The sequence below is a fragment of the Haemorhous mexicanus genome, chromosome 16 (assembly GCF_027477595.1).
Source record: "Haemorhous mexicanus isolate bHaeMex1 chromosome 16, bHaeMex1.pri, whole genome shotgun sequence".
NCBI lineage: Eukaryota > Metazoa > Chordata > Aves > Passeriformes > Fringillidae > Haemorhous > Haemorhous mexicanus.
In genome coordinates this window covers 2,561,145-2,623,764 of record NC_082356.1, presented here as the reverse complement: position 1 = coordinate 2,623,764, position 62,620 = coordinate 2,561,145, and the positions used below count along the sequence as shown (strand labels likewise).

At 52.9% G+C, this 62,620-nt stretch overlaps 2 protein-coding genes and 1 long non-coding RNA gene across 3 annotated transcripts; 2 read left to right on the top strand and 1 right to left on the bottom strand.

The window, feature by feature from the left end:
- Positions 1–19,711: 19,711 nt before the first annotated feature.
- LOC132334931 (uncharacterized) lies at positions 19,712–28,405 on the top strand. The gene is made up of 4 exons (XR_009488569.1): positions 19,712–19,842; positions 26,468–26,534; positions 27,191–27,250; positions 28,160–28,405. It is a non-coding gene; the product is annotated as an uncharacterized LOC132334931 (long non-coding RNA).
- Positions 28,406–47,726: 19,321 nt separating this feature from the next.
- LOC132335053 (olfactory receptor 14J1-like) lies at positions 47,727–48,728 on the bottom strand. The gene has a single exon (XM_059861172.1). The coding sequence runs from the start codon at positions 48,726–48,728 to the stop codon at positions 47,796–47,798; it is 933 nt and encodes a 310-aa protein (XP_059717155.1). The 3' UTR covers positions 47,727–47,795.
- Positions 48,729–55,328: 6,600 nt separating this feature from the next.
- LOC132334561 (serine/threonine-protein kinase pim-1-like) lies at positions 55,329–57,061 on the top strand (the record flags this gene model as incomplete). Its single annotated transcript, XM_059860665.1, has 3 exons — positions 55,329–55,385; positions 56,522–56,572; positions 56,801–57,061. Coding segments are annotated over exons 1-3 (369 nt in total), but the record flags the coding sequence as incomplete, so codon positions are not given.
- Positions 57,062–62,620: the final 5,559 nt, after the last annotated feature.

Here is a 62,620-nt window from a genome sequence, read left to right as displayed (position 1 = left end):
CATGGCCCATGGGATGGGATGGGATGGGATGGGATGGGATGGGATGGGATGGGATGGGATGGGATGGGATGGGATGGGATGGGATGGGATGGGATGGGATGGGATGGGATGGGATGGCGCAGTGCCCAGCTGGCTGCAGGCACCAACTCTGTGGCCCAGCTCTACCACTCACCACCACTCAACGGCTCCAGCTCTTCAGTCTCCTGTGCAGGGGCAGGTCCAGGACCTTCTTCCTCTTCTTCCCCCCAGGCCAGCTTGGGCCCTCTCTGCTCCATGTCTTGCAGGAGAGATGCCGTGGAAAAGCTCTGAGTCAGCAAGTCCTACAGTCGTGCCTGGAAGGCACCTTCGAGAGAGAAGCCTCGGGAAGGCTACAGGACAGCAAGTCCTGCACTCTGGTCTCGAGGGCTCCTGCCACAAGGACAGGAGACTCCTGTCAAGGATTGTGGTGTGGCCTCAAGGGCACTGGCAGCAGGGATTGGAGATGCCTCCGGGGCACCTAATCCCACGCTCTGCCCTCAAGGGCACCTGCAGAAGAGGAGCCTCGGGAAGGCCACAGGTCAGCAAGTCCTGTGGTCTGGCCTCGAGGTCAGCTGCAGGAACAATGCCTCGGAAAGGCTCTGGGTCAGACACGATCGAAGGCGCTGTGCAGGGGCTCCTCACGGCACCGCTCTGTGCTGTCCTGTCCCGTTGCCTGCTCCGAGCACTGTGGCCTGCTCTTGTCACCACCAGCTCCTATGTCACCACGGGTCACAAAGAGCCCTTGGACACCCCTTCTGTGCCATGGTTACCATGCTGCACCGTGTCACAAAGGGCCCCTGCACACACTGCCCCCTGCCATGGGGCTGCCCCCAGCTGAACCAAAGTGGCCCAGGTTGGAAGGAATCTCTCACCCCAAGTGTTTAAGGCAGCCCGACGGGGTCTTTAGGAACAGCTCAGACCATCAGCAAACGCTGCCCTGCTCTCTGGGCTCAGGGCAGCAGAAGGAGACCCCAGGGCTGCCGAGGCAGCCGCTCTGGGAAGGGCACGGGGCCTTCCACAGAAGCTGGCACGGCCTCCTTGGGACACGTCCCAGCGGGTGGCCATCCTAAACCTGTGGGTGTGACATGGACAGGGAACGTGTGGGCCAGGGCACGAATGCTGCTCTGATCCCTGGGCCTGGGGAGCACTGACATCAGCAGGTGTGGCAGAGTCCCTGCCTAAGCAGACCTGCCACCCCCCGAGCCCTGGCAGCGCTGGTGCCCATCTCCTGCCCCAGAGACCTGTGCCCCCGGGGGGCTTCTGTGCCAGAGGGAGCCAAAGCCCACCTGCATTGGGGGCTGTGCTCCTTCCTGCAGGGGCTGTTGGCAGGAGCACCTGGAGCAAATGCTGGCAACACTTGGTCTCGGTCAGAAGCTCTCACTCCATGCTGAAATTATTTTCTATTGAAGTAATTTCCTTTAGCACAGAAACACCTTAGTGGTGAAGGCACAGAAGAATCTGGCGTTTAAGACTCCTCACTTCAGGAAAGCTTTACTTCCCATTGCTCAACTCAAGGAGTTCCAAAAAGTTGCAAACTTCCCAAATTCATTGGGATGGCCTGAGAAGGTGAAGAGTTGGAATTTTGCTTCCCATCTCAAAGCAGCAACTCATTTGCCCTAATGTGACCCACTGAGAGTCACTTTACAGAACATAACACTACACAGAGGCAAAAAAAAAGGCCATTCTTTGGTTTGCAAATGGTTTTCTATGAAGAGATGATAATATCCTAATGCTCTTAAGGAATAAAAGCTGTCCAGAAATGAAAGTCCACTCAGTGTTGCAAAAGTAGCCCAAACAAATGAGTAGATGGCAAAAGGGCTAATCCTCCCCCTGGTACAGATATCTAAGTGGCCAGTAAAGTACAGCTCTCCCTTCTTGTTCCCTGCAGGAGAATCAGGACCATGACCAGGAAGAGTCACAGATATTCTTTCTGCCCTCTGTAAGCAAAGCTATGCCAAACCACAGATGCTGCCTTCAAACTGACTCAAATTCCAGCCTAGACCTCTCACCTTCCAGACAACTCCTTCCCCAACACTCCACCAACACCAACCCTCCCAAACTCCCACCCAGAAGCCCTCAACATCCCACCAGGACCCCCAGCTGTCCCCGTCCCTCCGCAGAGCTTTCCCACCCTCCAGCACACACCCTGGTTCCCTGCAGGTGCCGTGGGATGGCACTCAGGGGGATCTGCCCCAAGGCCTTCCCCGGTGGCAAGCTCAGGCTGCCAGGCCTGGGGTTCCTGGATCACCCTTCCCAGCGAGCCTTCCTGTGCACGGCTGTTCCATTTGCACCTTTGTGCCCAGCTCGGACTTCTCCACTCAACCAGGGCTGCTGGGAAAGGATCCAGAGCAGCCTGACAAGCTCTTTTCTCCAGCTCCCTCCTAACTCTCTGGGGAGGTAGAACATCCCACAGGAAAGCAACTGGTGCCACAAGGAGCAGGCGGCCTCAGGCACCTTTGGCAATGAAACAAGGATTTGTTTGACATAAGTAAGCACAAGCAATTCACATTAGTCAACAAGTACTTAGCACAGACAGACATAAGTACTTAGCACCAGTTAGCATAAGAAAAACCTAACTTGACATGAGAGTGACTTGACCAAAAGCTTTAGACATAGTCTGCCAGAAGAACTAAGGGCAAGTATGGAATCAGCCCTGTGCAGGGAAGCCATGAGGAAGACTTTGTGCTGCTTTGGGGCATCGAGATTGCTCCTGGCCAGTGCCTGGACATCAGCTTCAAGTCTAGGAATCTGACACAATGTATTTCTAACCCCCTGCCTATCGAATCACCTCAGCAGTGTAAAGATGGATGGTACGTTTGATACAATTCCTACATACTGAAATTTCCACAGAAATTTCTAAGTGGCAGAGAAATATTTTAGTGGGGTGCAGACTCCTGCCCTCCTGCCAGGTCAGTAAAAGGGCTTTTGGCAGACAATGCATTTGTCTGCTGATTTCTCTGAATTAGGGAAAGCCCTCAGGACTGCTATATCCTGAGGGAACACCCTTGGCCTTGACCTGTAGGCACCTGCACAAGATTAAAATCAGCTGTCTCAGCTCCCAGGAGCTCTCTTGGCCAGCATCCTGACATGGATGCGGGGCTGCTGCGAGGCACTGCTGGGACCCAGCAGGACAGGACCGGCTGTCTCATGTCCACGTAGCACCCCTGACACAGACAGCGTCATCCCAAAACCCAACAAACGCTCACGTGTCAGCAGAGGGGAGCAAGGAGCACTGGGCTCCTCTCCAGGTATCTCAGCTGGGCTGGCTCCACAACACACCCCCATTTGAAGGCCTGCTGATGCCCAGCTGCCAGAAATGCCTACCTTGTTCTCTCCAAGATGCACAGGGAGAGCCAATGAGCAGGACGCCTGGAGAGGCAAACCTTCCAAGCCTTTTCTGAGGCCAGGGACACACCAAGATCAGCCAAGGCTCTCCACACTGCCTGGCCCACCCAGCCCAGCTCTGTGCTGGCCCTGGGCCACAGCAGCTTCCACCAAGTAGGAGACAAATGCATATTGCTAAGAGTTGAAACACAGCAGACAGGGAAGATGTGAAAAGTGTGTCTGTAAAGGCCTTTTAATTCCCAGCTCTCAAAGAGAGCTCTGGGGCTCGTGGCTGGACAGAGATGCCCCTGCTCACACCTCTGTCCAAAGAGGGGGAACACACCCTGCTGCAGGTGTTTGGGTTGGTCTCTGCAGGTCCAGGTGGATGCCAAACCTGCTCCTAAACAGCCTTCTCCCTTGCCCTGCCCCTCTGCCAAGTGCAATGGGCCTCAAGGACTGCAAGGAGCACAGAGAGCCAAAGTAGGACACTTGCACCTACCTCACTGGGAGCTCCCTGGGAAGCAATTTCCTTGAGAAGCAAGCCCCTTTCCTCCAAAGGCATTTCCCCAAATGTGTAGCTTTTCTGGGGAACACCAAAACACTCTTAAGAAAAGCTGGAAAGGCTGAATGACTTCAGGTCCTTTCAGGACAGGCACTCCAGCTCTAGCTCCTATTCCCCCAAGTGTGTTTCCAGGTGGAGGTTCAGGGGTGCAGCCCCAGGCCCTCTACAAACACAAGGTGCCCGCTGCCTCTTCACCTGCCTCAACTCCTGCCTGCACTCACGGCAGGAAAACCAGGCTGTTCCCAGCCAGAGCCCAGAGCCCTGTCCCCACAGGACGCTCTTGCCAGAACCTTCCAGAACTCTCTGCTGTGCATGCAGAGCTTTTCATGCCCGCTCCCAACAGGCTTTGGAATGCAGAGCACACCCTGGCTGGCTCTGCCACCAGCACGCCCCAAACACAGGTGGAGGAAGAAGCAGCAGGGGTTGTTTTGCCGCCATGCCCAAAAGAAACTGGAAGGGTGCCCTCGCTCTGGTCTCACTTGGTTGGCTTTCTGACTGGGTCTGAGCCTGGGGCTGCCATTCCTTGGTTGTGGGGACCAGAACCACACCTGGGATCCCAGCACTGCCAGGCAGCGCTCCAGGCACTGGCACAGGTGTGTGTCTGAGTCTAGGGCACCATGCTGCTGCTTCATTTGCTCTTAGGCACACCCAAAGCTCTCTGTTGAGCCCAGATGGTCTCTGGTTCTGCCCTCTTCCTGATCCTGTGCAGGGATGGAGCAGTGCAGTGCTTTCAGGAAGCTGTTCTTGAAACCTTCCAGCATTCCAAGCTCCTTTGCCCTCTGTGGATGCTTGCCATGGAATGCCTCACAGCTGGGTTCAGAGCATCCTCAGGATGGCTCTTCCAAAGTCCAGGGGCTCCAGGGTGCTCAGCAAGATCAGTGGTGTGGAAATGGACCTTCAGCACAGGGACCCTTCCAGCCTGATCTGCCCTCGTTCCTCTGTGTCTGTGCACAAAACACGGCGTGGAAGAGAACACCAGGAGGGGCCTGTGTGTCCCAGGGCTCTGGATTTGCATTGCTCCAGCTACACAGAGTTGTGGGTAAAGTGAAGAAGCCAAACAGTTTATTAATGGAAGGTGAAGCAAAGGGATGAGCAGGGAGGGAAGAAAGGGGATGGGCAGGGTTTGAGGGCTGGAGGGAAGGAGCTGTCACCAGGGAGGGAGAAGGTGGGAGCTATGGGAGCTTCCCACAGGCTCAGCTGTGCCAGTCATCAGCTGTGCCTGGAGCTCCAGCTGATCTCCTCTGGTCTCCAGGTGGTCTCACCTTCCAAGGGATCTGGAGGTCTTAAAGAGACACTGGTTCTTCTGAGCCAGAAGATGAAAGTAGCTCTGCAGCTCTTCCCTCAAACATCATCTGTATAAATGTGCTTATATGGGAAGGGATGTTGTCTTCACTCAGGCCTTGAAGGGCTGGAAGAGAGAGGAACAGAGCCACAGTCAGAACCTGGATGTGCAGGAATCCAAGGAGACCTTCCTGCCAGGGCCATCCCACCCAGCTCTTGCCATGGCCACAAGAGAGGAGGGGCCAAGGGGATCAGCTGCAAGGTGCTGGCCATGAATCCCCTCACTCATGTCCCTGAAATCTCTGTGTGCTCTGCCCACGCCACCCTCGTCCACACAAGGAGCGAAGCCCACTGCAGCCAGGGCAGGGATTGCAGCTCCCTGCCCAGGCATTGCAGCTCACCCAGCCAGCCCCTGCTGACAGCCCGCTGCCCTCACTCACCCTCGTGCAGGGCCTGGAACTCTTCCTTCTGCCCCATCAGGAGCAGCCTGGCCCTCCCTGGGAACACAGGCTAACCATAACTAAGGCTGCTGTGGCTATTATCCAGTTTGTTTTATGGCCTAATGAGGTGAGAAATTCATGGATTTTTAACTTCCTCTGGAAGGCAGGCACATGGATTCAGAGCTATCACACACTAACTGTGTGTTTTTGGGGTATTTTAATAATGGTACTTACTGTGAGGAAATGACATTGGGGGAGACTTTCTCTCAACCCTTCACCCAGCTCTTTGGGTCTGTCCCACCACTTTTCAAAGGGTTCATATCCACTCTAAATGCTAATGATATCATACAGCGGTTATTTTTGCTGATAGGCCTGTTCTATTTAGCATTCAGAGATAGGGGAAGATTAACCTGGATAACCACGCTGACACTTACCCCAGAGACAAGGGATGCTGCTGCCCCAGAGCCTGACCCTGCCCCACAGCCCACCTCAGAAATGAACCACCCAGACTGGGTTCTGGTGAAGGAGATGGGCCAGATGCTGAAGGAGTACATTTCCCCAGCTGGTGAAAACCCTCCCCCTGCCTCAAAGAGGGAGAGTCTGATGGTGCAGCAGTGGAACCCACAGATGTTACAACCATCCAGGTTCCAGCTGAACTGCAGAGGCAGTCACAGCCAGCAGCAGTCGCTCCTGCAGAAACAAGGAGGTCTAAGATGAAATCAGAGCATCCAGGTAAGGATAAGAATGGAGAGCCCTCATAACCCACAGGGGAGCCAGTGGTTGAGTTCATCACTGAGTCCCTGATGTACGAAAGTCCCTGTGGATGAACTGCACAAGGACATTGTACGCCGAGGATGTGAGGCTTAAACAACCTGGTTACTCCGGGTCTGGGACCTTTTGGGTACAGGTGTGCAACTGGATGGTGGTGAGGCAAGGAATTTGGGACCCTTGACCCAGGACTCAGGTATGAATCAGGTATTTGTATCGGATCCAGGGTCCCTTTCCCTCTGGGAGCTGCTTATAATGAGTGTCAGAGAGAGGTTTCTCCACAGGGAGAGAATGCAGGAGCACCACCATAGAATGTGCTGGAAGACCCTCGAGGAAGGGATCCAACAGCTGAGAGAAGTGGCAGCATTGGAGGTACTCTTTGGGAGGGATGGACAGCATGACAATGACCCTGACAAAATCAGGTGCACAGGGCAAATGCTGTGGAGTCTGGCAGATCTGGGGCCATCTCAATACACCACCTTCACTGCAACGATTAATGCTGATACCAACCAAGAGACAGCGGGCTCTGTCACCAACAAGCTTAGAAATTGTGAGAGTATGATCAATGGCCCAATGCAGGCTCATGTCTCTGCTATTATTAAGAGCCTACAAGAAGAGATGAGGGTGGAGAGAGGAAGAACAGTTCCCACATGGCACCAGTGCGAGTCACAGGCCCCAAAGTCACAGCCCAGCGTTCCCCAGCTAGAGAGAGAGGCTACACCCCAAGGGCTGACCTGTGGTTCTTTCTGTGTGACCATGGGGAAGACGTGGGAAGGTGGGATGGGAAACCCACTTCTGTCCTGGCAGCACGGGTGCGTCAGCTCAAGGAGGGAAACACTAACGGAGGGAGTTCCACTAAAGTGAAGGTAGCCTCAACCTCCCATGTCCAAGCTACCGGGTATGATCTGTCAGATCCCCTTGAAGGAACCTCTACCGTGTATGCTCAGGAAAGAAATAATAACCAGGGTTAGAGGGGCCCTGTCTCTAGCTTGGAAGAAGCACAGCCAAACCGGATCTTCTGGACGGTGTGCATCGGATGGCCTGGCACATCATAGTGACAAAAATACGATGCCTTGGTTGATACTGGTGTGCAGTGTACCCTGATACCATCGGGACATGTTGGGGCAGAACCTGTTTCCATTGCTGGGGTGATGGGGGGGATGGCAGCAATTGACCCTGTTGGGAGCCCAGGTGAGCCTGACTGGGAAGGAGTGGCAGAAACATCCCATTGTGACTGGCCCAGAGGCTCTGTGTATTCTGGGCATAAACTTCCTCCAGAATGGCTATTACAAAGACCCAAAGGGACTCAGGTGGGCTTTTGGCATAGCTGCTGTAGAGGCAGAAAACATTAAGCAGTTGAACACCTTACCTGGACTATCAGAAAACCCATCTACAGTAGGACTCCTGATTGTGGAAGAGCAACAGGTGCCAATTGTGCACCGCCAGCAGTATCAGATGAATCGAGATGCTGTGATCCCCATCCACAAAATGATCGGTGAGCTGGAGAGCCAAGGGGTGGTCAGCAAAACCCACTCACCCTTCAACAGCCTCACTTGGCCTATGTGCAAGTCTGACAGAGAATGGGGGTTGACTGTGGACTATCATGGCTTGAATGAAGTGACTCCACCACTGAGTGCAGCTGTGCCGGACATGCGGGAACTCCAGTACAAGCTGGAGTTCGAGGCAGCAAAGTGCTTTGCCACTATTGACATTGCCAACACGTTTTTCTCCATTCCTCTGGCAGCAGAATGCAGGCCTCAGTTTGCTTTCACCTGGAGGGGCGTGCAGTACACCTGGAACCAATTGCCCCAGGGGTGGAAGCACAGCCCCACCATCTGCCATGGACTGATCCAGGCTGCACTGGAAAAGGGTGAGGCTCGAGAACATCTGCAGTACATCGGTGACATCGCTGTGTGGGGGAGCACAGCAATAGAAGTATTTGAGAAAGGAAGGAGGATCATCCAGATTCTGCTGGAAGCTGGCTTTGCTGTCAAGAAGAGCAAAGTCAAGGGACCTGCCCGAGAGATCCAGTTCCTGGGAGTAAAGTGGCAAGATGGACGGTGTCAGATTCCCACTGAGGTCATCAACAAGATCAACGTGATATCTCCACCAACCAGCAAGAAGGAAACACAAGCTTTCCTGGGTGCCATAGGGTTTTGGAGAATGCACATTCCCGAGTACAGCCAGATTGTGAGCCCTCTCTACCTGGTCACCCACAAGAAGAACAATTTCCACTGGGGCCCTGAGCAGCAGGAAGCCTTTGCCCAGATCACGCAGGAGATCACTCATGCAGTAGCCCTTGGCCCAGTCAGGACAGGACCAGAGGTGAAGAATGTGCTCTACTCTGCAGCCAGGAACAATGGCTTGTCCTGGAGCCTTTGGCAGAAGGTGCCTGGGGAGACTTGAGGCCGAGCACTGGGATTCTGGAGCCAAAGTTACAGAGGGTCCAAAGCCAACTCCACTCCCACAGAGAAGGAAATCTTGGCCGCCTGTGAAGGAGTTCAAGCTGCCTTGGAGGTGATTGGCAGAGAAGCACAACTCCTCCTGGCACCTCGACCACCAGTGCTGGGGTGGATGTTTAAAGGAAAGGTTCCCTCTACTCACCACGCCACCAACACTGCATGGAGCAAGTGGATTGCTCTTATCACACAGCGAGCTCGTATTGGAAACCTGAATCACCCTGGTATTTTGGAGATAATTACAAACTGGCTGGAAGGTGAGAACTTTGGTCTCACTGACGAAGAGGAGCAGGAACAAGTGACACGGGCTGAGGAAGCTCCACCATCCAACCAACTACCACCAGAGGAAACACGCTACGCTCTTTTCACTGAAGGTTCCTGTTGCATTGAAGGGATGAACCAGAAATGGAAAGCAGCTGTATGGAGCCCCACATGACAGGTTGTTTAAGCTACCAAAGGAGAAGGTGGATCAAGTCAACTTGCTGAACTCAAGGCCATTCAGCTGGCCCTGGACATTGCTGAAATGGAAAAGTGGCCAAAGCTCTACCTTTATACTGATTCGTGAATGGTAGCCAATGCTCTGTGGGGCTGGCTGGAAAGGTGGAAAATGGCCAGCTGGCAACATAGAGCAAAGCCTGTCTGGGCTGCTGATGAGTGGAAAGACATTGCCTCTGGGGTAGAAAATCTGTCTGTGAAAGTCTGTCATTTAGATGCCCATGTCCCCAAGAGTAGAGCCAATGAGGAGCACTGAAACAATGAGCAGGTAGGTCAGGCTGCAGAGATAGAGGTGTCAAAGATAGACTTAGATTGGCAACATAAGAGGGAGTTATTCTCACCTTGATTTACCCATGATGTCTCAGGTCATCAGGGTAGAGATGTCATTTCTAAGTGGGCACGAGACCGAGGGGTGGATCTAACCATGGACAGTGTTTCTCAGGTTATCCATGACTGTGAGATGTGTGCTGCCATCAAGCAGGCCCCGCGAGTGAAGCCCCTGTGGTATGGTGGGCGGTGGTCCAAGTACAGGTATGGGGAGGCCTGGCAGATTGACTACATCACACTGCCCCAGACACCCCAGGGCAAGCTCTACGTGCTGACCATGGTAGAAGCCACCACAGGATGGTTGGAGACCCACCCTGTGCCTCATGCCACTGCCCAGAACACCGTCCTGGGCCTGGAAAAGCAAGTCCTGTGGAGACATGGCACCCCTGAGAGAATTGAGTCAGGCAACAGGACCCATTTCAAGAATGGCCTTATCAACACCTGGGCCAGAGAACACAGTATTGAATGGATATATCATATCCCCTATCATGCACCAGCTGCAGGGAAAGTTGAACGGTGTAACAGACTACTTCTGACTACCCTGAAGGCACTTGGCAGGGGAACCTTCAGAAATTGGGAAATGAACTTAGGAAAAGCAGCCTGGATGGTAAACACCTGAGGGTTCATCAATCGAGCTGGTCCTGCCCAGTCTGAACCCCTGCACACAGTGGATGGAGATAAAGTCCCTGTGGTACACATGAAAGGTATTTTAGGAAAGACTGTTTGGATTAATCCCACCTCAGGCAAAGACAAACCCATCCATGGGATTGGTTTTGCCCAAGGACCTGGTTACACTTGGTGGGTAATGCAGAAAGATGGAGAAAGCCGTTGTGTACCACAGGGAAACCCAGTCTTCAGTGAGAACTCTGTGTAAGGTTTCATTGTGATGCAGATGGAAATAGAGTAAGGGGTGGATAATGTCCTGGATTGCAAGGTAATTAATGTGTATATTCTATTTTCCATCTGTTAGAGTTGTGGCAGTTATCTTCTGTTAATTGGGCAGTTTTCTTTATCTTTTCCACAAACCAATCCTCCCTCTGGGAAATATCTTCTGTCCATGGGCCATTGAGTGTCACTGCATAAAATTGCTGATAAAATTACATCATTCCATTGGGAGATGCTCCATGCAGGGGGAGGAGCCAAGCATTCCTACCTGGACATAATCTGAGATTTTGGGATACCAGAGCAGCCTTTTCCCACTGGATTCCCACAGGAGCAGCTCTTTCCCACTGGATTCCCAGAGGAAGACCAGGCCCATCTACAGCACCCCTGGACCTTCAGAGGAAAACTCCACCCTTCTACAGGATCACTGCTCCAACAGAACCCCATCTGCCACTGCAGCCACCATTTAATGGGACTGCTGCCAACACCCTGACACACAGGGTGTCAGGTTGTGTTCTGAGTCTGTCAGTGGTTTTTTTGCTGTCTGTATGATTGCATTTGTATTTTTAGTTTTCCTAGTAAGAAACTGTAATTCCTATTCCCGTATCTTTATCTGAGAGCCTTTTAATTTCAAAATTGTAATCATTTGGTGGGAGGGGGTTTACGTTTTTCATTTCAGGGGAGGTTTCTGCCTTCCTTAGCAGGTACCTGTCTGTCCTGGTTTAGGGCAAATTTGGGAGAGAATCCCCAAAAAGGGCTTCTCCAAAAAACAAACCCACATGGCCCCTCCCCACAACCGGTTCGGGAAGAATTCCTCGGAGAGAAGTGGAAAGAACCTGTTTATTTGACAAGCACAGCACCCCCAACACCCACAATGAACAATACCGGATGACACCGCTCTTTCACCGCTCTGAAAAAGATGACAAATTCAGAAAGTCTCTCCTGGGGGTGGTCGCTGTTATCAGTCCCTCCGGCACTGGGGCAGCTGCTGCAGCCACAAGATGCAAACTCTCTCTCGGTGTTTCCCAGGTCCCAGTCCGGAGCATGTCGGTAGATCCAAACAGGAAGGGGAGACAGTTCAGGAAGAAATTTGGACTGTTTAGCTAAATTAACTAATGAGAAGAGGGAAAAAAGCAAGAGCAAGCAAAAGCAAAGAAAAAGCAGAGCAGAAGCAAGAGCAAAAGCAAAAAGCAGGGCAAAAAGCAAAAAACCAGCAGTATGTACTGGTGCTATCTGGATGTCCCGCCGAGTGGCTGATAAGAGGCCCAAAACAAAACTTTCACTCTGCCAGTCTTAAAGGCACAGAACATAATATCCAGCATAACACAGATGAGTGGGGATACCAGTCACCCCAGGACACTGTCTTTTAAAACCAAGACAGTTGGATACACAGAATTTTAGAGGCAGAATATCAATTTCAGCCATGGACACCTGGAGGTGAAGGACGGTTCTTTTCCATAGGAAGGAAAACACAGAACACTGGTGTTTCAGGGCCAGATGAAAGGCAGCAATCAGAGGCCAAGGCCAGGCAGATCTCTCTGTCCTGGCAGCTTTTGTCTGAAAGCAGCCCTTGGATATCGGGAGTTTTGGAGGTGGAATCCCAATTTTGGCCATTTCAGCATAGATATAAAGGATGGTTCTTTTCCACAGGAAGGAGAGCACAGAGCCCAAGTGTTTCAAAGGCAGAAGAGGAGACAGGTGGCTCCTGGGAGGCCAAGCCAGCCAGACCTGTTTGTCCAGGCAGCTTTCGTTCACTGAGAAATCCTTGGATATACAGAATTTGGAGGGCTGAGTTTCAGTTTCAGCCCTGGACATCCTGATGAAAAGGATGGTTCTTTTCCATTGGAAGGAAAGCACCGAGCCCCAGTGTTTCAAAAGCAGGTGAGAGGAAGCCCCCAAGAGGCCAAGGGCAGCCAGACCTGTCTGTCCTGGCAGTTTTCACTTGGGAGCAATCCTTGGATGGACAGAGTTCTGGAGGTGGAATCCCACTTTGTCCATGAGCACCTGGTCGAGGTGGATGGTTTTTCCATAGGAATGAAAAGCACAAACTCCAAGGGTTTATGAAGAAGATGAGAGCTTGCCTCCCATGGGCCAAGGCAGCCAGAGCTGTCTCTCCTGGCACCTTTCATCTGTGGGAAGTCTTTGGACATAGGGAATTTTGGAGGTGGAATCTCAGTTTTGGTTGTGGGTGCCTGGAATGGAAGAAGAGTTCTTTTCATGAGGAAAGCTCAGAGCCCCAGTGTTTCAAAGGCAGATGAGAAACAGCCGTCAGGAAACCAAGGCCAGCCAGACTTGTATCTTCTAGCAGGTTTTGTCTGGGAGAAATCCTTGGATATGGAATTCAGGAGGTGGATTCCCAACATTGGCCAAGGGGACCTAGACATGAAAAGTGCTTTTTTTCCCATAGCAAAGAAAAGCACATGGTCCCAGTGTTTCAAAGGCAGAATAGAGGTGGGCTCAGGGTGGTCAAGCCAGCCAGGTCTGTCTGTCCTGGCAGATTTCATCTGGGAACAATCTGTGCATACAAGGAAATATGGAGAAGGAATCCCAATTTTGGCAATGGACACCTGGGAAGAGGGACAGTTCTTTCCATAGGAAGGAGAGCACAGAGCCCCAGTGCTTCAGGGGCTGATGAGAAGCAGGCCTCGACATGCCAAGGTCAGCCAGACCTGTCAGGTGGCCCCGAGAAGGCCAAGCCAGTCAAACAGTCAAGACCTGTTCCATGTTCCCTGGGTTCCATGGGGTCCCACAGTATCACAATGGTCTCCTTGGTTCCATGAATCCCTGTAGTGTGACAATATTCTCCTTGTCACAATGTTCCCCTTGCTTCTGTAGAGTCACAATGGATCTTTGCTTCCATGAGGTCTTGCAATGTCACAATGGCTCCTTGGTTCTTTGGCCCCACATCTTCATCCTTGACCCTTGGTTCCATAAGGTCCCTGGGTTTCACAACTGTCTCCTTGATTCCATGAGGCACCAGAGTGTCACAATGGTCTCTGATTCCATGAGGTTCCATAGTGTCACTATGGTGTCCTTGGATCTGCATTGCCTCCATGGCCCCTTGGTTCCATGAGTTCTGTACTGTCAGCAATGGATTCTTTGTTCCAAAGGGGCCTTGATGTGTCCCAAGGGCTCCTTGGTTCCGTGACATTCCAAAGTGTCATGTACGGAAAATCACACAATGGAAAGCCAGTGTCCATAAAGGAGATAGAGGAGTCCTGCAACTTTATTCCAATAATGGGAAAGAGTCCACCAGGGCACACACCCACGGGGTTTTCTCTCTCGAGGTTCCAGAGGGTGCAGCCTCCTTTTATCCAAACTCCTGGCCACATGTTGCCTTCTTCCTGTCCCCATTGGCAGGGAGGTACTGGGAAGGTTCAGCCTTCCCAAACCACCTGTCACATTTTCCCCTCTTGAACCTGTCATTTTACCCCAAAGTTCATAAACTCAAGCTCGTGCAGACCCACGTGTCTGTTTCAGGAGCCAAGCTGTCTGGGCTCTGTAATAAAGTTCATGGAGACATTAAGACCATTTCAAAGATGTTAACACCAAAACCTTCACCCATCGAACTGTCTGTAAAGAATCTTCCCTATCAGTCACAATGGACTCCTCATTTCCATGGGGCCCCACTCTGTCACAAGGGCCCCTTGGCTCCATGAGGTTCCCCAGTGTCACCCTGGTGTCCTTGGATCCGCATTGTCACAACTGACCCACAGTTCCATGAGGGTCCCCAGTGTCACCATGGTCGCTGTCAGAGGCTGGATGAGATCAATGTCCTCAGACACCTTGGGATGAGCTGTCAGTCAGTCACACAGTGGGGACAGCGCTGAGCCAGCCCTGACTGCCTGAGCAATCACAAATCCCTCCTGGGGGGAGCCCCACAAAGGCCCAGGGGCTTAAAAACACAGAGCACAAGGTCAGCCCCTGGTATGGACCCTGCCTTCTCCTGGGGTTTGGGTCTCACCCACACTGGAACCCAAGGAACTTGGAGCCATATGCGTGTCCTTCTAGAGCTTCTGTCTTTCTGTCTCTCTCTTTCCTCCCCTTCTAATGCTCTTTCTATGGAACATTTTTGGGTACCTCAACAACCTAATTGTTTAAAGGTTTCCAGGTTCAATGGGCCAAGTTAATGAAGTTCCTGCTATGATAAGTGTTTTATGTTGAATTGGATGTTACATTGAATCATTTTCCAAAGTTTCTTGGATTTTTGTACTTTGCCTGTAAAATTTTGTGTCATTTTGACCTCTTGAGAATATCTGGTTGGTGTTTCTTCTTGTGAAATACAAAGCTGTGTTTCGTGTCAGGTACATAGAGGCAATGTGTGTATTTGTGATTGTGATATGTGTGGAGGCCGACAATGGGACAGTTGCAAATTTTAATAATAACTGAGGAAAGTAAAGCAGGGAAGAAGGCCTTTGAACCTCTCTTTTCTTTGCAATTAACCTTGGTTGATTTAGGAGCATTTGAATTAAAGCGTTAACGATGTTGCTTTTTGCTTGTAGTCAGGCCTTAAAGAGTGCTGCAAAAATAACCCTTTTGAAGTATAATTTTAGAATATTGCTTGTATCCTTGAAACTAGAGTTTTGGAATCTATATAGACGATATATGCTTATCTCACGCCTTAACAAAACAGAGAAAAACAGCTTGAGAAAGGAAGATGAACATCATCTCAAGGACTTCTAATTTCGACCAAGGGAAGCTGGACATCACTGTTATGAGATTTATAGTCATTGTAATTAAAAAGGTGGAGCCACATCTGGGGAGCTGGACTTCACGAGATGGGATTCGTCTTTATTCTTGTGGAAACCAGGACCAGTATTTCAGAAACTACTACTGCTGTCTGGGGGCTACTCTTTTTTGGGATGCATCCTGAGAGAAACTAAGTCACAATAGTGTATAGAATTGTGATGTAAAAATTGGAAAATAGAAACTGCTGATGAGTAAAAATTGGAATAGAAAATGCTGAGAAAGCTTATGAGTACCCCTATAAATACCTGTAAGCCCCAACTATCGGTGTGCAGCTGGAGGGAAAACTTCCATTACTGTACCCAGCGCTGTGTTGCTCATTCTTTTCCATATTAATTAATAAATTGATTGCTGCTTGAATATTGGCATAGTCAAGCTTCTTATTTATAACAAAAGGCTGCCCAGGGAGTGCTGAGAGCAGATCCTTGAGGCCAGGAGTGCAGGGAGCGCAAGGCTCTGGGCAGGGAACTGCAATGCTGAGCAAGGCCTGGCTTGGCTGCAGGAAGCAGAAAGGCCAAGCCCTGAGCCCAGCCTGGGCCAGAAGGGCCTGTCCCTCACGGCTGGCTCGGGGCTCTTTGTGGGGCAGGGGGATGTGAGGGGCAGCAAGGACAAACGCCATCCACCTGCAGCCCCTGCCAGCCTCCCCAGGAGGCCGAGGGAGAACCAAAGTGCAGCCCCTGCCAGGAAAGTTCCTCCTGTGGGGCCTCCGGAGGCGCTGCCCGAGCCCAGGGCACAAAGGCCTGGGTGCCTGTGGCCCTGCCAGCCCTGCCCAGCCCTTGGCCATCTGTCCTGCAGGCTGTGCCCCCTGGGCGTGCTGCTCCTCTGCCCTGGCCGGCTGCACTCGCCCATCTCGCTGTGCCCCAGCATTTCTCACCCAGCGTTTCTGGGCCCTCCCTGGGCTCCCTGCACCCAGCGCTGCCGGCTCCTGGCACACAGAGCCCGGCCATGGCCCAGCCTCACGCTGGGACACCTCCAGCACCAACATTCTGCCCTGGGAGGGACTTTTCTTTCTCCTCAGCTCCAGGCTGAGCCTTCCAAGCTGCACTTTGGGGAGGTTTCCTGCAATTCCCACTGCCAAGGAAAGCTCTGTCTCCTGCTGGTCACAAACAGAGAAGGGCTGGAGGGAGATGTGGTGGTCAGAGGCTGTTTGGGGCACAGTGACCATGAAAATATTGAGTTTTAAAATATTCTGTGAAAGAAGGAGGGGCATCCACAGCACATCTACACCTGGCTGGATGGCCAGCCCAGATATTGGTGGTGAACACTGCTGCATCCAGCTGGCAGCCAGTCAGCAGTGCTGTCCCTCAGGGCTCTGTGCTGGGGCCAGTTCTGTTCAGTATTTTACTGACAACACAGATGAGGGTGTTGAGGCTTTCGTTAGTAAATCTGCAGATCACACTGAGCTGGGAGTGTGTGTCCTTCTGCTGGAAGGTAGGAGGGCTCTGCAGAGAGACCTGGAGCAGTTGGATGGATGGGCAGAGTCCAGTAAGATGAAGTTTAACAAGACCAAGTGCTGAGTTCTGCACTTTGGCCACAACAACCCCTGCAGGGCTACAGGCTGGGGACAGAGTGGCTGGACAGTGGCCAAGCAGAAATGGACCTGGGGTCACTGATGGACAGCAGGCTGGACATGAGCCAGCAGTGTGCCCAGGTGGGCAAGAAGGCCAATGGCACCTGGCCTGGATCAGGAATGGTGTGGCCAGCAGGAGCAGGGCAGTGATTCTTCCCCTGCACTCGGCACTGGTGAGGCCATACCTCAAGTGCTGTGTCCAGTTCTGGGCCCCCAATTTAGGAAGGCCGTGGAGGGGCTGGAGCATGTCCAGAGAAGGGAAACAAGGCTGGGGAGGGGTCTGGAACACAAGTCCTGTGAGGAGTGGTTGAGGGAGCTGGGGTTGTTGAGCCTGGAGAAGAGGAGAGCCAGAGGTGCCCTTATCACTCTCTACAACTTCCTGAAAGGTGGTTGTGGTCGGATGTGGGTTGGTCTCTTTCTCCAGGTAGCAACTGACAGAACGAGAGGTCACAGTATCAAGTTGTGGCAAGGAAAATATAGGTTGGATATTAGGAAAAAAATTTTCACAGAAAGAGTGATGAAGTACTGGAATGGTCTGCCCAGGGAGGTGGTGGAGTCACCATCCCTGGATGTGTTTAAGAAAAGACTGGATGTGGCACTCAGTGCCATGGTTTAGTTGAGGTGTTAGGGTCAGGAGTGAGTGTCAGGATTGGATTCAATGATCTTGAAGGTCTCTTCCAGCCTTTTGTGATTCTGTGATTCTGTGATTCTGTGTAGGTCTTCTGTCAGACCCTGAGAACTCTACAAATCCATTTCCCACAGGGAAGTCTGTACCTCTCAAGTATCTCAGCCAATGGGGAAAGACAGAGGGTTATGTGGATGGGAAAACAGCACTGAAAAGGAGGCTATGTCCTCAAAAAATTGGAGAGACCCCAGGGTAAATGTGTCATGGCCTCTCCCTTTGTTAGAATAAAGTTACAGGACCCTTTTGTCACCTTTTTGGACATAAACCTTTGGCATTGTGTAATTTGCATTGCTCAGTTGGCTTGGAAAAGGGGCGTGTTTCACCAGTCCCAGTGGCACTGACAGTTGTGATGGAATCATCACTTAACTTCCCTTGCAGGGTGTTTAATACAAAATAACCAGCTCCTGCTGCCAAAACTTCCAGTCTTTCCTTTCCCAGTGTAGCTGTTACCACAGGCTCTGCTGGGGATGAAACCTCTGGTCCCCTTCACAAGTACCCAGCTACTGCCACGAGGGAGTTTGGAGAAGTCCTGGGTTTTAGGCGAGGACACTTCTGCTTCCAGTGTCCCTCCATTTTAGAGTATGAGCATTGCTTTGTTCCCAATCTTCCTAATGAAGGTCGAGGAACTGAACTCCTTTCCTGCCACGAGACACAACCCCTTACTCCCTTGGGGCAGCAGTCCTTTGCTGATTCCTTTTTCTTCAGCTGGCATTATTTTCGAGTTAGTCACTTCCAGGTGGATTTCCTTTGATTTGTATGTATTGCCCATGCAATGTCAAGTAGTTCACCCACATCAGATGCATCTGTTTCCTGGATTTCCTGTAATTGTATTCAAATATTTTTAAGGACTATGCTATGTAAATAGGATGCCTTTTACCTTCCTCCTGAACTTTATTTTACCTTTATTGCTTTTTTATCTGTGCCTGCAGCCAGCCTTCTTAGTCCTCTGTTCACTGGGCTTTGCAACTGCATTTAAACCTTCTTTCTCTTGATAATTTAAATGCTTAGAGCAGATGTGTCCCATGCTACAAATACAACAACAACAACATTTAATAATTTTTTTTATTTTCCTTCTCTAAAGCCTAAACAAAAGTGAGAAACATTTCTGTATACATCACTTAATGTCATTTTGTTCTTGATGCAAGAATAGCATTGGTTGTAGCAGAAGGTTCTTGTCCCACCACCAGTTGCTCACTGCCATCTTCACCAGCCCATTCCATCATTCCATCATTCCAGAGGCTGGGCCATCACAGGGGATATCACAAATCCACTCAGTGCCTGCTTCTTGGCCAGGTGTCTGTTAGGTTGTTTTGGCAATGAGTACCATTGTCTGATTAAATTAGTGTGCCCATAGCACTCATTTCGAAGCCCAGGACAGTGTCCCAGGCAGTGACAAGGGACACAGGGTCTGTCTGCAGTCACCCAGCCATTGTTCTCATCACCACAGCACTCGCCGTGGTGGGTTTGGGGTATAGTCAGTCTGTCAGGCCTCCCCATACTTGCATTCCAGCCCTCATGAGCAAACCCCTCCCTGAACTGGTTCTTGAATTGGGAAGCCAAAAACTCTTTAATTTGATCTTTCTGAGCCCAAATCCTCCCTAAATGAGTGTTTCTTAGCTCCCTAAATTGGTGTTTCAGACACCAAAATATCCTTAAAAGGGTGTTTCTGAGCCTGGAATCTCTCTAAATTGCTGTTTCTGAGCTCAAAATATCCCAAAATTGCTTTCTTTGAGACTCGGAGCTACATAATTTTTTTTTCCCCCAGACAAAATCCACACAAAATCAGTGTTCTGGAGCCCCAGAGCCCTCAGATTGCTCTTTCTCAGCTCCAAAGCTCCTGAAATCACCATTATGGCCTCGAAGCTGCTGAAATAGGGATTCTAAGCCATGAAGTGCCCAAAATCAGTGTTCTAGAGCCCTGACGGCCACAACTCAAGCCCTGTGCCCAGTCTGCCATCAGCCTGTGGGGTTCACTCCCAGCGCTCCCAGTGCCCTCCCGGGGCATTCCTGGTGCCCCTGGGCGGCTCCCAGGAGCAGGGAGGGGCCGCTGGCTGCGCCCATTTCCCACCCCAGCCAAGGAACCACGCCCTGATGGGAGCACTTTAACTGTTAGTTTTAAGGCATGTAGAAGATATCGGTTTATGACGATAAAAGAAAATGTTAGGGAGGAGGGAGGAGCCTGTGGGGGTGGGAACGGGGGCGGGCAGGGTGGGATATAACCGGGATGAGGAGCCCCCGGTGCTCACAGCCCAGCGTGGAGCTGCTTCTTCCCAGCCCTGACCCAGGTAAGTGCCAGCCCCTTGCTCCCGCGTTTCCTCAGGGCTTGCTCCTTCTGCTCCCGAAATGGATGTTTCTCAGCCCAAAAGCTCTTGAAATCGCTGCTTTGGCGCTCCAAAGCGCCCTAAATGATTGCTACAGAGCCCAAAATGGGCTTAAATTGTTTTTTTGGAGCCCAAAAGCTCTCTAAATTGTTCTTGCTGATCTGAAAATATCCCCAGATCACTCTTCCTGATTCCCAAAGCTCCCGACATGAGTTTTTCTCAGCCTTGAACTCCCCAAATTAGGGTTTCATAGGCCTGCATGTCCCTAAACTGGTGTTTAAGAGAGCCCCAGTGCTCCCAAAATCAGTATTTCTGAACCCAAATGCTGTTTCAGGTCCCAAAAACTCCCCATGCAGGTGTTTTTGAGCCCCAGTGCTCCTGAAACTTCTGTATTCTCAGTTGTGAAATTCCCTAAATGCCAATTTTTTGAGGTCCAAAGTCTTGAAATGGTATTGCTGAGTCCCAAAGTACCCTAAATTGCTGCTTTTGAGCCCCAAGTCTCTGGACATTGAATTTTCTGAGCCCCGGAGCTCATTAAATGGGTGTTTCTGAGCTCCCCCAGTTGCTTTTCCTGAGCCGCAAAGCTTCTTGTGATCCAGTTTTGGGTACTGTAGTTCCTTCAACATGTGTTTCTGAGCCCAAGAGCTCCCTAAATTGGAATTTTGAGCTGAAAAGCTGACTAGAGGGGCCTTTCTGAGGCCAAAAGTTCCCCCAATCAGTACTTTTGAGCCAAATGCTCCCTAAATTAGTGCTTCTCAACCCCAATGCTGCCTAAAGTTTGGGTTTGTTCCGAGCCCAAAATCTCTCTAAATCAGTGTTTGGGACCCCAAAGCTCCTAAAATCATTGAGTCCCAAAGCTCCAAGGCTTGCAGTTTCTTAGCCCAAATGCTCCTGAATGGGAGTTTCTGAACCCCTGAGAAGCCAAAATTGCTTGTTTTGATCTCAGAAGCTGCCTACATCTTTTTGTTTTTGGAGCCAAACCCATCCCTAGATGTTTTGGAAGACTGTGCCTGAGTGCTGGTGGAATGCAGTGGGAGAGACTCTGCCAGAGGAGTGTCAGGGAGGATGAGGATGGGAGGTGGGAAGAGCAGCTGGGATACCTGGAGATCCTCAACAGGAGGGGCAAAGGCTGACTTGTGTGAGTGCGCAGTGGGGTCAGAAAGGGGGGACACTGAACTGGCAGTTCAGAAACTCCCTGATCATCAGGGAGAGTTGGCAGAATAGCTCTGGTGCAACCTAGAGGAGTCTCCAGGCCAGTGAGCAGGTTGCCATGGGGAAAGGCAACTGCCCTGGCATTGATGGCCAGGCAAAGCAAAGGGCTCCAGCAGCGTGGGGATCTGGGAGCGATGGCTCAGCAGAGCTGCCTGGTGGGTGGAGAGGGGGATGCTCACGGGGACCTGGTCCTGCCCCACAAGGAAGGGCTGGTCAGGGCTGTGCTCCTCAGTAACAGCCTGGGCTGTCACAGCCAGGAAATAGTGGGGTCCACTGAAGAACAGGGACTGAGGCCAGCAGCAGAGCACAGAGCTGGGGCTCCAGAGGAGAAGACTTTGATGTATTGAACTGTCCCAGTCCCCGGCTAGATGGTGACAGTGGGGGGGTGACAGTCCCCCTCTTTCGGGGCTCCGCAGAATCCCAGCTACCAGGGGAGGCCCAGCACAGAACAAAAAGACACAGCAGCAACAGGGGCCTGGGGTGGCACTGGGTCACTTTATTTGATGTTACACTCCCCGAGTCTCGGGGTCCCAGGCAAGGAGCTGGGGGCAAACAGCAGCTTATAAAGGGGGGCAGGTCTCAAGGGAGGATACAGTGTAAGAACTGTGGGTGGAACACAAGGCAGGGAATACAAGGGAGGAAAACTGCTCGGAACAGGAGGGGTTCACAACTGGCTGTGGGAGGAAGGGGTTTGAAACTTGGCAGAAAAGTAGCTAAATAGCAAAAAGATAAAGCGACACCTGGCTCAACTGAATAACAAAGGCAGGTGTGTGTCCCTCTAAAATCAGGGGGAGAAAAACACCAAAAGGACAAATCAAACAATAACCTTCAAAATAAAAACACAATACAAGACTGAACCAGATGGTGTCAGGGGCAGCAGCTCTGGAGGGTTCCCACTCCCTCGGGCTCCTCCCTCCCCCCTAGCACTTCCTTTCTCGGTTTGACACCAATTTCCTGTAAATGCCTATCAGGAAATCTGAGAGGGGGCAGGGATGGTCTCTCCAAAGCCAGGAGTAAAGCACTCATCTCCTGAGGCTCTCGGCTGAACTGACCGAGCTCCAGGGTGAAAAGGCAGCACTAGGGTGGTGGAGCACACGAGCCAGCAGCAAAGCAAGGCAGCAAAGCAAGGCAGCAGCACCCAGGGCTGTGTGAGCAGGAGCCCAGCCAGGGGAAGGGCTGACCCCCCTGCCCAGCACATTCACACCACACCTGCCCAGCCCCAGGGGGCTGTGGCACTCAGGAACCACTGTCCTGGTGAGTCACTGGGATGGCAATCCTCTTCCAGCTGTGCTTCACTGCTGGTGGGATTTCCTTAATATCAGTGTCTGCAACAGCAAAACCAACAACAAAATGTGACCCTGCCCAAACAGAACCGTCTGCAGCAGAGCAATCTGCACAGTCTGCAGCCGCCCCTCTGGGCAAGGCCAGTGCAATCCCTGTTGGCCATACACAGCAGTGACACCCCCTCCTCACAAGGCTTCCAGGGCAGTGACCGTCCCTGGGCTGGGCACTGCTGAGGCCCCTCAAGTGCTGTGTCCAGTTCTGCCAGAGGGGATTGAGTGGGAAAAGCTCCCTGGACCATCCTGGGGCCTTCACTGGGCTTTGCTGAGGTTTGAAGGAGCCCTGCTGCCCTCCAGGGCTTTCAGTGTCTTTGCCTCATCTGTGCTGCAGAGGGTGGGAGACCACCAAGTTAATATTTCATGGATTTCCCATTCTCACCCACTGTCTAGAGACACTAATCCAGCTCCTAATTCATTCATACAAAGCAAAAAAAATGGTCAATTCAGGCCTTACTTATTTATTTAATGGGTTTTTTGTCTGATAGCAAAAATTGTTGTTGTGGCTTTTACTACACATTATATTGGAGAAAAAGTAAAAAGTAAGTAGCATATTGATTAGGCACAGCCTGGATGCCATGAATATATTATGGAAAATTGTTTGTTTCTTTGATCTTGGCTGATCAGAAAAATTTTTAGTCCAAATATATAAAGAATAATTATTTCAGGGACTGAGTAGAACTTCATAAAATAAAATATAAAAATTAAAACAATAGCTCATCTTAGCACCCCAGACAAAGCATAATGAGATTTCACCACCACTCATACAATCCTCCTGGATTTAACTCAAAAACTGGTACTAATGTTGTATTAGACTCAATGCATAATTCAAAAAGTCTAATTTATTGGGCCTCTGTTGGCAGACCAGACTCTGTTGGTCTCTGGGCAACAGAGCCATCACTGGCAATGCAGAAGAGAAAGTTTCTTCCTTTTTTTTTTTTTTTTCTGGCCATACTCTTTTTTTCTCCTCTCTCCCCATTCATTTTCTTTTTCCTTCTCCTCCTCTCTCCTGTCTTTCCCCCTTCATTTTTCCCACCTCAAAGCTTCAACTTTGGCTCAGGATTGCAGATCTGGCCCTGCATAAAATAAATGTCCTGTCTAAAGCAGTTGTCAGCGCTTCTTCTAAATATGAGAGAGAGAGAGAGAGAATGATTTGTCTCTGACTGTGAGAAGTGGGGTGACCCATCCCTGGAAGCACAACCATCTTTCCATGAGTGGTGATCTGAGCTAATGTCTGTGTTCATCAGTTACCAATGCAGAGGCACATCCAGGACAGCTCCACGTGCACATCATCTGTTCATTGTTACTGTTTGAGAAGCCATCACACTATTGCTCTGCCTTCAGGAGAAATCCTTCAAACTCTGAGTGTTTTATGCCATTTATACGCTTTCCTTCCTTTCAGGCCAGGAAAAAAGAGCAAAAAGGAGGAGATAGAGCAAGGCTCAATCCTGGGAAAGCACCCCTGGCATTTCCTGTCTGATGCCTTCAGTTAGACCCGTGGGACAGCCACGGGCCCTGGGGCTGTGAGTTCTCTTGGGTCCTTGCTGGCATTTCTCTGTTTCTAATCCTCAGTGGAGCTCTTTTCCTCACCCGGGTCTATCCTCCCCTTGAACACCAGGAAAGCTTTCTTGCATGCAGCAGCTTTTGGCAAGGGCTTCCTTAATTGAGTCCAGGTCCTCCTCCTTCTCTGGAACATGGCCAAAGAAAACAGAAAGTCACAGGGAGCAGACAGCCCAGGGAAGTGGAGTGCAAGAAGGAGAGGGAGAGCAGAGCAAGGCAGCGAGCTGTGCCCTGAGCAGACCTTTCCTCACTCCTGAGCAGTCCCTGTCTCTGCCTTCACCTTGTCACTGCTGCTCTGATGGATTGCTCAGAAGGGACAGGTGGCTTTGTCTGAAGGGTCAGCAGGGCCCTGCTTTCTCTAGCTGGCTGTGCAGAAGAGAATATTTAGGAAACTTCCCAGTCTGACCCTTCCCAAGGCTCTCTGGCCATCACACTCCAGCCACCAGAGGAGGTGTTCAGTGCTGGGACTGGAGCCCCTCCACAGCAGTGGCTGCAATGCCCCAAGGGCCCTGCTGGACTCCCCACACCCCCCTCCCACACCCAGCCCCCGTGTCCTCCCTGGTTCCAGGCCAGGTTTCCCAGAGCAGTCTCAGCTGTCTGACTCCATAAAGCCATTTATTCCCAGTGCAGTAACACAGGAACAGCCTGAGCTGGTCCCCCAACAAGGGAGCCCCTCAGTTTTATCCCCTCACAGTCTGCATGCCCAAGGCTCAAGTCTGGCTCTTCCTTCCAGCCCTCAGTTCCTGCTGGGTCTCTCGGTGTCCCTTCCCCAGCTGTGCCACCGCTCTTGGTGCCCTTTGTTGGCAGTTCATGAGCTCTTGTCTCGGGCTCCCACTTGGAGCTCAACTTGCTGGGCTGTGCCAACCTCATGGTTGGTCTTTAGTTTTCTCTGTGTTCAGTTCCAGCCATGTAGCCTCTCTGCAGGGGCTGCAGGGCTCTCAGGTCTCAGCCGTGCTGGGGAAGGGAATTTGATGATAAGATCACAGCCAGGGCCAGCCCTGCTCCGTCCCGAGCTCCGCAGCCTCCCCCCATTCCTGCCCAGCTGCTGCTGGGGCCCGGCCTGGCCAGAACGGGGCCGAGGGGGGGAACCGGTGGCTGGCCCGGGGAGGGGGAAAAGGCCCGGCCAGAACGGGGCCGAAGGGGGGAACCGGTGGCTGGCCCGGGGAGGGGGAAAAGGCCCGGCCAGAACGGGGCTGAAGGGGGGAACCGGCGGATGGCCCGGGGAGGGGGGAAAGGGCCCGGCCTGCGGCAGGACCGTCCGGCCCGTCCCAGCTGAGACCGGGGAGTGGGACTGGGGCCCACCACATCCTCACCGACCAGAAACGGGGTTTTTAGTCTTTAACATCTGTGTTTTGCAGAGGCGTGTTCAGCTTCGCAGTGGTACCATAGACTGTCAGTTACACAAAAAGCTTTGCATCTCTTCCCCAAAATCTGTGTTTTGCAGAGGCGTGTTCAGCTTCGCAGTGGTACCATAGACTGTCAGTTACACAAAAAGCTTTGCATCTCTTCCCCAAATTTTCTTCCCATTCCATAACACGACAAGAGTGAATACTGTAAAAAGGACACAAGTAATGAGATAAACAGGGCAGAAGATATCTCTCCTTTTTTGATGCCTTTATTAAAAGTGATCAGCTCAAGGTTGGGAGGCCCGACAGATCCGCGGGTTCGCCGTCACAGCTCCCTGGAGTGACTCGGAGGAGGAGGCAAATGCAGCCTTGTCCACCAGGGGGCAGAGCTGGGCGTCTGGCCTTATGAGAGCAGGCGGGGTCTATACACCCCTGGATCCCAATCTTGAGTTGGCAGTCTCGGTCCTGGCTCCAATCATCATCTTCTGAAGTTGTGGTGAGGGACCATTAAGGTTTTCAGAGTCTCTGCTGGCTTCTCACCTCACCCCTGATGTCTAGAGACCACTTTGATCTCTGAATTCCATATTGGCTCGCTGGTTTAGGGGTTTATTAATTGCGTTTGGAATAAGGGCTTGCCCCATTGCATTTTGGCTCTAAACTTATCTGCATATCAACTCCTGGTCCCCTCCCCTCCACCGTCGGGGGTGGGGGGATGCCATCCTCCCACCTGGCCACAAGCAGGGTGATGCTGATACAATAGAGTGAATTCTCAACCATAGATGGCTAACGACCCGATACTTAACAGGTGATTACAACAAGCAGCTAACAAAAGCACTCCTCTGCCAGAACTGGTTAAACTTGTAATTCTACAACTTTTGGAAAAAAAATGGGTAACCCTTTTTTTGTTCATAACAGGTAACAAGAAAAGGGCATGGCTAATTTTTTTGCTAAGAGTTGCATTACTTGTTTAGACGGTGATGGAAGGGAAAACCAGTAAATTAAAAAACCCTGAGTAGATCAGAGGTTTGAGAAGTGTAAGGGACATATGTGTCCCCAAAAAGCTCTTAAACGCCCTTTTTAAATCCTTAGGGAAATATTGTAGTGAAGCTTCCTTTTTTTAATTTTTTATTTCAGGTGAAGCAGTGGCTAGAAGAAATGAGCTTGTTGAGGAAAGCTGGAAAACACTTAGGTGGCGGCATAGGTAAAAAGAGTGGGCTCGTGGATCCCATTGCTCTTGTCTGTGGCCATCCTTGGGAACCCTTGGGGTGGGATGGGATGTGTCGTGTTATCCCGGAGAGAAGTGAGGCCAGTGGAGGTCTCTCCCCTGAGCACGTTGCCTGCAGAACCCCTTCCTGAGCACAGCAGAAGGCCTGGCCTTTGGGGTGGGGTCAGTTTGGTCAGAGGGGTGACCTTCTCTGACCAGGGACATGTCCTACTCTAGTAGGGGGTGTTGCTGAGCAGGGCTTTGAGGGTCAGGCTGAAATGAATGTGCCAAGGGACAGTGAAGGGGCCTGGGAGGTCCCTCTCCACTCCCGGAGTGTGAGGCCGAAGAGTCTCACCTTCTTGTGGGTGGCTGGGCTGTGGTGGGACTGAGGTACCTGTGTGGTGCCTGAGTGCTGTGGCAGCTGAGGCAGCTCCCTGGCCCAGGAGAGCCTCAGTGGGCCCCGAGGATCAGGAACCCCCCAGCACTGCTGAGGTGCTCCTGGTCAACAGGAGCTCATGGCTCCTGGGCCAGCTGGGGGATGTGTTCTGCCCCAGAACCTGCTCAGTGCAGTCCTGGAGTTCCCTGGGGAAAGGTCCTTATTAAATGTCCTGGTTTTCTTTTTTATTTTTTTTTCATATGTACTTCATGTTCAGTATCTGCGATTATTTGGTATGTGGTTGAGAAAGTCCTAGACCTGATATTCGACAAATCCAGTAAGTGTGCTGGGTCCCATTGCTCTTGTCTGTGGCCATCCTTGGGAACCCTTGGGATGGGATGGGATGGGATGGGATGGGATGGGATGGGATGGGATGGGATGGGATGGGATGGGATGGGATGGGGTTTGGGTGGGATGGGATGGGGTGGGATGGGATGAGATGGGATGGGATGGGGTGGGGTGGGATGGGATGTGATGTGTTATCCCTGAGAGAAGTGAGGCCAGTGGAGGTCTCTCCCTTGAGCATGTTGCCTGCAGAACCCCTTCCAGAGCACAGCAGAAGGCCTGGCCTTTGGGGTGGGGTCAGTTTGGTCAGAGGGGTGACGTTCTTTGACCAGGGACATGTCCTACTCTAGCAGGGGGTGTTCCTCACAATTGGTAATGGTTTCAAAGACATAGCACATCCCTTCTGGGATTTCCTTTCCTTTCTTTGAACACTAAAGGGGGAATCTCACCCTAGGCTTAGCTACAGGGACAAAAGGCAGAAGCCTTTCTGTGCAGGTGAGTGCCAGTCCTTGCCCACCTGGAAACTCAACCCTGCCAAGCAGGAAGGAGATCCAGAGGTCTGTTGTGCATGAGGGCTTGGTGCAGTCAGATCAAGCAATCCCACCTGTCGATAAATTCCCATTTCCAAAGGCCTCCAGCCAGTCCTTTGTTACATTGCCCATCCCCATGCAGATGCCCAGGATCCCAGGGTGCAGAGATGTCCCAGCAGTGGGCTTCTCTCAGCACAGACCAGAACAGCCTGGAGGAGAGGAAACCAAAAACCAACCTGTAGAAGACCCAAGAAGAGACCCTCGAAAAGAGACTTTAAAACAGAGGAGTTCATCATCCTCAGGCAGGATGGGTGGGCTCCCCTTCAGACAAGCAATGTCAGTTTCCCACTGACACCAATCCTTTTCTACAGCAGGGACAAATGTGGAGGGCAAAACACCCATGGAACGTGACATAGATGAAGACTTCCAGAAGCCCAGTTTCAGGGTGCCGAAGTTCACGGACATCAACAGTATGAGCCGGTGAAGCCAAATTTATTATCCCTAAGAGGGCTATATTTATAGTAAGTTTCTACTGTCCACGCATCTCTAGCTAATACATGATTGGTTAATCCTAGCTGTTCACATGTCTAAAATAAAATGCTGATTGGATCATCTAATTTTTCATGTGTCTTGCTGTGGTCATCTGACCCACCCATTGCTTTCTCTTTTTTCTTACTTTCTCAAACTTGCTGACAAACTTGCTGAGTCTTGATGACTCTTCTTCCTGTATCATTCGCAAGGATATACCGACCCCATTTCTGAATATGTCCATTATTCATTGTTTGTGAACGTGTCCGTTGTCCATTATCCCAAGCAGGCTGGATTGGGCATCGGCTGAATATGGCCATTGTCCTGCAAAAACTCCTCAATCTGCAAAAAATCTTCAACACCCCAGAGTCTGACCCTGCCCCACAGCCCACCTCAGAAATGAACCATCCAGATTGGATGGGGGTTCTGGTGAAGGAGATGGGCCAGATGCTGAAGGAGTACATTTCTCCAGCTGGTGAGAAATCCTCCCCTTGCCAAAAAGAGGGAGAGTCTGATGGTGCAGCAGTGGAACCCACAGATGTTACAACCATCCAGGTTCCAGCTGAACTGCAGAGGCAGTCACAGCCAGCAGCATTCGCCCCTGCAGAAACAAGGAGGTCTAAGATGAAATCAGAACACCCAGGTAAGGATAAGAATGGAGGGCCCTCACAACCCACAGGGGAGCCAGTGGTTGAGATCATCACTGAGTCCCTGACATACAAAAGTGACGGAGTCGACGGGAGACAAGCACATCCGATGATGATCAACAAGTCTCAATTTATTGATTTAACATGCGTGCTCTTATAACAGTGATAATAAGGCTCATACATATTGCAAAACTAAAGCTCACTATTGGTTCGCTATAAGAGGTCAGCTCAACCTTTGCTATCAGGTACTCAGGATGCCTATGTTTTCTCCCCTCATTAGCTAGTCTCTGCTTCTGCATCCCGTTATCGTATAACTTCCTGCTCAAGGACACTCTGGCCCTGCCAAAGGCCCCCGACCAGAGGCCCATTGCTTTACCAGCTGTATTTTATCATGTCCCTTCTCTTCAAGCCACGTCTCCACAAAACTCTCCACACAAAAGTCTCTGTAATCTGCACAAAGACATTTTACAACGGGGAAATGAGGCTTAAACAACCTGGTTACTCGGGGTCTGGGTCCTTTTGGGTACAGGTGTGCAACTGGATGGTGGTGAGGCACGGAATTTGGGACTCTTGACCCAGGACTCTGGTATGAATGAGATTTTTGTAAGAGTGTCAGGGTCCCTTTCCCTCTGGGAGTGGCTTTTAATGAGTGTCAGAGAGAGGTTTGTCCACAGGGAGAGAATGCAGGAGCACCACCATAGAATGTACTGGAAGACCCTCGAGGAAGGGATCCAACAGCTGAGAGAAGTGGCAGTATTGGAGGTACTCTTTGGGAGGGATGGACAGCATGACAATGACCCTGACAGAATCAGGTGCACAGGGCAAATGCTGTGGAGTCTGGCAGATCTGGGGCCATCTCAATACACCACCTTCACTGCAACGATTAATGCTGATACCAACCAAGAGACAGTGGGCTCTGTCACCAACAAGCTTAGAAATTGTGAGAGTATGATCAATGGCCCAATGCAGGCTCATGTCTGTGCTGTGATCAAGGACCTGATCAAAGAGGAAATGAGGGAGATGAAGGAGGAGGTGAGGAAGATCAATGCAGCACCTGTGCCAGTCACAGGCCCCAAAGTCAGAGCCCAACATCCCCTGGCTAAGGAGAGAGGGTACACCCCAAGGGCTGACTGGTGGTTCTTCCTGAATGACCAAGAGGAAGACATAGGAAGGTGGGATGGGAAACCTGTCACATGTCCCGGCTAGATTGTGACAATGGGGGGGTGACAGTCCCTCTTTTCCAGGGCTCTGCAGAATCCCAGCTACCAGTGGAGGTGCAACACAGAACAAAAAGACACAGCAGCAGCCCGGGCCTGGGGTGGCACTGGGTCACTTTATTTGATGTTACACTCCCCGAGTCTCGGGGTCCCAGGCAAGGAGCTGGGGGCAAACAGCAGCTTATAAAGGGGGGCAGGTCTCAAGGGAGGATACAGTGTAAGAACTGTGGGTGGAACACAAGGCAGGGAATACAAGGGAGGAAAACTGCTTGGAACAGGAGGGGTTCACAACTGGATGTGGGAGGAAGGGGCTTGAAACTTGGCAGAAAAGTAGCTTAAATAGCAAAAAGATAAACCAACACCTAGCTCAACTAAAAACCAAAGGCAGGTGTGTGTCCCTCTAAAATCAGGGGGAGAAAAACACCAAAAGGACAAATCAAACAATAACCTTCAAAATAAAAACACAATGCAACAAAACCCACTTCTGTCCTGGCAGCACAGGTGTGTCAGCTCAAGGAGGGAAACACTAACTGAGGGAGTTCCACTAAAGTGAAGGCAGCCCCAACCTACCATAACCAAGTTGCTGAGTATGATCTGTAAGATCCCCTTGAAGGAACCCCTACCATGAATGCCCAGGAAAGAAATAATAACCAGGGCTAGGGAGGCCCTGCCTCTAGCCAGGAAGAGGCATGGGAAAACCTGATCCTCTGGCTGGTGTGAACCTGATTGCCTTGCACATCAGAGCCACAAAAATACGATGCCTTGGTTGATACTGGTGTGCAGTGTACCCTGATACCATCGGGACATGTTGGGGCAGAACCTGTTTCCATTGCTGGGGTGATAGGGGGGATGGCAGCAATTGACCCTCTTGAGAGCCCAGGTGAGCCTGACTGGGAAGGAGTGGGAGAAACATCCCATTGTGACTGGCCCAGAGGCCCCGTGTTTTCTGGGCATAGACGTCCTCCAGAATGGCTATTACAGAGAACCAAAGGGACTCAGGTGGGCTTTTGGAATAACTGCTGTAGAGACAGAGGACATTAAGCAATTGAACACATTGCCTGGACTATCAGAAAACCCAACTTCAGTAGGACTCCTGGATGTGGAAGAGCAGCGAGTGCCAATTGCCACCTCGACGGTGCACTGCCGGCAGTATTGAACAAATCGAGATGCTGTGATCCCCATCCACAAAATGATCCGTGAGCTGGAGAGCCAAGGGTTGGTCAGCAAAACCCACTCACCCTTCAATGGTCCCATCTGGCCTGTGTGCAGGTCTGACAGAGAATGGACATTGACTGTGGACTATCGTGCATTGAATGAAGTGACTCCAACACTGAGTGCAGCTGTGCTGGACATGCGGGAACTCCAGTACGAGCTGGAGTCCAAGGCAGCAAAGTGCTTTGCCACTGCTGACATTGCTAACGCATTTCTCTCCATTCCTCTGGCAGCAGAATGCAGGCCTCAGTTTGCTTTCACCTGGAGGGGCGTGCAGTACACCTGGAACCGACTGCCCCAGGGCTGGAAGCACAGCCCCACCATCTGCCATGGACTGATCCAGGCTGCACTGGAAAAGGGTGAGGCTTCAGAACATCTGCAGTACATCTATGACATCGCTGTGCGGGGGAACACAGCAGTAGAATATTTGAGAAAGGAAGGAGGATCATCCAGATTCTGCTGGAAGCTGGCTTTGCTGTCAAGAAGAGACAAGTCAAGGGACCTGCCCGAGAGATCCAGTTCCTGGGGGTAAAGACAGACTTTACAGGTGTCAGAATCCCACTGAGGTCATCAAGAAGATCAATGCGATATCTCCACCAACCAGCAAGAAGGAAACACAAGCTTTCCTAGGCACCATACGATTTTTGGAGAATGCACATTCCCGAGTACAGCCAGACTGTGAGCCCTCTCTACCTGGTCACCCACAAGAAGAACAATTTCCACTGGGGCCCTGAGCAGCAACAAGCCTTTGCCCAGATCACACAGGAGATCGCTCATGCAGTAGCCCTTGGCCCAGTCAGGACAGGGCCAGAGGTGAAGAATGCGCTCTACTCTGCACCTGGGAGCCATGGTCTGTCCTGGAGTCTTTGACAAAAGGTGTCTGAGAAGACTCGCGGCCGAGCACTGGAATTCTGGAGCCAAAGTTACAGAGGGTCCAAAGCCAGCAACACATCCACAGAGAAGGAAATCTTGGCCACCTATGAAGGAGTTCAAGGGGCCTCAGAAGTGATTGTCATGGAAGCAGAACTCCTCCTGGCACCCCGACTACCGGTGCTGGGGTGGATGTTTAAAGGAAAGGTTCCCTCTACCCAACATGCCATCAGTGCTACATGGAGAAAATGGATTGCCCTCATCACACAGAGTGCCCATATTGGAAACCTGAATTGCCCTGGGATTTTGGAGATAATTACAAACTGGCTGGAAGATGAGAACTTTGTTCTCACTGACAAAGAGGAGCAGGATCAAGTGGCACAGGCTGAAGAAGCTCCACCATACAACCAACTATCAGCAGAGGAAACACGCTATGCTCTTTTCACTGATGGTTCCTGCCACATCATAGGGATGAACTGGAAGTGGAAAGCAGCTGTATGGAGCCCCACATGACAGGTTGCTCAAGCTACCAAAGGAGAAGGTGGATCAAGTCAACTTGCTGAACTCAAGGCCATTCAGCTGGCCCTGGACATTGCTAAAAGAGAGAAGTGGCCAAAATTATACCGTTTATACTGATTCGTGGATGGTAGCCAATGCACTGTGGGGCTGGCTGAAAAGGTGGAAAAAGGGCAACTGACAACATAGAGGAAAGCCAGTTTGGGCTCCTGATGAGTGGGAAGACATCGCCACTTGGGTAGAGAAGCTACCTGAGAAAGTCTGTCAAGTAGATGTCCATGTCTCCAGGAGTCAGGCTAGTGAGGAACACCAAAACAACGAGCAGGTAGATCAGGCTGCAAAGACAGAGGTGTCAAAGATAGATTTAGATTGGCAGCACAAGGGGGAGTTGTTCCCAGCTCGATGGGCCCATGATACCTCAGGTCATCAGGGTAGAGATGTCATTTCTAAGTGGGCACGAGAGCGAGGGGTGGATCTAACCATGGACAGTGTTTCTCAGGTTATCCATGACTTTGAGTCGTGTGCTGCCTTCAAGCAGGCCAAGCAGGTGAAGCCCCTGTGGTATGGTGGGTGGTGGTCCAAGTACAGGTATGGGGAGGCCTGGCAGATTGACTACATCCCACTGCCCCAGACACGCCAGGGCAAGCGCTACGTGCTGACCATGGTGGAAGCCACCACAGGATGGTTGTAAACCTAACCTTGCCTCACACCACTGCCCAGAACACCATCCTGGGCCTGGAAAAGCAAATCCTTTGGAGATATGGAACCCCTGAGAGAATTGAGTTGGCCAATGGGACCCATTTCAAGAATGGCCTTATCAACACCTGGGCCAGGGAACATGGTATTGAATGGATATATCATATCCCCTATCATGCACCAGCTGCTGGGAAAGTTCAACGGTGTTACAGACTACTTCTGACTACCCTGAAGGCACTTGGCAGGGGAACCTTCAGAAATTGGGAAATGAACTTAGGAAAAGCCACCTGGATGGTAAACACTTGAGGATCCATCAATCGAGCTGGTCCTGCCCAGTCTGAACCCCTGCACACAGTGGATGGAGATGAAGTCCCTGTGGTACACATGAAAGGTATTTTAGGAAAGACTGTTTGGATTAATCCCACCTCAGGCAAAGACAAACCCATCCATGGGATTGGTTTTGCCCAAGGAGCTGGTTACACTTGGTGGGTAATGCAGAAAGATGGAGAAAGCCGTTGTGTACCACAGGGAAACCCAGTCTTCAGTGAGAACTGTGTGTAAGGTTTCATTGTGATGCAGATGGAAATAGAATAAGGGGTGGATAATGTCCTGGATTGCAAGGTAATTAATGTGTATATTCTATTTTCCATCTGTTAGAGGTGTGGCAGTTATCTTCTGGTAATTGGGCAGTTTTCTTTATCTCTTCCACAAACCAATCCTCCCTCTGGGAAATATCTTCTGTCCATGGGCCATTGAGTGTCACTGCATAAAATTACTGATAAAATTACATCATCCCATTGGGAGATGCTCCACCCAGGGGGAGGAGCCAAGCATTCCTACCTGGATATATTCTGAGATTTTGGGATACCAGAGCAGCCTTTTTCCACTGGATTCCCACAGGAGCTGCTATCTTCTCCACTGGATTCCCAGAGGAAGACCAGGCCCATCTACAGCACCCCTGGACCTCCAGAGGAAAACTCCACCCTTCTACAGGATCACTGCTCCAACAGAACCCCATCTGTCACTGCAGCCACCATTTAATGGGACTGCTGCCAACACCCTGACACACAGGGAGTCAGGTTGTGTTCTGAGTCTGTCAGTGGTTTTTTTGTTGTCTGTATGATTGCATTTGTATTTTTAGCTTTCCTAGTAACGAACTCTATTCCTATTCCCATATCTTTGCCTGAGAGCCTTTTAATTTGAAAAGTGTAAGAATTTGGACGGAGGAGGTTTCCATTTTCCGTTTCAGGGGAGGTTCCTGCCTTTTTTAGCAGACACCTGTCTTGTCAAACCAAGACAGTTGGATACACAGAATTTTAGAGGCAGAATATCAATTTCAGCCATGGACACCTGGAGGTGAAGGATGGTTCTTTTCCATAGGAAGGAAAACACAGAACACTGGTGTTTCAGGGCCAGATGAAAGGCAGCAATCAGAGGCCAAGGCCAGGCAGATCTCTCTGTCCTGGCAGCTTTTGTCTTAAAGCAGCCCTTGGATATCGGGAGTTCTGGAGGTGGAATCCCAATTTTGGCCATTTCAGCATAGATATAAAGGATGGTTCTTTTCCACAGGAAGGAGAGCACAGAGCCCAAGTGTTTCAAAGGCAGAAGAGGAGACAGGTGGCTCCTGGGAGGCCAAGCCAGCCAGACCTGTTTGTCCAGGCAGCTTTCGTTCACTGAGAAATCCTTGGATATACAGAATTTGGAGGGCTGAGTTTCAGTTTCAGCCCTGGACATCCTGATGAAAATGACAGTTCTTTTCCATTGGAAGGAAAGCACCGAGCCCCAGTGTTTCAAAAGCAGGTGAGAGGAAGCCCCCAAGAAGCCAAGGGCAGCCAGACCTGTCTGTCCTGGCAGCTTTCACCTGGGAGCAATCCTTGGATGGATGGAGTTCTGGAGGTGGAATCCCACTTTGTCCATGAGCACCTGTTCGAGGTGGATGGTTTTTCCATAAGAAAGAAAAGCACAAACTCCAAGAGTTTATGAAGAAGATGAGAGGTGGCCTCCCATGGGCCAAGGCAGCCAGAGCTGTCTCTCCTGGCACCTTTCATCTGTGGGAAGTCTTTGGACATAGGGAATTTTGGAGGTGGAATCTCCGTTTTGGCCGTGGGCACCTGGCCAGGAAGGAGAGTTCTATTCATTAGGAAGGAAAGCACAGAGCCCCAGTGTTTCAAAGGCAGACAAGAGCCAGCTCTTCAGAAACCAAGGCCAGCCAGACCTGTCTCTCCTGGCAGCTTTTGTCAGGAAGAAATCCCTGGATATAGGGAATTCTGGATGTGGATTCCCAACTTTGGCCTTGGGTCCCGGGATATGAAAGGTTCTTTTTTTTCCTATAAGAAAGAAAAGCACATGGTCCCAGTGTTTCAAAGGCAGATGAGAGGTGGCCCTCAGGTGGCCAAGCGAGAAAGATCTACCTGTCCTTGCAGATTTCATCGGGGAAGAATTCTTGGGTAGACAAAAATTTGGAGAAGGAATTCCAATTTTGGCCATGGGTGCCTGGAGGAGAAGGGCATCTCTTTCCCACAGGAAGGAGAGCCCAGAGCCCCACTGCTCCAGAAAGGCCAAGCCCTGAGCCCAGCCTGGGCCAGCAGGGCCTGTCCCTCACGGCTGGCTCAGGGCTCTTTGTGGGGCAGGGGGATGTGAGGGGCAGCAAGGACAAACGCCATCAACCCATGTGACACTCCAGATCCTCAGGGAACCGAGGGCCAGAGTGACACAGCGGGGTCTCATGGAAACAAGAGGCCGTTGGGAGCCTGTGGGGCTCTGACACCTCAGAACAGACACCCCAGACCCCTTTTGGTCACCTGGGGGTGACCAAAGGCTCCTTTACTCAAGTTTGGTGTGCAGGAAAAACACCAACCAGATATTCTCAAGAGGCCAATACAGAGTTTTACTGGTAAAATATGGAAAATCAAGGAACCTTGGCAAAGGATTTTATACAATATCCAATTCAACACGAAACTCTTACTATAGCATTAACTTCATTAACTTAGGCCATTTCTCCTGGATACCTCTAACCCTTAAGATGCTGAGATACCCAAAAATGTTTAAGGTAAAGAGGAAAAGAAATAAAAATAGAGAGAATGGTAGAAAGACGGAAGATCTACAGAAAGACACAGATATAACTACCAACTGCTTGGGTTCCAGTGTGGGTGAGACACAAACCCCAGGAGAGGGAGGGTCCAGACCATGGGCTGAGCTTGGGCTCTGTTCTTTTAAACCCTCAGGCCTTCATGCAGCCATTGTGACACTGCAGCAACGAGGAGACCATTGCTGACAGCACAGAACCTCATGGAACCAAGGGGCCGTGGTGACACTGAGGTGCCTCATGGAGTCAAGGAGTCCATTGTGCAACTCGGGGGCCCCATGGAACCAAGGGGACATGGAACAGGTCCGGCTGCTTTGGCCACCTGGGGGCCACCTGACAGGTCCAGCTGACCCTGGCATGTCGAGGGCTGCTGCTCATCTGCCCCTGGAGCACTGGGGCTCTGGGCTCTCCTTCCTGTGGGAAAGAGATGCCCTTCTCCTCCAGGCACCCATGGCCAAAATTGGGATTCCTCCTCCAAATTTCCATATATGCAAAGATTGTTCTCAGATGAAATCTGCCAGGACAGAGAGATCTGGCTGGCTTGGCCACCTGAGGGCCACCTCTCATCTGCCTTTGAAACACAGGGACCATGAGCTTTTCTTTCTTATGGGGAAAAAGCACCTTTCACATCCAGGCACCCACAGCCAAAGTTGAGAATCCACATCCAGAATTCCCTATATCCAGGGATTTCTTCCTGACAAAAGCTGCCAGGAAAGACAGGTCTGGCTGGCCTTGGTTTCTGAAGAGCTGGCTCTTGTCTGCCTTTGAAACACTGGGGCTCTGTGCTTTCCTTCCTAATGAATAGAACTCTCCTTCCTGGCCAGGTGCCCACGGCCAAACCTGAGATTCCACCTCCAAAATTCCCTATGTCCAAGGATCTCCCCCTGATTAGAGGTGTCATGTCTGGCTCTCTTGGCCCATGGGTGGTCACCTCTCATCTTCTTCCAAAACACTGGAGCTTTGCACTTCTCTTTCTTATGGGAAAAACCATCCATCTCGATCAGGTGCTCATGGCCAAAGTTGGGAATCCACCTCCAGAATTACGGATATCCAAGGATTCCTCCATGATGAAAGCTGCCAGGACAAACAGGTCTGGCTGGTTTGGCCTCTCAGGAGACTTCTCTCTGTACTTAAGCCCCTGAAACACTTGGGCTCTGTCCTTTCCTTCCTGTGGAAAAAAACATCCTAGATACCATGGATATGTGCAGAAATGGCCAAAATTTGGATTCCAACTGCAAAATTCCCTATATCCAAGGGCTGCTTTCAGACAAAAGTTGCCAGGACAGTGAGGTTTGGCTGCCCTTGGCCTGTGATTGCTGCCTTTCATCTGGCCCTGAAACACTGGTGTTCCATGCTTTCCTTCCTATGGAAAAGAACTGTCCCTCTCCTTCCGGCATCCATGGCTGAAACTGGTGTTCCATCTCTAAAATTCCCTATATTCAGAGATTGCTCCCAGACAAAATCTGCCAGCACCATTTTATCTGGCTGTCCTTGGCCTCTGGTGACTGCCCCTCATCTGCCCCTGGAACACTGGGGCTCGGTTGTTTACTTCCTGTGGAGACCACTGTGACACTGTGAGGACCACGTGGAACCATGGAGACCATTGTGACACTTTGGGACCATGGTGACACCGTGGGGCTTCTTGGAACCAAGAGACCACCGTGACACTGTGGGGTCTCGTGGAACCATGGAGACCATTAAGACCCTTCAGGGCCTTGTGTCACCAAGGGGCCACTGTGACACCTCAGGGCCTCATGGAAGCAAGGGCACCACTGGGGCACTGTGGGGGCCTGTGGAATCAGGGGAACATGGAACAGCTCTGGCTGATTTGGCCTCCCAGGGGCCACCTGACAGGTTTGGCTGATCTTGGAATGTCAAGGGCTGCCTCTCATCTGCCCATGAACCACTGGGGTTCCATGCTTTCCTTCCTGTGTAAAAGAATTTCCTCTCTTCTCAGACACCCATGGAGAAAATTGGTACTCGCCCTAAAAAATTTCCTGTATGCAAGGGTATGTTGCAGACAAAAACCTGTCACCTCTGCCTGGCCTTGGCCTCTGGTGGTCACATCTCATCTGCCTCAGAAGCAACAGGGCTCTGTGCCTTCCTTCCTATGGAAAAGAACCAGCCTTCTTGTCCAGGGGCCATGGCAGAAATTGGAATTAGGCTGCCAAAATTCCATCTATCCCAGGACTGCTCCCAGACAAAAGCTGCCAAGACAGACACTTCTGCCTGGCCTTGGCCTCTGGTGCTGTTCTTAGACTATGAGCAGAATGTTTTCATTTGCAAACACCTTGGAGAGGGCCCAAAGATCTCCCAAGCTGGGGTTTGCAGGCCTCAAGAACATAACCCATGGAGGTTGATGTGCCTGGTCACAGTTGAGAAGAGACTGAGGAGAGAACAGGAGTGGTCTGGCAGGGCTTGAAGGGTGGATTCAGGAGTGGTGGAGCTTTTTCTCCATAGCGGGAAAGAGCCAGATAGAGAAATGATACCACAAATGCAGAGGGGGAGGCCCAGAGTGGACACAAGAGAGGAACCAGGCACCAGGGCAGGGCTGTGGAGCAACACATCCCCCAGAAGGAGCCTGGGTCAGCCCAAGGCTTTGTGTGGGCAGGCAGAGGCAGGCAGGAGGCAGAGCTGTCAGCAAAGGAAGGGGCCAGCCAGGTGGGGCAGCCGGGGGATGAGCACAGCCTGCAGGGACAGAGGCGCAGGGCAGGGACACCGTAGCACAGCCTGGGCTGCACAGGGCACAGGCATGGGCAGCAGCTGCCAGGCCCTGACAGAGCCAACTTGGCAGCACTTTGGCCATGGCTGCTGGGCCTGGGCCTGAGCCAGGAGCAGGAGACAAGTGACCCTTGCAGGCCTGGGGCCTCATGGCCTCCTTGTCCCTGCTCAGCAGCCTGGCAGGGGCCGCCCCATGCTCCTGCCCTTGGCACTGCACATCCCCACATGCCAGTGCCCATCCCGGGAAGAGCCCTGAGCAAGGAGGGAGGGACAGGATCTGCCTGGACAGGGGCTGGGGCTCAGGCCTTGGCCCTTTGCATTCCTGAAACACATCTAGCTTTGCTCAGCCCCAGAGACACCTTTGCCTTGTTTGTCCCCAGCTGGCATCACTGCCTCCAGTGTTCTGCTCTAACTGGAACCTGGGGACGCTTTCTCAGTCGTGTCCCTCAGTGGGACCCATTAAAACTTCAAGAAACTTCAGAGTTTCAATTTAACTTTGAGTTGTTGAGTAGCTTTTTGAAGACTCTCTCAGGGACTGAGTCTGTTGTAAACAACACCAAAGCCATGAGAGGGTCATTAAAGTTTTCCTAGTCTAGTTATGGAGAAAGATCTCAAAGACCTTATAAGAAATACACATTCCTATTTTAAAGGATGTATTTAATTTATTTCTCTTTAGAGCAGAGGTGATCCCAGCATTCTGTGACTGATATTGACCCAGGGTCTCTCCTCAGGAGCTCTGGCCTGATCACAGAAGCTGTGCCTTGAGCTGTGGGTGACACTGGGACATAGTGGGAGTGACGCTGGGGAGGACAGGGACAAACTGGGGACAATGGGAACACTGTGGGGAAGACTGGGGACACTGGGGCATCCTGTGGATGACACGGGGTTGGAACTGGAAGGGACTGGGAATAAACTCAGGTGTATTGGGAGGGACTGGAGGGGCACTGGGGTTGTACTGGGTTCTGCTTGGGATGAACAGGTCTCTAATGGGGTTGTACTGGGAGGGACTGGAGGGGGTGAATGGGCTGTTCCCGCCTCCCCCGCTTCCCATTTGCCGAGGCTCCCGCCTATCAGCGAACGCAGCCAATCAGCGCCGGAGATCGGTGCCTCGAGGGCGGTGCCTAGCATGGCCGCCGTCTTCTATTTCTAACTACAAATCCCGTCATGCCCCGCGGCCCAATTGAGCCCCATTGGAGCTGGGACTATAACGGCCGTCATGCCCCGCGCTCCACAGACATACCCCCCCCCCCCCCGGGGTCCGCCCCCATCTGTCCCATAAGTGTCCCCCAGACACTCCAGGATCTCTCCGTGCCCCCTGAGCGCCCATTCGGGACCCCCCTAAAGCGTCCCCGGACCCCCTGAGTGCACCCGCACCCACAGCTGCCCGGCATAGCCATTTCTGGGAATTCATCTCATCTCCCGCGGCCCCAGAGCCCCTCAGAACTCAGTCCCCCGCCTAAAATTCCTGCCGCGCCCAGCGCCCATAAAAGCACGGATAGAGCTCCCTGAGCTCCCCCCCAAGGGGTCCCGAGCCGCTTAAGCTCCCCCGAGGACCTCAAGTCGCGGCTTGGACGCAAAAGTGTCCCCCAACATCGTGTTCGAGCCACTTCCGGGACTACAGCTTCCATCATGCTCCGCTATTCCAGCAGGGACTTTATCTCCCGTCATGCACCGTGCCCCGGCGAGAGCCATTGCAGCTGCGTCTCAAACTCCCGTGATGCTCCGCGGCCCAGTTAAACCGTACCGTGCCCCCGCCTGCAACTCCCATCACCCCCCGCGCCCCAGAGAGCCCTGTTCGAGCTCCCCAAGGGCCCGCCCGGACCCCGAAGGGCCCCAAATTCCCCTCCCTGACCTCCAAGGGCTCCCCTGGACCGCCAAGTGCTGCCCCGGACCCCGAACTGTCCCTCAGAATCCCTGAGTGCCCCTCCAAGTTCTCACCCGGCTCCCCCAAGTGTCCTCCAGACCCTCAAGTTCTCTCTGAATTCCCTCCCCAAACCTAGAACAGCCCCAAATGTGCTCCAGAAATGTCTCCAGGCACCCCAAAGTTCCTCCCCTTGACACTATCGGAGAAAAAGATGATAAAAATGATGCCAAAAGGACTACAAATATTACTAGTTTCCATAAAGAGGAAGAAATATATAGCCAATAGACATGAATTAATTAAGGAAATTGTGTTACTTATAAACAATGACCAATAAATTTTTGGTTGCTAAAAATGTATGGAATTTAAATATAAACATTGAAATTTGGATAGAGACATAGAATATTACTAATATAAATAAGAAAAAATAATTATAATTTTATTAATTCATTGCACTTTTTTTAAAGGCAAAATGTATAATTTTTTTATGCTTTGGGATGTCAGTCTGTAAGAGAGTCCAAAGATCCCTCATTTGCCTCACAACCGCCATCGAGGACGGAGATTGAAGCCCTTCCCAAGGACTGAGACTGAGATCCTTAAAATTCTAACAGGGGGTGCTGGGCTGACTGAAGCGGGATGTCTGCCATTGGGAGCGGGATGTTTCCCATAGGAACCAGTCCTGAAACAACGGGCCCCGCTCACTGCTGGCACCGGTTTGTCCTGTTCAGAACTGGACTGTCTGTACCTGTGTGAGAGTCTGTCTGAAATATCCTCCAATCTGCCTCACAACTGTCACTGAGAGATCGCTCAGAAGACCCCCTTTGTCCCATTCCTGGCCCTACAGTGGAAAGTTCCCCGCCAAGCCAGGGGCTCTAAGACCTGAAGGAATTGCTAAGTTACTGTTTCCACAGGTGCATTTTTCTGCATGCTACACTGAGCCCAATGAGAAGAAGGGGGCACTGAGCCCTTTTTGCAACAATAGCCTTGGAAGCTGTCCCACCTCTTGGCCTGGCTGAACTTCTCCTGAGCTTTTGAGTGGTCTCCCACAGAAGATCCCTCTCGTTCATCTGCAAGCACTGTGACAGACAAGCTGAGATGACAGAAGCCTCTCCACCAGAGAAAAACCTGAGAAATCCCCACGTGAGAAAGGCCGCTCCTACACTCCCCAAGGACTGGGACTGAAGCCCCCAGCCCGGGGAGGTGCGCGGGGGAGGCGAGCTGACCAAAGCAAGATGGATGTTGCAGGTGTGGGCATTGGACCACGAAAACAATGGCCCTCGCCCACTGATATAAACTGTGTGTACCCCTTTTCCAAATACCATTATTTTACCAGATGATACAATAGATTCAGTTTTGAACTAATCCCCCTCCCCCCTCAACAAAAAGTGTATAATTGGAGTCCAGATGGACTGCATCTCGGAGATCTCCCCAACGTAACAGGCAGATCCTCACCTGGACTGGACCTAAGGACTTTGTCTCTACGTTTGGTAGCTCTATTCCCCTTTTTCTTTCTCTCTCTCTTTCTCTATCTTTCTCTCCCTTAATCCCTCCATCGCATTTTGCTGTGGTCATTCAATAAAGGTGCATTTGTTTGGATTATTGCTGCAACAACCCCCTGTACCGTGTTGGTTCTTTTTGCACCCTGAGATCCCTTACGAACCATCATGAAACCCATTCATAGGGACGGATCGTGACAACCTGTTCTCAAGGGACTCATTCTCCACTGTCCTGTACCTGTTCCCTCGATGTGCCGTCCTGCTCCCCTCCCGGAGGTAGATTATAAAAGACCCCAAGTTAACCAAAGACTTTAAGATTCTCCCCGAGGTTTCAAGATGGATCTGTTGGCCGGACCACGAGGATTTCGTGTCTATGTTGGTAGCTATTCACCTCCCCCCACTTTCTCTCTCTCTCTTTGTCTTTTATCTCCTTTCTAATCCTTCTATCACATCTGCTCTGGGCACTCAATACAAGGTGCATTTGTTTTGGTTAATACTGAAAGTCCCCTGCTGTGTGTGTTTGCACTCTGAGATCGGTAAAACGAACCATCAGGACCCCCCTTGTCCCAGCGGATCGTGACACGGCCTGATGGGGTTGCTGGCCACAGCATGTGAACGTGATCTTCTTGGTGGTGGCTACAGTGGTTCATCTGGTCTTGCTTTCCGGTCTCCCTATCCTAGAATTACCTATGCCACCTGCTTTTCTCATACTGTGGTTCTCTGTAATTCCTTAATTAGTCAGCCCTTATTAAGTTCACTCTTGGAATAGGGGAATATCAGCTCCCCATCATATCGAGTGCATTTGAATGCACAGAGAAAATTTAATAAAGGGCTCATGGGTTGAGATAAGGACTGGGAGAGATCACTCATCAAATACTGTCCTGGGAAAAACAGGCTTAGCTTAGAGATATGAAATTCATTTATTACTAACAAACTCAGAGCAGGAAAAGGGGAAATAAAATAAGCCCCTCTCCTCCCTCCTTCCAGCTCTACCTCCTACCCCAGCAGTGCAGGGAGACAGGGAAAGGGGGTTATGGTCAGTTCATCACCCATGGCTTCTGCCCTTGCTCATGGAGAGGGGTGGTTCCCCTGCTGCACCGTAGGTCCCTCCCGAGGGAGGCAGTTCTGCAGGAACTTCTCCAATGTGAGTCCATTTCAGGGGCAACAGCCCTCTGCAAACTGCTGCAGTGTGAGTCCATCCCAGGGACAGCAGTCCTTCCCAAACTGCTGCAGCATGGGTCACTCTTCCATGGGGTGCATTCCTCCAAGGACAGGCTGCTCCAGCCTGGGAGCAGGGGCCCTCTCTCCATGGCTCTCCTACAGGGTGTCTGGGTCTCCAGTGCCTGGAGCACCTCCTCCCCCTCCTTCTGCACTGACCTTGATGTCTGCAGAGTTGTTCTTCTCACATGTCTTCCCTCTGCTCTTTTCTGACTGGAGTTAAAACTGCATGACAATCTCTATTTTAGTTTCTTTTTAAATCTGTTATCACGGAGGCGCTACCACCGTTTGTAACTGGCCCAGCCTTGGCCAGCAGCAGGTCCATCCTTGAAGCCATCAGGGATTGGCTGTGCCAGGCACGGTGGAAGCTTCCAGCAGCTTCTCACAGGAGCCATCCCTGTGCCCCACCACTGCCAAAAACTAGGCCATGGTACCAAGGGGCTGTTGTGACTCTGGGGGGCCACATGGAACCAAGGGGCAAGGGTGACATTGTGGGGCCACTGGAACCAAGGAGCAAGGGTGGCACTGTGTGGTCACGTGGAACCAAGGAGCCACGGTGACACTGTGGGGCCTCATGGAACCAAGGAGCCACGGTGACACTGTGGGGCCTCATGGAACCAAGGAGCCACGGTGACACTGTGGGGCCTCATGGAACCAAGGAGCAAGGGTGACACTGTGGGGCCTCATGGAACCAAGGAGCCACGGTGACACTGTGGGGCCTCATGGAACCAAGGGTCAAGGGTGACACCGCAGGGCTTGGTGGAACCCAGGTTCAATGTGACACTGCGTGGCTTCATGGAGCCAAGGAGAGCACTGTGACACTATGGAACCTAATGGAATTATCAGAAACGATACAACTTCTGGTTTCTTTTAACGTAACTTCAGTCAGGGGTTTGTTTGCCCGGGTAGAGGGGAATTGAAGTTTCTCTTCAAAAGACTCTGCTCACCAAGGCTGGGTGAGGCCTGATGAGCTTAACATCTACAGATTGGGAGTGGCCAGAAAATGCACAGGAGGTAAATGAACATTAATGAACATCACCCCCAGTGTGCAGAGACACCTGGTCTGGGAAAAGATTGAGAAGGGAATCAAAGAATGAGGACTTAATTGACATCAAAGGTGAACGGATCAATCAGCAATAGCAGATGGAATACTAAGAATTGGATAATTTGAGAGCAAAGAACATTAATTTCTTTGGGTTTTTTCTGTATAAATATGTGAAAAGCGTAGTAAAGAACAATGTGTGATGGAATGATTTTCACTGTGCAACCCGGACACGTGTGGATGGAATAATTTCTGTTGCATGTGATGGCCGCAATGACATCCTGGCAAGAATAAAGTAATGCCTAAATTCTGTAAGGTGTTGTTGGAGTTTCTGTTTTTCATGCAGTTTCAGTGTCAGTCCAGTGAGGTCCATCACCAACACAGGCTCTTTCTGGACTCTTTAGAGAAGAGAACCGGAGGCCACAATTGCACAAACCTCTCAGAGACTCCCAGGCAAAAGCAAAACCCAAAGTCCCTCGGAGCATTAAGGAGCCCCCAGGGCCATTCCTGAGCAAGGCTCCCCAGGGACTCCTTCCAGCAGATCCCTGAGGCCACTGGGATGTGGGGCAGGGGGGGATGCTGAGGGCAGGACAAGGGGCTGACAGTGCCCAGCCTGGCTGGGGCTGTGCCAGGAGGCCCCAGTGCCTCAGGACAAGGTGTCTCCTCCCAGCCCTTGGTGGCACAGACCCTGCTGTGCCCAGGGCACCAAGATGTGGCTTCTCCTGGGCACTGCAAGCCCCGCCAGGGCCCTTGGCCATGTCCAGCACAGCTTGTCCTGCGCTGTCCCACAGCTGCTGCTGTGTCCCTGCAGGCTGCACACTCCCATCTCGCTGCCCCCTGGCTCTGCCCTGCCACTGCCAGCCCTGCCCTGACCTCTGCCCACCCTCACCCTCTGTGTCTGGGGACACACACACATGCACTGAGCTCATCCCCCTCCTTCTGGGTGCTGCTCCTGCCACAGCACTGCCCTGGGAGGGTTCATTCCTCACAGGAGCTGCTGTGTTTGTACTGGAGCATTTTATAGCTCTGCTTCTGCCTCTCTGGCAATTGTCTCTTCAAAGAGCTCTCCAAGGAAAAGATTCATTCAATTGTGGAATAGCAGAGGTGGGAAGAGCCCCCTGAGCCCCCTTGGCCTGGGTGTGGCTGGGATGGAGTTCCCTTTGCCCAGAGCACCCCTGTCCTGCTGTGCTTGGCTCTTGTGGCTGCAGCAGGGCTGGTCCCAGCCCAAGGCTTTGGCTGTCCCTGAGCAGGGCTCGCCCCACATGAGGCTTTTCTGCAACCCGCTCCCCCAATGGGCTGGGGGTGGGCAGGTTTTCCTGGGGGCGCAGGGATGGGACAGCTTGGCTGGACTGACCCAAGGGCTCTTCCATTCCCTGTGATGTCCAGATCAGCAGGGAAATGAGGGGGACAAGAAGGTCTCTGGATTTTCTGTATTAATACATTTGTCTTCCAAAGCAACCACTACAGGTGCTGAACTCTTGTTTTCCCATGGTTTTCCTTGCTTCTGCATTTGGCCTTTGCTTTTTGGTCCCTCCAGTATTAATCTCTCTTTATGATGACCCCCAATGTTTTCACCTTATTTTCTCCTGTTTTCTGATGAAGGAGGGACAGTGACAGAGACACTTGGCTGTACTTGATGGCCAGAGGGGTTTAACCACAGTCACCTTGCCCAACTCTTCTCTTATGGGCACAGCCAGAAATGTCAGGGCTCTGCCAGGTGCCCACCCCTGAGCTGGGCTCATGCCCTCCTCCCAGCCCCAGGGCTGCCCAGGGACACGAGTCCTTCCCTTGCACACACACACAGAGTTCATTGCAGCACGGGCAGGGGCTCCCTGGGCTCTGCTGCCACTGCCAGAGCCTGGCAGGGACCTCAGCCCTGCGGGTGTCACCCTGCCCTGCTCTGCCCTGCCTGAGGTGTCCCAGGGCCAGAGGGATGGACACAGGGAGCTCTGTGCTCAGGAGCTCGTCCCAGCCCTGCACTCAGGGGTTCCCAGGGGATGTTACTCTCTGGAAAGTCCAGGAGCAGCTGAAGGAGTTTGTGCTCACTGGGTTTATGTCCCCTCACACACACAGGATGTTCAGGGCTGTGGAGTGTCCATGCACTGCAGACACAGACTCCTGACCCGGGCACTTGATGTCCCTCCATGGAGAGAAGAAGAACCTCTGTGACCTGGGGTGAGAGGCCACTGCTGTAGCAGTGCTGGCTTTGCACTGCTGGGACAGCCCCCACCCTGATCACTGCCACACTTCTGCTGGGCACTGCTGGTTTCCTCTCCAGGGCACTGTGCTGGGCACATCCCTGAGAGTAACTGGGAAGGAGATTGAAGCTTTCAGGCTCTGCACTGGGGAGATGCCCTTGCATGATGGAAATGCTGCTGCAGAGCCCAGCTCTGTCCCAGCAGTGCCCACAACCTGTCCCTGCCTGCATTCCCTTGACAGGCACACAGCATGACAGGGACTGAGCTGGCAGAGCCCTGAGGCCCTAAACCAGCACAGGGGTTCTGAAGGTGAGTGTGGGAGTGAAGGCAGGGGAGGCTATGGAGGAGAAGCCCTGGGGCTCCCTGGAAGTGAGGAACACTGGGGTTCCTTTTTCTCCTCCAGCTCTGCCCAGAGGCATGGATCCTGCAGCTCTAGAAATCAGGGAGGAAAGATGTCAGGCACACATGGCAATACAGAGTTCTTTATTTTGTGTTAGCATATATGTAGTATACAGATGCTGGTTTTCCAGTATCTGGGTGCAAAAAGAAAGATAAATATTAAAATAAAAATACTGGAGTCAAACATTGTTCTGTGAACAAATTCACAAAAGTTTAACGCCTATGTAAACGGCAAAAAATACAGGACACAGAGTGAGAATTAAAGAGTAACATCATAAGAGATATGCAGAAGAATGAGAGTTTATTGCTTCTGAAAACCAATTGATATCATTTTCTTCAGGCTATTCCTGAGCTCCTGGTTCCTCAGGCTGTAGATGAGGGGGTTCAGGGCTGGAGGCACCACTGAGTACAGAACTGACACTGCCAGATCCAGGGATGGGGAGGAGATGGATGGGGGCTTCAGGTAGGCAAAGGCTGCAGTGCTGAGGAACAGGGAGACCACGGCCAGGTGAGGGAGGCAGGTGGAAAAGGCTTTGTGCCATCCCTGCTCAGAGGGGATCCTCAGCACAGTCCTAAAGATCTGCACATAGGAGAAAACAATGAACACAAAAGAACCAAATGCTAAACAGGAACCAACAGCAAGAAATCCAAGTTCCCTGAGCTGGGAGTGTGAGATGGAGAGCTTGAGGATGTGTGGGATTTCACAGAAGAACTGGCCCAGAGCATTGCCGTGGCACAGGGGCAGGGGAAATGTATTGGCCGTGTGCAGCAGAGCATTGAGAAAGGCACTGGCCCAGGCAGCTGCTGCCATGTGGGCACAAGCTCTGCTGCCCAGGAGGGTCCCGTAGAGCAGGGGTTTGCAGATGGACACATAGCGGTCGTAGCACATGATGGTCAGCAGGGAAATTTCTGCTGAATAGAAAAGGACAAACAGAAACACCTGAGCAGCACATCCTGAGTAGGAGATGGTCCTGGTGTCCCAGAGGGAATTGTGCATGGCTTTGGGCATAGTGGTGCAGATGGAGCCCAGGTCAGTGAGGGCCAGGTTGAGCAGGAAGAAGAACATGGGCGTGTGCAGGTGGTGGCCGCAGGCTACGGCGCTGATGATGAGGCCGTTGCCCAGGAGGGCAGCCAGGGAGATGCCCAGCAAGAGGCAGAAGTGCAGGAGCTGCAGCTGCCGCGTGTCTGCCAATGCCAGCAGGAGGAAGTGGCTGATGGAGCTGCTGTTGGACATTTGCTCTGTCTTGGCATGGGGGTCTGTAGAATAACTAATCATGCAATACTTCAGTTTGTGGAGAATTTCAAATATCCCAGCACAGCCTGGGGGCACTTTCCCTCCACTGCCTGCCCAGGGCTCTGCTACCTGGAGCGGTCCCTGCCAGCAGCTGCTCCCTGTGCCCAGGACTGGGCCATGTCAGTGCTGCCTGAGCGCAGCTCAGCCCTGGGGGCTCAGCTCTGCCCTGCAGACCCCTCCCAGCTCTGGCACTGCCCAAGGGCAGCTCTGGCTCTGCAGGCTCTGATGGGAATGTCAGAGCAATCCTGAAAAGGACTGGAAAAGCGATGCTGATGCTGCCCTAAGGAACCCTGTGCTGATTTCTGGCACTGCCTGGTATATTCAGATCTCAGAGAATTTTTTTTTTTTTTTTAATAATTTTTCTCTGTCTAAAGTGAGACAGGAATATCTAAGTGCATTTTTCTATCCAGGCATCCCAGAGAAATGGATTAATAAAGCAGGATTTTTTTGTTTTATGCAGACCCTGCTTTGCTGTGCTTATCATTTAATCTACTAGGAAATACCCTGGAGATCAGTGTCATGCTGGGAGCATCCCTTAACAATGTAGCATCCTCACCACACAACAGAAACTCTTCCAAGCCTTACCAGCTGTCTCCTCCCACCCAGATCTGGTCCCACAGTGCTTGGAGCAGCTGCCAGGGCTGGCTGAGAGCTGTCCCTGGCAGGCAGCAGAGTCCCTGCCCCAGCAAAGTGCCCTGGGCTGCAGGACCCTGCTCTGCAGGACAGCCCTGGGCACCCCTGGCTGCTCTGCACAAGAGACAATCAGAGAATGTACTCACAGCGTCTGGAGGCGTTGGGATGTTCCAGCTTTAGGAGATGGCTCCAGGAGCTGCAGCTGCCTTGTCCTGCAGCCAGAGGTTCCTGTGCCAAGGGCTGGCAGTGATTCTCCCCCAGTCACTTCTCAGCATCTTCACAGCCCTGACTGATTGAAAATCTCTCTGTCTCTGTGCTGTGCCCGGGGTGGCCGCAGGCAGTGCCCTCAGCCCTGCTGGGTTGGGAGAGGAGCTGCTCCTGAGGAGATATGTTATTTTGAAGCTCTTCTTGATTGCCAGGAGTTCCTTCTGTTCCAGGAGCCCAGCCCAGCTCAGCAGAACAGACACAGCACAAGGACTTCTCTTGTGGGTTGGGTGCTCAGGCCCTGAACATCACTCCCTGAGAGGGAGTTGAAGAAATCTCTCAAGAATTCAAAGTCACAATCAATCTCCAACGTTTCTTCAAGTTTTAATGGGTCCCACTGAGGGACAAGACTGAGAAAGTGTCCCCAGGTTCCAGTTAGAGCAGAACACTGGAGGCAGTGATGACAGCTGGGGAAAAACAAGGCAAAGGTGTCTTTGGGGCTGAGCAAATCTGGATGTGTTTCAGGAATGCAAAGGGCCAAGGCCTGAGCCCCAGCCCCTGGCCAGGCAGATCCTGTCCCTCCCTCCTTGCTCAGGGCTCTTCCCGGGATGGGCACTGACATGTGGGGATGTGCAGTGCCAAGGGCAGGAGCATGGGGCGGCCCCCGCCAGGCTGCTGAGCAGGGACAAGGAGGCCATGAGGCCCCAGGCCTGCAAGGGTCACTTGTCTCCTGCTCCTGGCTCAGGCCCAGGCCCAGCAGCCATGGCCAAAGTGCTGCCCAAGTTGCCTCTGTCAGGGCCTGGCAGCTGCTGCCCATGCCTGTGCCCTGTGCAGCCCAGGCTGTGCTACGGTGTCCCTGCCCTGCACCTCTGTCCCTGCAGGCTGTGCTCATCCCCCGGCTGCCCCACCTGGCTGGCCCCTTCCTTTGCTGACAGCTCTGCCTCCTGCCTGCCTCTGCCTGCCCACACAAAGCCTTGGGCTGACCCAGGCTCCTTCTGAGGGATGTGTTGCACCACAGCCCTGCCCTGGCAGGGAAATTCCTTGTTCTTTTTTCCCAGTCTGGGCCTCCCAAGCTGCCCTTTGCATTAACACTTTCTTTCTCTGGCTGTACTCTACTATGTCAAAAGGATCCACCATCTCTGAATCCACCCTTCAGTCCCTCCCAGGGCTCTCCCCTTCTGGCCTCAGTCTGCACCCCACTGAGCACAGAGCTCCTCTGTCCCTATACAGTGCTCATGTGCTTGAGGACATGGGCGCCTGGACAAGAAGGACGGTTCTTTTCTACAGGAAGGAAACCACAGAGCCCCAGGGTTTTGAAGGCAGATGAGAGGCAGGCACTGGAGGCCAAGGTAAGCCAGACCTGTCTGTCCTTGCAGCTTTTGTCTGAAAGCAACCCTTGGATATTTGGGGAGTTTTGGAGGTGCAATTCCATTTCAGCCATATGTAGCAGTGTATTTCTATAGCCATGGGTGCCTGGACCAGAATGACAGCTCTTCTGCACAGGAAGGAAAGGGCAGAGCCCCAGTGTTTCACAGGCAGATGAGAGCTGGTCTTCAGGAATCCAAGGGAACCTAGACAGTCCTGGCAGCTTTTATCTGGGAGCTCTCTTGGATATAAGGAATTTTGGAGGCAGATTCCCAGTTTTGGCTATGGATGCCTGCACATGAGAGATGTTTCTTTCCATGGAAAGAAAAGCACAGCCCCCCCAGTGTTTTGACGGCAGATGAGAGGTTGCCCCCCCAGATGCCAAGGCCATCTAGAGCTGTCTGTTCTGGCAGATTTCATATAGGAACAATGCTTTGATATAATCAAATATGGAGGTAGAATCCCAATTTCAGCTATGAACCCCTGGAGGAGAAGGAGAGTTCTTTCCCAGAGGAAGGAAAACATGGAGCTCCATGGCTTCAGGGCCAGATGAATAGCAACCCTCAACATGCCAAGGTCAGCCGGACCAGCCAGGCTAAGCCAGCAAGACTTGTTCCATGTTCTTGGACCCTGGGGGCCATGCAGCAGAACGTTGTTTCCAGAAGGCCCAGCGATACCACAGTGGTCTCCTTGGCTCTGCAGTGTCACACTGGCCCCTTGCTTCCATGGGGACCCATAATGTCACACTGGCCCCTTGCTTCCATGGGGACCCATAGTGTCACACTGGCCCCTTGGTGCCATGGGGACTCAGAGTGCCAGAATGGTCTCATTGCTTCCATGAGTCCCTGCAGTGTCACAAAGAGCTCCTTGGTTCCACAAGGCCCTGCAGAGCCCCTTGATTCAACAAGGCCTCAAAGTGCCAGAATGGTCTCCAGGACTCCATGATGCCCCACAGTGTCACAAGGACACCTTGGCTCCATGAAACCCTGAAATGGGGAAAGGCCCCTTGATTCCATTGGGCTCCTCCCTGTCACATGAGTTCTTAGTTCCACCGCACCCTGTAGTGCCACAATGGTCTCCTTGGTTCCACAGAGTCAGAATCTCTCGGTGGTCTCACGGAGCCCCACTAAGATCCCCTTGATTCCATGAGGCCCCGCCGTGCTACAATGACCCTTAGGTTAAATGGCCCCTTGGTTCCAGTGAGTCCTGAAGTGTCATAATGGTCTCCATGGTTCCACGAGGCCCCAGAATGTCACAATGGACTTTTGGTTCCACAAGCTTTCGTACAGCCAACAGCAGTGTCCTTGGCTCCACAGTGTCACAAGGGACCCTTTGTTCCATGAGGTTCAGTAGAGTGAGATGGACACCTTGATTCCAAGAGGTTCTGTAATGTCCCAATGGACTCCTTGGTTCCATGGCCCTGCTGTCCAGAATTGCCCCTTGGTTCCATGAGGTTCTGAACTGTCAGCAGGAATCACCTTGGTTCTGCAGTGTCATAACCAACCCTTGGTTCCATGAGGTGCCAAGCCTCCCACAGCCTCTCAGAGACCCTTCTCCCCCTCACGGCCCCTCACAGCCCCAGGCCTGGGGCTCCTCCCAAAGGAGAAGGGGTCGGGCCCTGCTTGTTCTCCTTTTATTTCAGTCCCTTCACAGCCCCGAGTGAAGAAAGGCTGAAATGGAGCCTTTCCCCAGCGTTTCCCTCGGGGTTCATTGCGGGCTGAAGCTCTGTGCTGGCGCTGGCCTGAGCGCCACCATCCCTGCAGCCGCCAGGCCTTTGCTGTCCCCCCGTGTCCGTTCCCTGTCCCCGAGTCCCGCCCGGCTCTGGCGGCAGCAGCAGCAGCCGCAGCGCAGGGGGCGCCGGCCCGGCCCAGCCGGGGCTCCCGGCCAGGAGCAGCAGCAGCGCCGGCCCCTTCCCGCCTGCTCCTGCCTCGGTTCCCGAGGGCTTTTTCCAGCTCAGTTCTGGAGTAGAGCAGCAATCACCCACACCCAGCCCTGACTGTGCAGGGCCCGCCTGTGCTGCCCTGACCCAGCCCGCAGAGAAAGAAAGGATCGGGTTCCAGCGCTGTTTTCAGCACTGCTTTACTCACCCTGAGGTGACAGCAGGAGGCTGCTGCTGCCTTTGCCTTGGCAATTGGAGATCATGGCTGCTCTTGCCGCTTGAAATTTATCTGTAAAACTGCAATCGCCTTTTTTGATCAGTGCTACCCAGAGTGCTTTTTTCGTGATGGTGAATGTGGGAATTCTTAAAATCAGAGGATTTTGGGAAAGCTGAAAAAGGCAGGCTTCAGAGACAGCAGAACTGTGATTAGAGCTGAGCTGTAACCATGAGATAGGGCAGCAGAAAAGTTAAATAAGAAGTGGGAAAGTATGGACAAATAGAACAATAGTTTGTGTATTAACGCTTGGTTAGAAAAACTCCCTAAGCTGCAGAAAAGTATATCTAGCCTGATATTAGGAAGTACTGAGCTTAATAAATGAGCTCTGAGCATTTCGTTTTAAGGCTTAGAAGCAGGTATTGTATTCGAAATAATCAGGTATTGTTTTAACCGAAGGTACGTGTGCTTATAATGGTTGGATAGAACTACTGTCAATATGCTTCTGCTTTGTGTGATTGGTCAAAAAACTTTTAAAGTAAGTTGTAACATTGAGTTCTTTGTCTGCTGCCGAGGAGACAAACTGCCGGCATCTTCCCATTGTCATAACCATGTAATGAGACTGATGCTGGAAAATAAACACCTCAAGACACTGTCCTCAGCAGTCCCGTCCTGTTTGTGATTTTGTACATAGACCCCCGGCCGGCAATAGGTGAACTCAGGCTTTTGGTCACAGGCATCATGATTAGCAGATCTTGAAATCCCCTAAAGTCCCTGAGCACTAAGTCAAGGAGAATTAAAGCCACACAGACCACATTTGCAGTGCTCAAACACGGCCCTGTTGCTGCTGCTGCTGAAATAAAATCATCTGATAGAGGCCATCACAGAAATTGCCTCTCAAGTGTCAAATCAAATGAAAAAATCCACCAGGAGAAAGAGAAACCAGAACTTCTCGACTCACTTCATTGTTTCTCCTTCTGAGCAGCAGCAGCAGCAGCAAGTGGAGATGCGCAGAGGTATTTCCAGCTGCTGCTGATCCCAGCTGGAGCCCAGCCTGCTGCCCAGTCCCAGCGGGAAGCTGAGCCCAGCCCGGGGAGCTCCCGCAGTGTCGGGAGCTCAGCGCACGCGGGGCCAGGCCCAGAGCCCCGGGCACGGCCGCCCATTGCGGGGCAGCGGCGCAGACGGAATGTCCTGCGGCCCAAACCTCCTGCTCCTGCCACACAGCGCCAGCGCTCTCCCCCTCCTCCTCCTCTCCCAGCACGGCACAAATTCCAGCTCGGAGGAGGCTTCGCCAGAGAGGGCTCAGGCTCCTGCTTCAGCCTCAGGGTCCCTGCAGAGGAACAGGGCATCTTTCAGGCACTTCCACAAGCTCAAGGCTGCCATTTCATGGGCAATCTGGGATGAAAATGGACTTGTTAGGAAGCACAAAAGCAGAGGGAATTGATCAGAAATTATTAGGAAAAAAATGACCCTTCTTAGAGACAAAGTTCGCAAAGTCATTCCATGCATTTCTCCTTTTCAAATTCTTCCAGTCATCTCCTGACAGGTCCAGCATGTTCTGGTACTTTTCATGAACTGACTGTACTCTTGATTCATATCAATGCATGAGATGTAGAAGCATCTGAACTGAACACTGAGACAAACTCCCTCTGTCAGCCCATTTTCATCTTCTAGCTCACTTTCAGTATGTCCATGGGCATGTTGGAATGATTATCCCACAGCTCTCCATTTCTGGCTGCAGGCTCTGGAGGTTCTTTCTCTGCATTCAGTCAGGTTAGCATTCCCTAACAATTCCTGGTAGCCCATCATGTTTTCTGAGGGTAGAACAGTAACATTGAAAACCTCACCAATGGCACAACTGCCCAGCCCACAAGGAAAAGAAAGAAGAAGCTGTCAAGTTCTTCAAATATTTGTCCTGCTTTGCTGCAAGAGTCGTGCTACACACATGGTGTGGAAAGCCAAGAGGAGCTGCAGTTGGTGGCACATCTTGTGACAAAAGCTGCACCTCATTCTCCAGGAAAGATTCTTGGAAAGAGCAAAGAGGACTGAGGAGCAGATGATGGGAAAACTGAAAGAGCTTTTAAGAAATTCAAAGAAAACAGAAAGAAACCATCTGAGATGTTTTACTCGATTTATTTTTATGCTCCCCTTTTCCATCTTGCACTACTTCTCCTTCCCATTAATTCCAAATGGATCTCACCTCGAAGATCCATGACTTGGCAAGTTGTAGACACTGTCAAATACCATGAGCTACACCCAGTTTGCCTTCCCCTGGTTTTCTCTGGAAAGCAATGCTGGAGAGGTAAGTGCAGTGCCTGGGTCACGTACAAATTCAGCATTCAGGGAATGTGCTCCGATAGTGTTTGACCCTCAGCAGGGACAATGCACAGCAGGGACCGAGGGGATTCCTGTGCTGCTGTGCAGGAGTGCAGACTCTGGGTCTTGGCTGAACACGGCCAAGTTCCCGTGTTTGGACAGGCTCAGGGGCTGCCCCCGGGGAGCGCGGGGCTCGGCGCGGGGGCCAGTGGGCAACGGACAAACGGACACGGGGACAAACGGCCTCGGCGCTTCAGTTGCAGCGGCAGCAGCAGCAGCGAAACCAGCAGCGAAAGCAGCAGCAAAAGCAGCGACTTTGCCGAGCCCCTCTTGCTTGTCCTCTCCCTCTCCCGCAGTCCCGCTTGTCCCGCAGTCCCGCTTGTCTCTCCCTCTCCCGGTCTCCCTTTCCCGAGGTCCCCTCCTCTCCCAGTCTCTCTCCCCTTGCCCGGTCGGGCCATGCCCCCGGCCCGCCCCCGGCCCCGGGCGGGGCTGCCCCGTCCCCGGCCCCGGGCGTCCCGCCGCGGTCTCGCCTCCGGCCGGCTCTGGTCGTACTGGCGGTGGCGCTGCTGGGCGGGCATCAGTGCCTGGGGCTGGGGCGGCATCGCCTCCCTTTGGCTCCGCCTGGCCAGAGCCTGGCCCCGGCCCCGGCCCCGGCCCCGGCCCCGGCCCCTCCCGGGGCCCGCGGAGGACACAGGCGGCGCGGCCGCTCCCGCCGCCTCCGCTGCCGCTTGCCCGGCCCGAGCTCCGCCGCTCGGCAGCGCGGCCGCCGGCCCCGAGCCGCCGCTGTCCCGCTGCAGGGAGCGAACGCCTGGGGATGGCCGGCCTGGGGCGCTTGAGGGGCGCTCGGGGGCCGTTGCCGGCCCCGGGCCGAGCGCTGACAGCCGCGTCCCGCCGGCAGGGAAGGCGCAGCAGGGCCTGAAGGAGCAGTACCGGCTGGGCTCGCTGCTGGGGCGCGGCGGCTTCGGCAGCGTCTTCGCGGCCACGCGGCTCTCGGACGGTGCCCCGGTGAGCGGCGGGCGCAGGAGGAGGAGGAGGAGGAGGGGGCGGAGGAGGAGGAGGGCGGAGGATGGGGCTGAGCAAGGCGGGCGGCGAACTCAGCCCGCTGCTGCCCTTGGCTTGCAGGTGGCCATCAAAAGGGTGCCACGGGAGCGCGTCCGGCACTGGGGCGAGCTGGTGAGTGAGCGGGGCCAGCGGGAGCAGCCGGGCCATGCCGAGCGGGGATGAGCCGAGGCCCAACAGGGTGGAAGCCTCCAGGATGCCTCGAGGGAGAGCGGGCGTGGGGCCAGCGCAGGGCACAGAGCATCCCAGGCTGGCTGAGGGCTTCCTGAGCCCCGGCACGGCATCAGCCCCACTGACGGCATCGTGCTCCTCCCGCAGCCCGACGGCACCAGCGCACCCCTGGAGATCGTGCTGCTGGCCAAGGTGTCCACTGGCTTCCCTGGTGTGGTCCAGCTGCTGGAGTGGCTTGAGCTCCCCAACGATGTCTTGATGGTGCTGGAGCGCCCGGAGCGGTGTCAGGACCTGCAGCATTTCATTCGGGCACGGGGCTTCCTGCCCGAGGAGGTGGCGCGGGAGCTGTTCCGCCAGGTGCTGGAGGCCGTGCGGCACTGCACCAGCTGCGGGGTCCTGCACAGGGACATCAAACCAGAGAACATCCTGGTTGACCTGGCCACCGGGCAGGCCAAATTGATTGACTTTGGCTGTGGCACCTACCTGCAGGACACAGCCTACACTCACTTTGCAGGTGAGCCCACACAGGGTGTGCTCCTGGTCCCAGCATCTCATGGCCCAACATCTCACAGCCCAAGCTGGGTGTGGCAGTGGGGATTCTCCCTTCTGCAGCCCTTCATGGCACTGAGACTTCAGCCAAGTTGCTTTTGAGCAGGGCTGGGTGTGGAGCCAGCTTCCAGCCCTGCAGGCAGCCTTTGCCCACCACTCTGCCCAGGACTGGGGCTAGGGCAGCCAGCCCAACAAAAACACCCGTGGGTGGGGGTAGCCGAGAGGGGGGGTCGGAACCAGTGCCCCAGCCAGTTTGGTGTGCTGGTGAGAAAGGGCTTGGACTGTTCCACTCGCCTGGTTTGTTTTGGGTTCATAATGTTTTTTGGAGCAATGCAGGCAGGGAGGATGCAGGCATGGTTTTTCCCCCAGCACTGAGTGGTTTCTTCCTTGTTATGGTGGGGCCTTGCCAGGGCTTCCACTGCCCTCTTCCAACCCCAAGTCTGTACACAAGTCCCAGGTGCTGGTGAGAGGGCAGTGCGTCACACCCCCTGTGCCACTGGAGCAGGGATGCTGGGGCCAGGCTCTGGGAGCAGCAGCATCCCCCTGATGAACTCCATCTGTATTCCATAGGAACACGGTCATACAGCCCCCCGGAATGGACCCACTTTGGCTGGTACTATGGCAGGCCAGCTACCATCTGGTCCCTGGGCATCCTGCTGCACCAGATGGTCTGTGGGGAGCATCCTTTCAGGAGGGGCCAGAACATCAGCTGGGACCATCAACTCTCGCTGCCACAAGGGCTCTCTCAAGGTGGATCCTCATCTCTGGGCACGGGGGAATACCAGTGCTGGGAGACAGCAGCGGGCTCGTGAGCATCCTGCTCTGGCAGCTGCTGAGGAGGTGGCACATGTCCTGCTCTCCTGCTCTCCTCCAAACCAGGGAATGGATGGGAAAGCTTAGGCCCAGCTCTGAGCACATCCAGCATGGCCTGGGCACGGGAATAGTGGGGCAAAGCCAACAGGAGCCTTCTCCAACTGACCGGTGGTTTGTGGTTTCTCTGCCCAGAGTGCCAAGATCTGATCAGGCGGTGTTTATCCATGCTGGACTTGGACAGACCCTCATTAGAAGAGCTGCTCTGTCATCCTTGGATGCAGGATATTCATCTGCACTAGAAGAAGGGAGAGAGCCACAGGCACACTGTGATGCAGGGCCCTGGTAAGTTCCAGCTCCACACATGCCTTGGCAGTCAGAAGCAAAGGAAGCCAGACTTTTTTGTCCTGCCCGTGTCACTGCCCAGGGCTCATCAGATGGGAACACAGAGCCCTTGTGCTGGAGCTGAGCTGCTCTGCCCAGCACTGGTGGCCACCATCTGAGCTGGTTTTGCTTGTCCTGGTTCCCTGACAGCTGGGGCCTTGGGCAGAACCTGAGAGCCTGGTCTCACCCCAGGGAAGGAGAAGGAGCCCCTGGAGAAGCTGTACCAGGTGGGACTGCTGCTGCTGGAGACAGCGAGGATGACATCAAGGATGGCAACCTCTTCCTGGACCTGGCCACTGGCCAGCTGAAGATGATGGACCTTGATTGTGGCACCTTCTTCAAAGCCAGGCTCCACAGCAAATTTACAGATGAGTCCACACGCAGGGGGATGCTCCCACATGTGGGCATTGCACAGCCTGGCCGGGAACCAAAGGTTCCCCCTTTGCTGGGGCAGATGCAGCTGATCCTTCAGTCACCTGCCCAGCTGGTTTTGGCAGGGCTGGGGGGATGGGCTGGGCTGGGTACGAAATGGGAGTGGGCTCCTGGCCCTGCCAACAGCCCCCAGCCCCCACCGTGCCCCGGGCTGGGGCTGGGGCAGCCAGCCTGACACAAACAAATCCCATGGTGGGAGCAGAGGTGGGACTCCAGAACCTGTGCTGCGGCTGCTTTGCTGTGCAGGCAAGGAAGGGCTTGGGCTGCTCCACTGCCCTTGTTTGCTTTGGGATCAGCGTTATTGTGGGGGGCAGTGCAGGGGGGAAGGGAGAAAGCCTGGGCTTCCCTTCCCCGTGTGTGGGTTTTTCCTTGCATGCAGGGGTTGGGCCTTCCTCAAGGCCCTGGCAGAGATAAGATTTTTTTACCTTTTTTCTTGTTTCCCCTTTTTGTCTGTAATCTATTTTCAATAATTTGTTGTTTGTTTTTCTAGATGAAGCCTTATAGGTTGGGTCCAGTCTGGATCAGGAAGTGCTTGGGACCAGCTGCAGTGTGGATGGGCCGTGCCCTTGGAGAAGGCTGAGGACATCGTTTGGGACCAGCTTTTCTTCCAGCAGGGGAGGGCGTGAGGTGGGTCCCTGTCTGCCTGGCATGGTGGGATCAGAGCTTCTGGGAGATGGCAGCGAGCACAGGAGCCTCCTGCTCTGGGCAGCTGCTGAGGAGGTGGATGTGCCCTGGCTGGCTGCAGGCTGGGCACACGTCCTGCCCTCCTGCCCTGCTGCCAAAAGCAGCAGTGATGGGCAGCTCTGGGCACCGCTCTGAGCACGGCCAGCATGGCCTGGGCACCGTGGGCGGCTGGGACAAGGGCACAGGAGCCTTCAGCTGACGGGCGGTTTCTGCTTTCTCTCCTTGCAGCCGGGCTCTGCGGGTGCTGAGGCTGCTCTGGGCTCTGCCAGGGCTCTGCTGGAGCTCAGCACCAGGCTGGAATCAGCCAAAGAAGAAATGGTGTGACCTGCAGCACAGACTTGCTTGAGCATTTTGGCAGCACAGCTCAAGTTTGCAGAGTGTACACCTCCATGGGAAAAGATGACACCCCCCAACAAATAAATTTGTTCAATAACTTCTGAAATGAAATCAATCTGGAATGCCCCAAAATGACATTTCTCAGCTTGCTCAAGTTGTAGCTCAGCCCTTCTCTGAACAGTTCTCTCCCCATCTGCCTCTTACTACTGCTCCCTCTTTTCCCTCGGTGAGTTCCCAGCCCATTGCAGCCTGTATCACACTGTTGCCTTCCTTGGTGCCCCTCCCCACGAGGAAGGCTGAGCCCCAGGCTTAGGGATGCATCCTGTCACTGGCTGAGGAGCAGCAATGTCTCAGAGGTCCCATGGGATTTTGGTGTCATTGAGAGCCACTCTCCAGCCCTCAGCTCTGCTCACTGCTGAGCTCCCACTCCCTTTCCCTTGTCCTTCCTGCAGGATGAGCTCTCTGAATCCCCTTGAGCCTCTCCACCCTTCCCAGTAAGGCCAAAGCTGAAGCTGCTCTGTCTCCTCTGGTGTACAGGGTGATCTTGACCCCCAATGAGTTGCAGCTGGACCAGTTGCTGAAGATTGGAGGTGGGCCTGATCTTGACAGGCCACACCTGCAACCAACAAGCACTAGTGATATATAAGAGTAAGGGAAGAGGAGTGAGAGGAGTCAGATTACTCCTGCAAGGAGCTGGAACAGTCAGTGTGTAGAGGGACTGCCTGTGAGGAACATCAAGAAGGTGTGAAGCTCTGACAATACGAAATCCTTGCTCTATGATGACGCTAGAATTTGTGTTATCTAAGACAACACTCTGGCACACCATCCAGTCCCCTGTGCAGGGAGCCCCAGCCCCAGAGCACAGCACACAACAGTGCAGTCCAGGCTGGAGCAGCTGCCCTGCAAGCCCTGGCTTGGCTCTTTGTGGCAAGGGAATGCTCCCTGTTTCCAGCTGTCCCTGCAGGATGGCCCCAGGGCAGAGCCCAGCTGGGCTCCCACTGCAGCCCCTGGAGCTTGGGGCAGACAGTGCTCCCAGAGCTGAGGTTCCTGGGGAGCACCCGGAGCTGTGCCTTGCACTCTGCTGCCATGTGTCACAGTGCAGGCTGGCTAGTGCTGTGTGAATGCACCAGCCCCTGGTTTGACTGACAGGGGCCTTGCCCAGTCACATCTCTGCCAAGGCTGCAGCATTTCACTGGGCAGAACCTGACAAGGCATAGAGAGCAGAGCAATGAAATTATCCAGACTGGGTTTTTCAAAGGCCCTTTAGAAGGAAGGGCTTGAGAATAAATGCTCTCTGTTTGCCACATGAACATTGGGGAGAGTTAGTGTCTTTGTCTTCAACCCACTCCCACTCGAGCCAATGTTACAGCCACCCACTCCCTCACACATCCCCCTCATGCCTTCCCACTGCTGTGTCCTGTCAGGGCTTCTGCAGCCCCTCGTCCCTTCTTGGCCCCGTCCCCTCAGGGTCTCCCCCAGCCCGGCCAACCTGCCCGGCAGCAGCGCCGCAGCCCCACAGCAGCTGCAGAGGAGCCCCATCCAGAGGCACCTCGGAGCCCTCAGCAATCCAGCCAGCAGCACACGGGCAGGAGGACACAGATGGCGCTTCCTGCCTGGGACAGGGCTTGTGGCCATCTCCAGGCACCGCTCTCACAGGGATCTCTGCAGCTCCAGCCCCTGCCCACCCGCTCTGTTGGCAGCACAAAGGCTTCAGCAGAACCACCAAAGGCCAAGGGGCTTCTGGCCATTTTCCCTGCAACACAGCATGCTGGGACAGCTTGCTGAGCCCAAGCACCCTTTTTCCCCTCTTCCCCTATGCCCTGCAGACCCTGGGAAGCAAAAGAAAGCTCCCGGGAGTCTGTGTATTATAACACATTCTATATTCATATACTAAAGAAAAAACAAAAATAAAAGAACAATCATAAAGAAAGAGAATATTCCCGCTGGCTTAGGTGGCCCCAGCAGACAGAGCCTCTGGGCTCAGCTCTCTGCAGATCTCCAGCAGCGCAGCCAGCCAAGCCCCGACAGACGAGGCCGTGTCCTCCATGCCCTGCAGAGCTGATCCTGCAGCCTCTGGAAGACGGAAGATCGCTCACTCTGGAGTGACTGGAGGACATTCAGTGTATGAAGTGCCATGTGTGACGTGGCACTGCTGGTGTCCTCTGTCAGGTGTTCAAGGGCTGAAAGAGAGAGGAACAGAGCCACGGTCAGATCCCGAACCTGAGAGAACCCGAGGAGAGTCCCCTGCCAGGGCCATTCCAGCCGGCTCTAGCCATGGCCAGGAGGGAGCAGGGACCAATGGGACCAGCCCGAAGCTCCTGGCCACGAATCCCCCATGTGGCCCTGAAATCTTTGTGTGCTCTGCCCATGCCGCCCCTCGTCCGCAAAGGGAGCAGAGCCCTCCGCAGCCGGGGCAGGGCTTGCAGCTCCCCCCATCAGCCTCTGCTGTCCGCACGCTGCCCTCACTCACCGTTGCAGGTGAGCCGGAGCTCTTCCTTCTTCCCCCTCAGGTGCCGCCCGGCCATCCCTGGGAACACAGAGCCTGTCACAGCCCCAGCGGCACAGCTCCCTGCCAGAGGTGCTGCCGGCACTGTGGCTACACGCCCTGCTGGCCCGGCAGGGCTCAGCCCAGCCTTTGCTTCACGCTGCCGCCCCAGGGCACGGCTGCGAGAGGGCGGCAGCAGCGCCGGGACCAGGCGGGGCTCGATGGTGCCGGGCCCGGGTGGCGCTGCCGTGGCAGCAGGTGGGGCTGGGGCCGAGCTGTGGCAGGGCCGGGAGGGAGCCCGGGCTTGTGGC

Bases quoted from the DNA above. Each gene is read 5' to 3' on its own strand.
- LOC132335053 (XM_059861172.1), bottom strand. From the start codon at position 48,728: ATGTCCAACAGCAGCTCCATCAGCCACTTCCTCCTGCTGGCATTGGCA.